General features: G+C 39.6%; 3 protein-coding genes across 4 annotated transcripts in view; all 3 read right to left on the reverse strand.

Moving 5' to 3' along the window:
- Nucleotides 1-12,476: 12,476 nt before the first annotated feature.
- BNIP1 (BCL2 interacting protein 1) lies at nucleotides 12,477-23,308 on the reverse strand. Of its 2 annotated transcripts, none has more exons than XM_060765114.2 (6): nucleotides 23,191-23,308; nucleotides 20,677-20,769; nucleotides 19,792-19,883; nucleotides 18,565-18,666; nucleotides 17,127-17,245; nucleotides 12,477-13,066 (listed from the first exon to the last, which is right to left on the reverse strand). In XM_060765114.2, the coding sequence occupies exons 1-6, from the start codon at nucleotides 23,272-23,274 to the stop codon at nucleotides 12,870-12,872; spliced, it is 687 nt and encodes a 228-aa protein (XP_060621097.2). In that variant the 5' UTR covers nucleotides 23,275-23,308; the 3' UTR covers nucleotides 12,477-12,869. The 2 variants fall into 2 exon arrangements, with proteins under 2 accessions (XP_060621097.2, XP_060621098.2); XM_060765115.2 differs by lacking the exon at nucleotides 12,477-13,066 and adding an exon at nucleotides 14,021-14,442.
- Nucleotides 23,309-25,197: 1,889 nt separating this feature from the next.
- CREBRF (CREB3 regulatory factor) lies at nucleotides 25,198-59,455 on the reverse strand. The gene is made up of 9 exons (XM_060765113.2): nucleotides 59,322-59,455; nucleotides 40,045-40,238; nucleotides 38,017-38,142; nucleotides 36,495-37,566; nucleotides 34,943-35,137; nucleotides 33,951-34,140; nucleotides 33,344-33,417; nucleotides 32,301-32,423; nucleotides 25,198-31,512 (listed from the first exon to the last, which is right to left on the reverse strand). The coding sequence occupies exons 2-9, from the start codon at nucleotides 40,156-40,158 to the stop codon at nucleotides 31,397-31,399; spliced, it is 2,010 nt and encodes a 669-aa protein (XP_060621096.1). The 5' UTR covers nucleotides 40,159-40,238; nucleotides 59,322-59,455; the 3' UTR covers nucleotides 25,198-31,396.
- A 2,714-nt stretch (nucleotides 59,456-62,169) lies between these two features.
- Nucleotides 62,170-68,289, reverse strand: part of ATP6V0E1 (ATPase H+ transporting V0 subunit e1) — a 15,095-nt gene continuing 8,975 nt past the window's right edge. Inside the window, exons 3-4 of the mRNA XM_060765112.2 lie at nucleotides 64,435-64,561; nucleotides 62,170-62,736 (exon numbers count right to left, since the gene is read on the reverse strand). Of these exons, the coding sequence (XP_060621095.1) occupies nucleotides 64,468-64,561 (94 nt within the window). The 3' untranslated portion in view covers nucleotides 62,170-62,736; nucleotides 64,435-64,467. The remainder of the gene's footprint in view (nucleotides 62,737-64,434; nucleotides 64,562-68,289) is intronic.

Here is a 68,289-nt window from a genome sequence, read left to right on the forward strand (position 1 = left end):
GGTCTAGCCTAGCAACCCTTTTGTATCATTACCCCCAATACCCTCACGCATATGGGATATATTGAGTATGGCTATCAGATCATGATATGAATAAACATAACAGTTTAAATAATGCACCAGTAAGGCCTTTTCGCGAACCACCATGAGAATTTCGGGGGGGGGGGGGCTGAAGCCCCCCGAGCCCCCCCCCCCCCCCCGGGCTACATGCCTGCCTGTTCCTGACCTGCTCTGCCCCCTTGGATAGACTACATCAGCTTTAGATTATTAAATATGGTTTTCTGTGGGTGAGTTTCTGTGGGCAACTACTGGATGGCATATGTTCTGTATCAGAAACTAGAGCTGATGTGGTCTATCCAATGCAAATTTCTGAATCAGCACTCCAAATCTAACTAAACCAAATCTAAAGTTGACCAAAAACTGATTTGTAACCCTTTTAGTACTAATGTTGGAGAGTGGTTCCTGGTCAAAGTAGTCCCTGGTCAAGTGGTCCCTGGTCAAAGTGGTTCCTGGTGAAAAAAGGTTGGGAACCACTGGTTGAGAATTTTTAGTTACATTATCAAAACTCTTCTTTGGCTTTTTAAGAAAAGTGTGCACATTCGTAATGAATTCAAAGAGCCACAATTCTGAGATTAAAACTTGAAAAATATAAGACTTGTACTCTATGATGAAAAATCATCTGAATTATTGAAAGGCTCAAGCTTCACAATAAGGCAGGGCTGCCTTTAACTTGGAGCGGAACATGCCTTGTGTATTTTAAATTAAATGCTTGTTCTAGTAAGGTCATCTGGAAGCTGCTTTTAATCAGTTGCAAGAATGCATTGTGTCATATACATATATACATATGTATATGTGTGTGTGTGTGTATTAGTACTGTATCTTTGCTTTAAATACAGCTTCCATGGAACTAGCTTAGTTTGACATCTTTATTATTTTGTTCCAAATATTTAATATGGTAAAATACATTTGTTTGTTTTTCTGTTTTGTTTTTTTGCTGTCAAATCAACTTTGACTTATGATGATCTTATGAACAGGTGACCTTCAGGAGTCCCAGCCTTCCAAAGCCCTGCTTACAACTTCAGCCTCAGGACAGCCGTGGCTACTTGATTGAATCAATCCACTTATAATATGGCCTTCTTTTCCTAATGCATTCTGCTTTATCAAATGGTACCATATTTTTCAATTAGTCATAGCTTTTCATGGTATGTACAAAATATAACAGCCTCAGTTTAGACATCATGTCTTCTAATAAATGTTCCGGCTTGGTCCATTTATTTGTCTTTTCAGTATCCCATGGTATACGTAAAACTCTTCTCCACCACCACATTTCAATTTAATTATTTTTCTTCCTATCAACTATCCTCACTGCCCAGCTTTCCATCACCATATCTATCTATCTATCTATCTATCTATCTATCTATCTATCTATCTATCTATCATCTCCCAGTTCTTTAGAGTAACTCCCATATGTAAAGCCAGTGTCTGCATGCTACCCCTTCCAGCATTCATCACTTGTGAAATATTGCATCCCCTACCTCTATCCCACCAAGTTACATGCACTATGTGAGTATTTTCTCCTTGGTTACTATGCAGGAGCAGAATCTTGTGTGCCTCAGGCTTCACACAGCCTACCACTGCACCAATGGATCTATGGACTGAGCCCACCAATTATCTTTAAAACTAAAACAACAGCTGTTATGTATCTCTTATCTTAACAAGCATTAAAATGAACCATGGTCAAGCCTGTATGACGCCTACCCAAATGGAAAAGGAGGAGGTGAACCAATTTGTCCTGTCATTTGGCAGATTAGCTCCAGAAACAGAAATAAAGCTTCTCGTGTTAATCTCCTTAATGGCACAAATCAGCCAAAGATAAGTATTTTAAAGTCCTAATGATTTCACTGATGAGCTCCTTTTTCTCCCATGGAAATCAACACAGCATTCTGTTTGTCAAGTACACATCGATCCCACCATTTTCTAAGGAAGAAATGAAAAACCCAACATTATTTTTGCAACCTTCCCCTTGGTCCCTGCTCTCCCAAATGGATTACAATGACATAACTTGCCTCTTGTACCATTGAGATAACACATATGTAAAGAAGTGGCATTCTTAGCAATAAATCCATAGTTGCTGGATGGTGAATGGTGACAGTATATTTATCTAAATTTAGGTGGGGTGGGGGTGGGCACTGAAGGCTTTGCTTGTATTTAGAAACATGGAAATTTATACCAATTCCGCAATTATAGGATGAGAGGTGAACTCAGCCCCACTTCCCCCTAACTCTCCAGTATGGCCTCCAGTAAGTTTTAAGCTGTCTGTAACATCTACTGATACATATGTTTTATATTTGTAGTAATTACTGAAAAGCTATTTTAGATTTATGAGATGCTTGTATGCTGTTTTTTTTTTTTTGTATTTTGTTTTTGTTAATACTGGCTTGGAGAAAGGCAATTCATACACAGCTGGTCAAAACTTTCAAAATATTTATATATCTCATGTGGCAATATGGACCAGGTAAATCTTGGGACAGTAGATATATATATTTAGTTGTTCAAATCTATGGAAATGCTATTGGGATTTATGCTGATTTATGTTTTTATCTTTTATTGGTAAATACTGTTTTCCTGCCTTTATTTGTTTTATTGGTTTGTAGATTTAGACTTGGTTTGAATCCAGTTTGATCATCGTGGACTTCCTTCCAAATCAGCATGCAGAGATCAAATTGTGAAACAGGACTAGTTTTTTATTTTATTTTGTATCAAACGTATTGCATAAATTAGTATAAAACTGATAAAAATAGAAGGAGCACAAGCGGCTAAATATCTTTTGACCAAAAATGGGCAACAGCGACTGTATTGTCTGTAGCCTCAAGCGATTCTTCCTCTGTACATGAGGCAGGACATTGCGGACAATCATACAGATGTAGAGTTGGCTGTTCTGCTCCACTATCGCACAAGGTGGAGGATTCCTCTAGGTTGTGCCATTTAGCCAGCTTGTCTTTTGACCTGCCCACTCAACTTCTGAATCTGTTCGGGGACTTCCAAGTTGCCCTGGAGAAAGACCGGGGGGGGGGGGGGCATCCAATTGAGGTTTCCTGTTTAGCTGCCCAGAGGGATACTCTTGCTGTTGCTGGGGGAACGTTAAGAGGAGTGGTGGTTCTCATGAAGCTTTTCCTTGATTTGAGTCTACTGGGAGGAGGCTGATAGCCATGCAGTGGATGGTTTTCACAGTGTTCAACCTTATTTCTCTCACAGTTAGCAGCCACTTCCTGTTGCACATGGGGGGGGGGGGATGCCAGCTAGCTTGTAGAGTTTATCAACAGGTGCAGGTATAAGACATCCTGTGTTGTTTTATTCTGCATGTTTTATTCAATGCTATGTTCACCTGTGCCAAACAGGGCAGGCATACTCGGCACTTGAGTAAGACATGGCCAGGGCTGATATTCCTATTAATTTTGGGTCTGCACCCCATGTACTGACAGTAAGCTTCCGCAGGATGTTATTGTGTGCAGCTACTGTGTGCTTGGTGTTTGTGCAGTGTTCCTTATATGTTCATGTTCGATCTAAGGTGACACCAAGATATTTAGGATGGAAACAACGTTCAAGCTCTTGACCTTCCCAGGTAACTTAAAATTTCCTGTTGGCTTCACGGTTCCATAAGTGGAAAGCACACACTTGTGTTTTGGCAGGAATAAGCTTCAGGTAGTTATCTTTGTAGTAGCTGGAGAGATCTTTCAAGGCATTAGTAAGTTGTATTTCAACTGTTTCAAAGTCTTTTTTCTGTTTGCTTTTAAACTGAAACAGATGAAACATAACAAATGCTAAAGCCTTAATATGGCACCATTTCAACCCCAAAAGCAAGAACCAGTTCAAAGGCAGAAGTTTAAAACATCATTCTGGGAAGTATCTTTCAAAGAAAGTGACAATCCAAACCTTTTTAAAGAAATACACCATAAAATAGGATGCAGCAGCAAAATGAACAGCGATATTGAGATACATTAATTCTATCCGTGAGCAGGCTATTGTAATTAGCTAATTATCTTCTTGGTGGCTGCCCCTCCACTTTGGAACTCCATGCGCAGTGATGCCAGAATGACTCCCCTCCCTGCTGTCCTTCTGGTGGAAAGCTAAAACATTTTTATTCAGACAGGCTTTTAAAGAAGGTTTTTAGAATCAATTCAAAGGATGCTGTGGTTTTTAATCTTGAATTTGTTTTAATGGTTTTTAACTGGGAATTTTTAAATACTGTTTATATTTAATCCTGTTTTAATATTCATATATTTGTATATTTGAAATGGTTATGCTGATGCTTTTATGTTAAGCCGCTTTGAGTCCCCTTTGGGGGAGGTAAAGCGGGATAATAATAATAATAATAATAATAATAGACTGAAAATCAGCTGCAAAACAAGCATCTTTCTCCTTTTTAAAAATGATTTTATTTTATATTTACAATATGATAAAAATATGAGAAGGGAAACTGAAAAGAAAAGAAGGGAAGGGAAAGAAGATAAGGAGAAGAAAAAGAGAAAAAAAGAATAAGAAAAATAAAAATATATTAAAAATTAGGTGATTTTAACTTCCAATTCATGGTGGTAAACGTATTGTCCTTTTGATTTAGAAATTCTTGTTTCCTTTCCCCCCTTTCCATTAAACAATGTAACGAGACAAATGATTTCTTCATCTTTTCTCTTTTCTATATAATTATCTTCATCATTTCTCTCTTCAAAGAGTCTTTAATGGACTGCCAGTCCATTTTGTTTTTAGTTTTTCCTTGATATTTAGTTAGTCTATCTGTGCTCATAATCTCAGTTATCTGTATTAGTCATTGTTCCATCGAAGGTGTCTCTTTTACTCTAAAATAGACTATTCTTGCTGCAGTTACTAAATAATTGAGGAATATCTCTTCATTCTCCTCCTCCTTTATATGAAACATTCCTAGTATCTTTCTCTGTTTGCATACACATTGAGCTGCTGTCCTGGCAGCATGCCGCTGACCATAGCTGTGGTGTCCTGGGGCAAGCCCTGGCCAAATGTAACCATGTTATGCTGCTGCTGCCAAAGCATGCATGACACTTTGGGCATGTCTCCAGGGGGTATGCCCCTCTTTCCCTCTACTTGACTTTGGATGTGGTGATGATAGGGAATGAAAATAGCAGAGCCAATTGGGTGGCCCACCTGGCTTCCTTGCTGTTTTCAAGACAAGCTCTGCATACTTAGCAGGCAAGCTTGCAGCTGCAGCTCAGCTATTCTCAGCCCCTCGATGGATTCCAGCCAACCGTGCCCAAGCCTCTCCCAGCTGGTTGGCACGCCTGGCCCACTTTGGCAGGCGACAGCCTCTCCATGCATCTGATGATGGATGGTGGCATTTTTAGAAACGCCACAGCGATGAACTCATCCGCCTGTTCCAAGGGAGTCCTTCATGTGGAAAGCATGTCTCTCTATCAGCTGCATTCTTTCCCTGCCTCCTTCAATGCATTTTCAGTGTTGTTATATTCTTTATTCTCAGCAGGCATAACTTTGCATTGTGTTAAAACCTTTCTCTTCTGAGGATGGTGCTGCTTTTGGATACAGTGGAGCCACTTCCCACCATCTTACTGCCATACATAAAATAGAGCCAACAGAGATCTTTTATGAAGAGGCTTAACCCGGTGGTGCAGTGGGTTAAACCACTGAGCAGTTAAATGTGTTGACCGAAAGGTCACAGGTTTGAATCTGGGGAGCGGCGTGAGCTTCTGCCAACCTAGCAGTTTGAAAACATGCAAGCTTGAGTAGATCAATAGGTACTGCTCCAGCGGAAAGGTAATGGTGCTCCATGCAGTCATGCTGGCCACATGACCTGGGAGATGTCTATGGACAAAGCTGGCTCTTCCGCTTAGACTGGATTTAATGTCAGGGGAAAACCTTTAGCTTTTAAGATACCTCTATAGAGATCTAGCATGATTTAGTGGTTTTAGTATAGAACTATGACTCTGGAGATCAGGGTTCAATTCCCTGCTTGGCTGTGAAAATCCACTGGCTGACCATGGGCAAGTTACATACTCTCACCTCCCCTCTCAACCATGATAAGGTTGCCATAAATCAGAAACTACTTGAAGGGACACAACAACGACTAAAGTAACTGCAGTAACCTTTAGCAATTCTCATTATCTGTGTTAAGTCTTTGCTAGGCTTTTTTCAGTTGTTTATAGGTGAGCCTGTCATTTGCAGAACCAATAGAAGGGTAGTTTTACACCATTCTACCCAGAGCTTGAGAAGTTAATTTTTTTGGACTAGTGTCCAAAGAAATGACCTGCCAAGAGCCTGACTGGCTGGCCCAAGTAAACGTATTTCAAAAAGTAATTTCCTCAGGTTTAGATAATAATGCAGCATGAATATTAAGTACAGAACATAAATTAACTGAATGGTTAATTGGATGGATAACAACTGATTTGCACAAAGCAGGAACATACTATTTTCATTGCTGAAATGAGTGTTCTTTGGTGCTTAAGAAATAGGATCAAGCAGCGGACGCACAGTAAATTTTTGCACTATGTTACCAAGAGTCTGCATTCAGTCATTTGTGCCATGAACTGTTAAGACACCAGCATAAATAATTCCAGTAAAAGGAATGAGCTCGTGCTGAATGGGGACTTCTGTGACTACTAGTGGATTCACACCACAATGTACTTGTGATAAAGGAATTGCTGTAACCCAGTGGTCCTCAACCTTCCTAATGCCGCGACCCCTTAATACAGTTCCTCATGTTGTGTTGACCCCCAACTGTAAAATTATTTTCATTGCTGCTTCATAACTGTAATTTTGCTACTGTTATGAATCATAATGTCAATATCTGATATGCAGCATGTACTTTCATTCACTGGACCAAATTTGGCACAAATACCCAATACGCCCAAATTTGAATACTGGTGAGGTTGGGGGGGGGGGGGGCAGGATTGATTTTGTCCTTTGGGAGTTGTAGTTGCTGCGATTTATAGTTAACCTGCAAGAGCATTTTGAACTCCACCTACAGTGGAATTGAACCAAACTTGGCACATAGAACTCCCATGAGCAAAAGAAAATACTGGAAAGGTTTGGTGGGCATTGATCTTGAGTTTTGGAGTTGTACTTCACCTACATCCAGAGAGCACTGTGGACTCAAACAATGATGGATCTGGACCAAACTTGACACAAATCCTCAATATGCCCAAATGTGAACACTGGTGGTGTTTGGGGAAAATAGACCTTGACATTTGGGAATTGTAGTTGCTGAGATTTATAGTTCACCTACAATCAATGAGCATTCTGAACATCACCAATGATAGAATTGGGCCAAATTTCCTACACAAAACCCCCATGACCATCAGAAAATACTGTGTTTTCTGATGGTCTTTTGTGACCCTTCTGACATCCCCTCATGACCCCCCAGGAGTCCCGACCCCCAGGTTGAGAAACACTGCTCTAACCACTGAAATGATCAGGACTATAGCAAAGGCACTTGCCTTAGAGAGACTGCTTTGCTCTAAATCACTTCCATCTACAGGTGATAGTTAATTGCCATACAGCATAGTAGCTTTTCCAGAAAAAAATATTCATAGTGACTCACAAGATTAAAAACTAGATACAAGTAAAAACACAAGCAATTAAAATATTAAAACACAGCTATACACACACACACACACACACACACGATTGAATTGAAAGGAATTTTAAACAGAAAATATAGCACACAAATGCCCCTACTAAAAACCATTTATCACCAGAGAGAACCATGCCAGAAATGAATAAATGAATAAAATGGTTGCCTATTAATAGAAAGATAAAAGAGAGGTAATATTTATTTATTTATTTATTTATTTCACAGTTTTCTATACCGAGCTTCTCAACCTCATTGAGGGACTCAGCCCGGTTTCCAGCCATAAAAAACATATACACTCATTAAAATATCATATATCACAATTACAAAAACAACTTTAAAAACACTATATATAAAACTACAGTGGTCAGTCGTCCTATTAAGATGGATCTAAATCAACTTCCATCCAGGGTCCTCATTCATCAAAGGCCTGACTCCACAGCCACGTCTTCACCCGTTTCCTAAATGTTAGGATGGATGGGGCGGTTCTGGCCTCCAGAGGGAGAGAGTTCCAAAGTTGCGGGGCCACCACCGAGAAGGCCCTGTCCCTCGTCCCCACCAGGCGCGCTTGCGAGGCCGGTGGGACCGAGAGCAGGGCCTCTCCAGACGATCTTAATAGTCTTGATGGTACATAGGGGAGAATACGTTCGGAGAGGTAAACAGCGCCGGAGTCGTTTAGGGCTTTATAGGTCAACACCAGCACTTTGAATTGTGCTCGGAAGCTAATTGGCAGCCAATGGAGCTGTCGTAACAGCGGAGTGGTGTGCTCCCTGTACCCAGCCCCCGTTAGTAATCTGGCTGCCGCGCGTTGGCCTTGCTGCAGCTTCCGGGCAGTCTTCAAAGGCAACCCCACGTAGAGAGCGTTGCAGTAGTCTAAGCGGGATGTAACCAAAGCGTGTACTACCGTGGCCAAGTCAGCCCTCCCAAGGTACGGACGCAGCTGGCGCACAAGTTTTAATTGTGTGAATGCTCCCCTGACCACTGCTGAGACCTGGGGTTCCAAGCTCAGCGATGAATCCAGGAGAACTCCCAGACTGCGTACCTGAGCTTTCAGGGGGAGTGTGACCCCGTCCAGCACAGGCTGTAACCCCGTACCCTGTTCGGTCTTACGACTGACCAGGAGTACCTCTGTCTTGTCTGGATTTAGTTTCAATCTGTTGTCCCTCATCCAGTCCGAGACAGCGGCCAAGCACTGGTTCATGACCTGAACAGCCTCCTTAGTGGTAGGTGGAAATGAGTGATAGAGTTGGACATCATCTGCGTACAGATGACATCGCACCCAAAACTCTGGATGATCTCTCCCAACGGCTTCATGTATATGTTAAACAACATAGGGGACAGTATTGAGCCCTGCGGGACTCCACAGTGCAATGACCGAGGAGTCGAGCAGGAGTCCCCTAGTGACACCTTCTGGGAGTGACCCTCGAGAAAGGACCGGAGCCACTGCAAGGCAGTACCCCCAAGACCCATTCCCACGAGGTGTCCCAGAAGGATACTGTGGTCGACGGTATCGAAGGCCGGAGAGGTTCAGCAGAACCAACAGGGACACACTCCCCCTGTCCAGTTCCCGGCGCAGATCATCAACTAAGGCGACCAAGCCTGTCTCAGTACCATGTCCCGGCCTAAAGCCAGACTGTGACAGATCTAGATAGTCCGTGTCCACCAGGAATTCCTGGAGTTGCAAGGCCACCACACATTCCAGGACTTTGCCCAAGTAGGGGAGATTGGAAACTGGCCGAAAGTTGACGAATTGCGTGGGGTCTAGTGATGGTTTTTTCAACAGCGGTTTGATGACAGCTTGTTTTAAGCTGGCTGGAATCTTGCCTTCCCGAAGTTTCTCCAATTTTACAGAGAGTAGTCAGTAGAAAAGTCTTCCTCAGCATCCTCATAGCATGTCTGTAAGGGCAGGCTCCTGATTAGATATGATCTCAAATAGTGTGAATCCAACAATTGGGCTCTTACAGATACCTGAAAACTAATTAGATAGTAAATTCTGAGTGGCATTACACATTACTCTTGAAGGAGTGGCAGACCCCAGTCCCCATGCCTAAAAAAAATGGGCCTAGCAAATGCTACTTTACCAAAAGACACATTAGATTACTATGCTAAACAGTCTAACTTGCCACACAAGTACTGGATAGATAACATTTTAAAAATTCATAGCTGCAATGTGTTTTGTCTAATAGGGAAATTTCATTTTATGGCATACTCAGTTGCTTCCAATTGATGAGCGATGAATAACACACTTGCTCAGCAGCTGGAAAAAATGTTGATACTACACTGCTACCTTGTGGAATATATACCAAATCACACCCTTGGGCTCAAGGTCAGGATTGGGCAACCTTCCTTATGCTCTCTTTGGGTGAATATGTGTGTGTGTGTTCAAGTTGCCTGTGATGACTACTGCAACCCCATGCATTTCATAGTGTTTTCTTAGGTAAGGTATCACCAGAGGTGACTTTGACAGTCCCTTCTTTTGAAATACAGGTTACACTACGTGCTATTCATTGTCAATCTCCCATCCAAGTACTAACCAGAATGGAATTGAAGTATGGCATCTAAATTAATTAATCTACAGTCATTTTTATCCTTTCCTGTACATAGGCCCTAATACAGTGACATCTCTGCTTCATCCATTTAACAGTGAAATTGAAGAAAAAATACACTTCACATTCTTTCAGTTTAGTGATATTATAATTCAGACAAATGACTCCTGTATCACAGCTGCTTGGAAACCACTCTGGGAACATTTGTGGTTGCAAGGGCATAAACACGACAAATAACACTAAATACATGGTCTTGACATTTTCTCTATCAAATTACCATGAATATCGGCTGAGACTTCAGCAAAGGATCACTGCCTTGTCGCGGCACTGGAGCTTGAGCACCTCAATGACACCAAGAACAAAACCATGAAGGGACACCCAAAACGGGATGGTCATGCCAGAGAGGTCAGACCAAATGTGATCCCTGGGGAAGGTAATGGCAGCCCACCCCAGTATTCTTGCCATGAAAACAAAATGGATCAAGAGTTGGAAGCGACTGAACAAATAAACAACATAGGCTGAGAACCATGTGATCCCAACGACAGATCTCATCATCACTCACTAGTAGCAATGGTGGTTGATACTGATAGGAATTGCCATCTACCAGTTTCTGGAGACCTACACATCCCACATCAGTTTTAGAATTTCATATGGAGATTGTTCATAAGACACTCCTGCTTTTGATGTAACATTTGACACAGCATATACCTTGCCTGTTACAAGGTTCTGATTGGTCAAAGCCTTCATTTACTGGGAGCCGCTCTGAATCCCCTCCCAGGTGATATAAGAGTGGGGTAGAAATACAATAAATAAATATACTAGCTCCGAGCCTTCCTTCCCTAGGAAAACCCCATGGAATGCCTGGGGTCACCATAACTGGACAGGTTATTTGAAGATGCACACACACACAATCTTTATAATGTAGTGCAACATGCACTGGCAAGAATGTTCAAGTTTCCTGCGAAGGCATTATTGTTAGGTGAAAGTATGACATCATGGGGAAAATCTCAACACTCTTTCTCTGCCTTTATGTTGCTGCCAAAGTTATAGCAACTCTAACTTTGATTTAACTTTTGTCTAAAGGGCGTTTGGATTTGCCTTTCCCTTCAAGGGTGAAAGTGTGTAACATGTACAAAAGTCGCTCAATGGGTTTCTAAGTCCAAGAGGGGGTTTGGACTCTGGTCTCCAAAGGGAATAGTCCCACCCAGAACACCTCCCTGGCTTCTAGAATTATTACATCTATAGCTTAAAATGGCTTTTTTTCAATTGTGATTTTTGCAGAACTTCTCATTACTTCTTATGGAACTGTATAGTTCCAAGGAACTTGTACCAAGAAATTAACGAGAGATCATCTGAACAGTCCTGCAAGTATCATATGCAAAAGACTTCTATTTAACTTTGTATGTTTACTTAATTCAAAATATTTAATCTTAATATTTCAGTGCCAGACAAAAACACCATCATTTAGGAAGATATCAAGGACCAATTTGTGGTAAGTCTCAAGAGGTTCATGATTCTAAGATAATACATGTAAGAAGCATTGCTGGGAGGAAAGTTGGAATGAAAATTCTTCAACTTTTGAAAAAAAATCATTTCATATTTCAGTATTTTTTCATACTTCCCTTTGTTGTTGCCAGCAATAATCCTGCAGTGCACTCACAATTTAACATCTTCCAAGGGTACAGAATTGTGCCTGTGAATGGGGCGTCATGAGACATTATAGATGCTTTCCCCAATTTTGTTCTTGAAGCAGCCCTTAGACACACACTTTCAGAAGCATTTGTTCAGCCAGTACCAGAATCTGGCTCTTTCACTATCCATAGGAGTCATTTGGCCTGCCCTATGTAGGCAACAGTGTGCAAACTACTCCTGTTCTCTTATTAGCCTGCATGGATATCTTTCCTTCTAGATAATGGCAATGTGCATTACTGTGTTCTGAGCCAACTGCAGAAGAGATGGGAGGCAGGCTCCATTTAGTGCCTTATTAGGAATTCTCCATATAGTACTGCTGTTGGACCACAGGAAAAAAACTATTCATGCCAACTGTCTTGAAATCCTACAATACATTTCTATATCATTGACATTAATTATGCAGCATAATACAAATGAGAAATGAGAAGGTTTTTTGAAACGGAAAGATGCATTAGGTCTACAGCCTGAAAATCAGAATGAAGGAACTTACCTGAACCAAAACACACCAAAAATTGCAATAGTGACAAAGATGATGCTGGAATTTCCTTTATTGCCCTTTCTGGAAATAATGGAAGTAAAAGTCATTTTTATAACTCAAAAAGGAAGCACAACAAGGAAAAACACTAAAATATGACACATTGCTTCTTCGGTTTATTGGACATATTTAATAAATAAAGTCCCTTGCCCTATCTGTATTCAAATACACTTTATTAAAGGAATGTATCGAAATATGTTTTCCATGGCATCTTCTACTCCTCTCATGACATCTGTTGAATTGATAAAAGAAGTGTCATATCACAGGTGGGAGACAGTTGAATACGTCTCACAATATCCAGTTCAAAACCTGCTACTTTTAGAGGAACAGGCGGTATTTTTCCCTGTTCTTTTAGCTGATTTAGCAGCTCACAACTTCACTGGCAGCTACACTGTTTTGGTCTGTGTCAGAACAATGTCAGGTTCTTATAATCAATCCTCCGTTTCTCTTTCCTCACAGTGGTGCCCCTTCTCTTTGTTGGGTAATTTTACAAAAAAGGAAACAGTCTCTTCTTTAGGATGTAAAGCACGGTGGCCAAAAATAAGGCAAGGGCGAGGAAGATGAGCAGTTTATCCGTCAGCTCCCTACGGTTGTACTTCGTGATGAGCTTTCGTCCTAACTGTATCGTCCCAGACATGGATTTGAATTCCTCATTGGCATCCACAATGGTCCGTGAAGAATTGACTGGAATTGAAAAATATATATTTCAGGGCATCTAGCAAACTTATAAATATGGTGAACATCCCACTTGAGTCCTGAAAAAAGTACAGCATACAATGTACTAAATTGGCTCTAAATTCCAGTAGCAGATTGCATAATTTTTCAATCTAAGGGTTAATTGAGGACAAGTTAGGAAGGGAAAATATTTGCCATCATCTGTGAACCCACATGGCATTGGTTTTCTTGTGAAGTCCCATTCACAGCGGTGTAGTTAGGGTCAATGATGGAGTAGGAAGCAATTATGGATGGAGTTGGAATTCGGTAGAAAAATGCCGACTTTGACCCTGGTCACAAAAAAACCCACCCTATAATATTAAATGCTTAGTAAATTGTTCCCTATTATGTTGATATTTGTCTGTTTTTGAAAGCATTAATGTTTGCTGTTGTATTTTAGAATCTGCCCTTAGTTCCCCTTGGAGGAGAAAGGGCGGAATATAGATAAAGTTATTATTATTATCATCATTATTAATTATTTATTTCACAGCAATTATTTTGTTCAGAAATTTTAATCAAATACATATATGTTCTCTCAATAGAAAGAGCCTGATGATTTACGTGATGAAATGACTTGCGTTACCATTTCACTACAAGTAAATTAATTAGTAACAACTGATGTATATTTGGACAGCAGAAAAATAATGGAATTAAAAGTTTGGCAGATCAACTCCATAGCTTTGATAAAAACTATTAACATTTTTTGATGAACAGCACTATCAGGGAAATTCATACATAAAAAAAACATCTAAGTATAAAACCCAAAGCATTTTTTTTAAAAAAAGTGTTTTAGCTAAAGTTATTCAAGGTACATTGAAAACATACAGAGCTTTAAGATCCATTTAAAATAACAAGGAAAAGAATCAAAGAGCTAATCTAACTTCAGGCTAAACATTCACTAGTACAGCTACTTCTCCCCCCCCCCCCCCCCCCGTGTCCTAGCAGCCCCCAAAAAACAGGTCTGGAAAGTTCCCCACCACTTAGGACCAATCTTTAAAGCACATGGAATAGACTGTCAGGAGAATGAAGACATATGCCGCTTATAGTCTAATGAATGAAGCAGTTCTGCCAAATCAAGGAGCCCCCACTGACTCTAACCCAACAGACTAGATGGAAATATACCAATTGAAAAAAACAGAGAAAAAACAATTTGCAACAGGAGTAAATACAGAGCTAGGGTCAGGAGTACAAGACCAGCTGCACAAGCTCAGTGAGACATTGTAATGTGATGGTTATCATCTTGTCACTGGTTTTTATTTTAGAACAGAGTCAAATACAGGCAGATTAAAAACAAAACAATAAATCCAGGTTTCTGTAAGACAATCTGGACCCATTTGCAAGCAAACCTGGGAAATAAAATTAGCATGTAAATCAGAGGTTTTTAAAAAAACATAACATACGAAAAGCACCTGGTAAAAGAAATCAAGACGTACTTAATTACCAACAATAACTATGCTATTTGTACACTAGTATCTGTACTGAGCACAAAATACCTTGTGAAAAGTAGCCCTAAAATTAACTACCTTGAAGGCTTCAGTTTCAGATCTCTAAAGTAAATTAGAAAACAAATACAAATCTGTAACTATCAAAATCTTCAAACGTGAACATAAAGGTGCTGCTATTTTTGTACAAATGGTCTGAATAACATATTTCAATGCACATGATCTTAGCCAAAAGGCTGAGAAGCGATATTTATGTATTTTTTTTTGTTTTTGTCTTTTACTGTTGATATGGTCAGTGGAGTAATCAATAAACTTTACTACTTCTTGTCATATTTCAATGCAGATATATTGCTTCTTGGAATGAAACATCATTATAACCAACTCATATTTTTCAGCAATTTTATCTTAGATTGAAAGTGATTTGTCAGTCGTGCAGTATTTGAAAGATTGAGGCTGCTTAAGTGATAGCACTTCGTTTCTAGACCTCAAAATTAGGTTATTTATTGCCTATTGCAGTAAGAAATGCTCCAACTTTTTTCTGGTGCAGCAACATTTAAATGCCAGATGAAGCACAGCTGGCTTGTTCATGCAAGTGATCTTTGTGAGCTCTGTCCCAGATAAATAGCACAGACTCTTTATCCAGATGTTGGGGGACAGAGTCACTGCCAAAGTTGTCACTTAGTGGGAGAGGAAACACATACTGATTAACTGCAGGAAAGGAGAGGAGAGGAGGAAAAAGCTGCATTTAAATCATCCCATCCATCTCTCCCAGAAAAGCAAAGGCAGAAGGCTCAGATGGTCCACATCAGATTTCAAAATGTCCTGCTACTAATAATCAGTTTGACCACAGTTCTGATGTACTTTTAAAAGTGAAAGGGCTACAAGAAACTCAGGTCAATTTCTGATATTTTTTTTCATCTAAAGCTCAAGAAGCTTTCAGAAGTACTTTGAGAGCTTATTTGGTTCTGACATGAGTTAATGTAAGCCAATGTATTTTTACCTTCACAACATTTCTATGACTGGGTAACTGAAAAAATAAATGCAATAAAATAACAGTAAAATAACATCCATGGAGGATGAGTCTTCTTTCTGGTTTGCTATTCATCATGCAGACAGAGAGACATATACAAAAAAATTACATACCTGGGTTTGTTCTGATGTTAACTCATAAACATATATTTAAAATTCATATTTTACATTGTTATTTACCAGTATAACCCAATTGGCAACTGGTCCATAAGCAGTCTGTCCCCAATCTTCAGGACTTTTTTCAATGAAAGAAGAAAACAACTATAGCCAGCGAGTACAAATACAATGATCTTGGATGTGTGTGTGTGTGTGTGTGTGGGGGGGGGGGGGGGGGCGCTTACTAATCCCTTTACATCAGATAATCTGAGAAGCAGTTTCTCACTTAAAAAGCTAAAATGCAGCAGTTGTACAAACCTACCAAGAGCCTAATCAATGACATGTTTATGTTTTCAAAGTGGGTTTTACAAGCAACCAACTGCTCTTTTGAAAACAGCTTCTCGTTCTTTTGTACAAATACTTTGCAGATTATGTTACAGAAAACACTGAAACTGGAAAGAAGCTCAGCAAGAAATCCTCAATGGGAAGATAAGGTAAAGCAACACCTTGCCCAGCCATACTGGCATTTCTTATACAAACTGAAGTGTATTCTCAGCGCATTTTCAGGCTTATTATGGTGAGATCCCACAGGCCCGGAAAGCCTATTCCATGGGACCAGAGTCCCAGAATCTTCTACACAGTAGCTGGGTGTCCCTGGTTACAAGCAAGGTAACGGATAAAGGGCTCCCAAAGTCTGAGATGGTTTATTTAGCTGAATTTATATTTCATTTTGAAATTCATACCTAGATGTAGTTCTGTTTCAGGAAAAACATAATGAATTGCAGCAAAAATCTGTTAACCAGATTTTATGTGTTCTAACACCTGAGTAAGGCAAATACATGAGTGTCTCACACATGACAAGTAAGGTAAGCACATATTTATCTTCCCTTACACTCGGAAGATGCTTGTCTGAAGACGAGAGCCTCATCTATGCAGGCAGGTTTCTTACATGGTGGGAAACCGATTTCCCAGTTTTTTTTAATTGTCCTACATGCAAATGCTCTGCTGTTCATAAAGTATTCTTCAAATGTTATGGGACACAGAAATGATGACAAAGTAGGGCTAGCATCCTTCATCTCCTCATGCGTCACTCAATTTATGCAAGAATTCAAACCCTGGTCTCTCAAAGTCCTTATCCAATAGTCAAATCACAATACCATACTGGCTCTGTAACAGACATTTCCTAGGATGTATTAGCATTCGGGCACCATGTATATACTCATTGACTACATACAGAGCGCTGTGTGCCTCACAGATATCTCGGCTGACAGAGATGAAAAACAATGTCTTCTTCCTTAAGGCAGCCTTGCCAAATTCTTTGGGGGAGGGGAGGTGTCTTCAATCCCCAGGTGGTGGGTAAGGTGATGGCCGTGAGAAAATATCATAAAGGTGTCAGAAACAGCATATTATGCACTAAGATCTACTTTTTATCTATGGATCTAATTTTGTTATTATTTACTTACCCAAGGTTTGCATAGTTTCTTCACTTTGCCGGACCTGCTGAGACATCATTCTGCTAATTCCCATCAGGCTCTCTGTGATGTTACTTGCTCCCTCTGCCAAGCTTTCCTTAGTAGTCTTCCTTTAAAAAGAGAAAGTAACATGAGGATACAAATGCAACCTATAGAGGTGGAAGATGGTATCAAGCAGAGCAGCATTCATACTAAAATAAAGCGGGGGGGGGGGGGGGAATCTAACTTCTTTATGTTCTCAATATTATACATGAAAAATTTAATATTATGAACTGGGCACAATGTCGCCACTTAAAAGTGAGAGCTACATTTCAAGAAACAAGATTAGGAATGAACCTTTAAAGATTATTCTAAAAATGCAGCATAAAGGTCTATATTACTGTGTTCCCTCGCTACTTCATGGTGCGCTTTATGCGGACTCGCTGTTTTGCGGGGTTTTGAAAATATTAATAAAAATATAAAATATTTACATCCAGTAGAAGCCAGGGACCCTGGAAGTGCAACAGCCTGAGGTGTGCCGGGGAAGGCCTGCCTCCCTGGCCTCCACAGACCCCGGAAGTGCAATGGCTTGAGGCACAGCGGGGAAGGCCTGCAGACCAGGGAGGCAGGCAGGCGCTCTCGGGATGGGCCGGGAGGCGGGTAAGGAAGCGCGGATAGAAAATAATATATAAAAAATATAAAATAATATATAAATATTAAAATTAATATAGTGTCCCTATTTCGCAGATTATCACTTATTGGGGGTGGTCCTGCAACGGAACCCCCGCAATAAGTGAGGGAATACTGTACTAGATACACTTCCCAAAGAGAGCCAGTGTGGTACAATGGTTTGAGCATTGCACTATGGATCTGGAGACCAGGGTTTGAATCCCTGTTTGGAGATGAAAATCTGCTGGATAATCTTAGGCAAGTCTCATTCTCTCATCCTCAAAGAAAGGCAAAAAAACACTCTTAAGAAATCTTGCCAGGAAAATCCTGTGACAGGTTCATCCTAGGGTCCCCCTAAATCAGTAAAGACCTGAAGGTATACAGCAACAACAAAAACACTTCCTAAAGTAGACCAACAACCCCTCTCAGTATACAATACGAGGGAAGAGACAGAATAGTGGGTGTCTGGAAGCAGTGAGAAGAGTTCAATTCCCAAACTTTGGTCCTCAGGATATTTTAAATTTCCAGAAGCCTTAGCCAACTTGACCAACACTGAAGACTCCTGGGAGCATAAGTCCAAAACACCCACAAGACCAAAGTTTGGGAACCAGTGCCCTAATACTTATCAAAGTGGGCTGTAAAGAATGATAGGAAGAATTTAACAGGTTAAGTTCAAAAGAAGCAGTGCAGGTTACCCTGGACTGGAAAGTGACTTTTTTTTTAAAGAAAGCTTAACAGAAACAACTTTGTGATTAAACATTATAGGAGAAAAACTCTCTACCTTTGTCGTAAAGGATCTCCCCCTCGCAGCAGTTCATCTTTCTCAGCATTGTCAATAGCAATTTTACAAGCTAGGTTTGCCTTCCTCCAAGCTGTCTGATTGCTGAAATTATTAATATACTGACATTTAGAACAATGGTGGCTGTGATGGCAAGGACAGAAATATCTATCAATGTATTATATACAAAACAATTAAGATAACAAAATACATAACATTATCATGCATCATTCCTCTCCATAATAAACAATGATTCTTAACAGAGAGAGTATATTGACTGTTCATTGACAGCCAAAGAATGCGAGTTCTTTAGTATATTACCTTCACAACAAAAAATGTTTCTTATGCAATTGTCCATTCAGCAACGAACAGGCTTGAGAAAATCAGTCATAGCCAGTTCCATCCACTAAAATGGGAACATGGTATCTACAACTTTCTAGATATTATTCACCTCCATTTCTCATTAGCTTGTGAAATTCAATTATTCTTTATGAAATTGCTGTTTGAGAGATTCACTGGAGAGTCTGAGGCTAAAAAAAAGGATGTCATTCATGAGATGTCAAGTGTTCATGAGATGTCAAGTCTTACACATTACAATCAGAGAAAATGAAAGCTACATATAATTCTTTGAAAACATAATGCAGCAAAAATCCTGCATCATCTTTTTACACACAAGCAAAGTTCACTTTAGAAATAGGACAATTTACACCATGCACTCTGAATGCTGCACTTGCAACTGTGCTTAGCCACTGTGAGGTTGTGTAGATCAGATAATTTTTGTATAATCTTCATCGCTAAAAGTATGTCTATGACCTGTACACAAATTAAAATTACTGTTCGGCATTTAAAAGAAGCTACAGCTGCCTGCAGGAAATAGATAGGATAGCCAACCCTAAAAATCATATACTAAGGGATAGCAGCATTCCTTAAAATTGGTTTGTTTGCTCTCAACAGCTTGAGATTAAAAAAAAAATACTAATAGATTAGAAAGTGATTATGATCAGAATTTTTACTCAAATGTAGGTGTTTTGGGGGAGGGGGCAAAGCTACAAATGGAAGACTGGACTACAGATCTAATTTTGACACTAGTTTGTGTGAATAACAGCATTATACCAAACTCTTTTGAGACTGACTTGTTTGCCTGCTATTATGAATGACTTGCAAGTGAAAAACAGTTACATAAACATATATCAGAAATACAATGCTATCTATGTTTATAGTCTCACTAACCTGAGCATTTGCTTCTTATGGTTCTCTACTTCTTGGAGCAACACTTGCTTTTCTGACTCTTTATCTTGTTCCTTAGCCATCTGTTCAAGCTCCTAGGCAGACCCACAAACAATTATTAATTCATCTGTGATTTTTAAATAGAGATAGCATTTTAAAGAGCAGGTAAAGTGTTTGTGCCTGCTTTCAATCCTGTGGCTGCCTCCTGCAGAATTCTGGGATTTGTAACTGACTGAGGTGTTATGGAAATTCCCTCCAAAAGGGCAAAAGCATGTAAAAAACAAACAAACAAAGGCACAGAAGAATAGCTTCTTGTCTATCTATTTCCTCCCTGACTTGAGCAGGGTGTGGTTGAACTCCAGCAGGAAGAGCCTTTTAACTGCTCAGCCAAAGACATCCTGGCCTTCCCTAAACTACAAATACCAGAATTTCTGCAGGAGGCAGCCACAGGATTGAAAGCAGGCACAAATGCTTTGCCTACTCATTAAAATGCTATGTGATGAGGTTAATAGTCTTTAGGAGTATGTATTCCATATAATTCATCTTTTCAAATGGTAGAATCCTAGAAGCTTAAATTATTAGTGTAGCTTGGGCTCCTTTCTTTGGTGAACCAGCTATCTTTAGCAAGCTAAAAGGATCTAGAGCCCAGACAACTATGCCACTATATAAAACAACTGCATACTATGGTGTTATTTCTAAATATGAGCAAGTTTAGGAGATCCCCATGAAAAGCACCTCCTCCATGCCCAGCATAAAAATGCAGAAAGCTGCTGCAGGAGTGCTAGACATTTCGTCCTCCTTTGCCAGCCTCCAGTAGGCTGGTAAAAACTACAATGAGCCTACAAGCCTTATTTACACATTTCCCCATGGTTTGTCACCATTCCTCACCTGGATTCTAAGTCGTAAATGGTGAAATTTTTCCTTCACTTTGGCATTGAGTTCCGTAAGTGTACTTATAGGCCCCATGCAATCTCGGATATCCTAAAATAAACAAGTCAAAGAAAAATCATATAGTCACTTGCTTCTATCATATTGTTATGTAATGTAATGATGCTTTACGAGCAATGTAATGTTATACACTGTGGCTAAGCACTCAGACATTGCTGAATGCCACATTATCTAGGTGTGGACTTAGATAACCCAGTTTGAAGCAGATATTCTAGAATATAGGGTTGTGTGGAAGGGTCCTCAGTCTTCTGGCTGAACCACCATCATGAATTAGGCATGATGGTGAACACTGTTGATAATAGAACCCCAGACATAATGTAGAATTAACTGAGAAGTGGCAAGGTATGCACAATCACTCAATCATGCCAGTTCCAATATACTTGCATTTAAAATGCTACAGGCATCTCAGGGAAAAGAGGCACTAAACCAGTGGGACATTTAAAAAGTAATGAGTTAACTAAATAACAAATATAAACTATTTATTTATATTTTTAAAGTTAGCAACCTCAAATCAATTGCAAAGTGTAATCAGATCCACAGACTTTGTGAAAACTAGTCCCAAATGTTAAGAAACCCCTTTCACAGAAACACAAAGTAAATTGCTGTATTTTACTAGAAGAATAACGAACTATGATTAGTAGTATGTGAACTAGATTTAATTGATTCAGCGCCATTAAGACTAAGACTAGTCCAATTCCTACACTACAAAGCCACAATGGCAACCTTGTGTGCTTGTTTGCTAGCCATGGAAATGAATGAATTATAGAGAGAGACCTCATGGGCCTTCTAGTCCAATCCCCTGCCAAGAAGCAGGAAAATCACATTCAACGCCCTCCTGACAGATGGCTATCCTGCCTCTGTTTAAAAGCCTCCAATGAAAGAGTTTCCACCACACTCTGGGGCATAGAGTTCCACTCTTGAACAGCTTTCACAGTTAGGAAGTTCTTCCTAATGTTCAGGTGTAATCCCCTTCCCTGTAGTTTTAAACCATTGCTCTGCGTCCTAGTCTCCAGGGCAGCAGAAAACAAGCTTGCTCCCTCCTCCCTATGACTTCCTCTCACATATTTCTACATCTCCTCTCAGCCTTCTCTTCAGCAATCTAAACATGCCGAGCTCTTTAAACCTCTCCTTACAGACTTGTTCTCCAGACCCTTGATCAATGAGAAGAATCGTGAGCAAGAACCATAACTGCACAAAAAGTGGAGAACTGGAATCCTATCACTGACTGCCCTGTCTTTAGTTATCTGTGCGGAGGCCTCTTACCATCAGAGCCACAGGATGGACCTTCTGCAGGGGAATAGGCCAAAGCCCTCCTGACAGAGGTTTGAGGATTGGCTTGACCTCTGGAGACCAGGGTTCGAATCCCCACTAGGCTGTGGAAGCCCACTGAGCAACTCTGGGCCATTCACACTCTCTAAGCCTCAGAGGAAGGCAAGGGCAACCCCCTTTGCCAACAAATCTCAAATAATAATAAAGAGTATAGTGTCTGAATTGTTTTTAATACTTTGTTAATAAGCTTGAATGAGACTTTAACTTAATAGTTTAATAACGGTAACACTTAATTCTATTTTAATATTTCCATTTTGAAGGCTTCTAAATCGCTTAGTTAATAACAAATAAAAACATTCGTTATAATGCTGGCTGGCGCTTTTTGGGGAGGAAAACCATTCTTGGAAATTATGATCAATATGGTTCTAAAAACTTTCCTCAAAAAAGTGGTTTCTGTGAGTAGAATTGTAGGGCTGTGCGCTGTTCTCCATCCTGAGAGAAAAAGGAGTACTAATGAGTACAGCAGCAACAACAACAACAACAGCAACATGGCATGACAGACGTCTGAAAGGGCTTGGAGAGGCCTTGGAAACCAATGTCCTCACTGCGGAAACCACTTGGAAACCAATGTCTTCACTGGGAGAAGGAGCCCGCAGTGGCGCAGTGGGTTAAAAACTTGTGCCCACATGACTGATGACCTACAGGTCGGAGGTTCAAATCTGGGGAAAGCGCAGATGAGCTCCCTCTCTCAGCTTCAGCTCCCTATGCGGGGACATGAGGGAAGCCTCCCACAAGGATGGCAAAACATCAAAACACCCGGGCATCCTCTGGGCAACGTCCTTGCAGACGGCCAATTCTCTCACGCCAGAAGTAACTTGCAGTTTCTCAAGTCGCTCCTGACACGAATCCCTCCCCCCCCCAAAACCTGTGGTAGAATATGTGGATCAAGAACAGGGCTCCACAGCCACTTAGGGCCCCACCGCCAAGACATTTCACTTGGAGGGCCATCATCCTCGAGCTATGAGGGACCGCTTAAGGAAAGGGAGAGGCAGAACATACAACAGGCGTCATTTCCTTCAAGGGAAAGGGCTGTCAGGAGAAGTGCCCTGATCAGAGCTCTTCCGAGGAATAACAGGCACAGGTACGAAACGCCCTCGGTCCGTGAGAGGTGGGGAAAGGCTTTACCTGCACCGCCGCTTTAATCTCCAGGTCGAATTTGACAATCTCCTGGTTGCAGACGCGGACCGGCACGTCAGCGGCAGCCGCCATCTTGGAACGAACTACGGCGAGCGAAAGGGGGCGCGGGGGCGTTTCGAAGCGCGCTTTCTCTGCTCCGCCCTGAAGGCGGCGCCAGGAGGAGGAGGAGGAGGAGGAGGAGGAGGAGGCGGGCTCTCCAAAGCTGCGTGATTGACAGGGGGAGAGGCCACTCCTAAGGCTCAATCTCTCTTGATGTTTTGCATGTCAACAGTGTCACATCCTGTTGGGATGTGGTTCTTTATCTGATGTTTAGTCTTTTTCCAGCTGAAACAAGGGTAGGAGAGGGTGGATGAATATATTATATTCTTGTTCTTATGGCTGCATTTCTGTTGGCTTAATTCAGAGTTTGAATTAAAACCTTTTGCTCTGTTACTTTGCTACAGAGGGATTCTCAGCTGGTGATCCAAGTAATATTTATTCAAGAATTTCAAAATGTATATAGACTTCCCCCTCCTTGCCTTACAGGTTTAAGTTGTAATCTGTTGGGGCATGTAAAAAAAAATCCGTTGGTGTTTGTGAAAATGCAAAACACCAAGCTGACTGGTTGGGGGAGCTAGCTGAGCCTGAGAGTTTTGGCAACAGTTACATTTTAAGGCTTGAGCTGTGCAAGAGCTTGCCCAGATAGAGAGACAGTTCTTGCTTCATGAACTGCTGGAAGATGTTTTTCCATTTGGACAGCGAAAAACCATTTTAATTTCTCTAAAAGGACATTGTGAGAGTCAATGCAACTGTTCACATGACTGTATATATGTTGCTCTGCATTACAAAGAGTAAACTCCTTGTTCTTCACTGATCATCTGAATGACATATTTTTCTTTCTCTGGCAAGTCAGCGTGTGGACTGGTAAAACGTGATTTTCATTACGCCACATAATCTACAGATAGATCCATATAGGTGTCAAAATACTAAAACTTTAGTCAGCACAGACTTAGGTTGGTAACATTGCATGGAACTAGAGTTGGAAGAGACCCCAAGGACCATGGAGTCCATGAATTATACTCAGAACACTCCTAACAGATGACTGTTCAGTCTCTGTCTAAAAAGCCCCAAAAAAGGAATTTCCCCTGTCAAACAGCTTTTACTTTTAGGAAAATTTCCCTAATGTTTAAGTGGAATCTCTTTTCCTGCAGTGTGATTGTTTTTCCATATCTTTTCCGAAATAGTAGAAAACAAGACTTCTTCCTCTTCAATATGACATCTTTTCAAATATTTGTACGTGGCTGTCATCTCAATCTTAAACGTATCTAACTGCTCAAGCCACTATTCATAGGGCTAGGCTTTCAGACCTTGGATCAGTTTGGCTCTCCTCAGGACATATCCCAGCTTGTCAATATCTCTCTTAAATTGTGGTGCCCAGAGCTGGACACAGGACTCCAGGCGAGGTCTGGGTAAAGTAGAATAGAGTGGGACTTTGACTTCCTTGGAATTTTACACTATACTCTTATTGATGTAACATAGAATTACATTGGCCTTTTTAGCTGCTGCATATTTAGCTTATGGTTTACTAACTTCTAAATTACTTTCAGGCGAACTTTTATCAAGGCAAGTGTCACCCATCCTATATCTGTGCATTTCATTGTTTCTGTCTAAATGTACGTATTCCCTTACATTTCTCCCTGTTGAAATCCATTTTGTTAGTTTTGGCCCAGCTCTCTAATCTGTCTAGGTCATTTTGGATTCTGATCCTGTCCGCTGGGATATTAGAGATCCCTCTCAATTTGGTGTCATTTGGTAAGCATGCCTTCTATTCCATTATCTCAGTCATTTATTTATTTTTGGTCTATATTTCTTAATGAAAGAATGGTGGATTTTAATAATCAGGGCTGACACTTCGGTTGCTTCTATATACTGTATATGTTTTGTAACAAACGCATTTACTTTACAACTTAAGATCTAAGTATTTCAGACATAAAACACACGAAAGTCACCATAATGTCAGAACTTCTCTTCACAATTTATTTTCAATTACAAAGGATGTTGCATACATTGATGAGTTTGTATCTGAATAGAAATGCTTGGGCTCAATGGTGACAGAGTAAACAAATAAATTTTTGAATTGTGCCTTTTTTTTTTTTAAAAAAAAGGGAAAATTACACAACATTAAACATTATAAAAGTTGCAAACAGATCATGCTTTTAAACAAGATTTTTTTTCTAAACAAGACAAGATCTTCAATACATTTTCTGAGCTCCAGTTGGAAATGGACTACAGAATGTTAACAGCATTACAAACATGATCCCAAGCATATAAGCTGTTAATATTGGTGTTTTTCTTTGCCTTTTAAAATGTTGCTGTGTTTTGTAAGTGCCATCAGCCTTACATCCCAACCCTAAAACCCTCATTTTGAAGCATATAACATTTAGTGGGCCCCACTTCCAGATAAGTATACTTAGGATTGTAGCCATAGTTCACTTTGAAAATACAAATATATCAAAATGCATATTCAATCTGTATAAAGCAGGGCAAGATGTTGAAAATTCAAATGTGTGGAATAGATTCCAAAAACAATGACTAGACATTACTTTGTTCTTCATTTCTCAGAGGGAACTAAGCTGCTTTCATATTTAGTTAAAACTACCTTGATTCCCTTACAACCCTCTTATCCATGGATTTAAAAGTCACTTACCCACACTTCAAAAACATGACTCCCATCCCCAGAAATGTTTGTGGGCCTCTCTAGATATTCCAGTGTGGTTCCATGGTACGCTACCAGCCTGAGTATAGTCAAAATATAGGGTTTGTAGTTATCCAGTGTCAGGCATCCATGGGGTCTTGGAACAAATCCTCTGTGGATACCGGGGTCATCCTTTACTTAATTTTTATTTTTATGTGAGTGGCTAATACTCATGCTTATATGAGTGGGATCCTGACTTGCATGCTTGCATACTAACTTGTTAAAGTAAGACTTAACTTCAGCTGCTCTTTAATTCTTTATTATGCAAAAGAATCTTGAAGCACCCTACAGAATAACTGAGAATGAATTTGTTAACCTGAGCTTCCACAGACTAAGCTACTTTTTCAGATGCAAGATTTTCTGTACAAGGGCTTATGCTACCAACATCATTCTCACAGTCTCTAAAGTGCTTCAAAATCCCTTTGCATACATATATTCCAAATGAACACAGCTTTGTCTATGCATTTTAATCTTTAAATAATATATAGGCAAACCTAATTTATTCAAGTTACTGCATGTATGTGGTGCTTAAGAATATGTTTAAAATTCAAACCTAAAAGTCTAAATCCAATGGCTACTCCTAATTAGAATAGGTCCATTGACTCTAGGAGATGTACATATATAGGCGCTGATAGCAATGGCTATTAACTGGAGCAGTTAACAAAATCCTCCGTGTTCAGAAGCATGTTAAGACACTGCAATAAACAGGGAATATCAATTACTGACTTACTACCAAAAGTATCTGATTAGCTCCTGAAGACAATGACTACTGAAGTCGAGTTTTTACTTACTGCTTTTCTAAAGGTACTGAGGCTACAACCCTGGATACATTTAGCATGGAAGTAAGACCCATCCAGATCAAATTGGATTGCTTTTTAAAAAGTGTGTTTAGGGATTGGAGGAAAAAATCAGAATGCCCTTGTGGAAGTTTGTGAAAACCTAAAGGTTGCATGAACACCCATTTACTATATGAAACCCAATTGGGGAAAATGGAGATAACAAGAACATAATTATTGATGAGATTCAATGAAGTTTAGAATTCTGTGAAGGAAGTATATGCTAAAGTGCCATTTCTGCAATGTAGACAAATCATTCCATTTGCACTGGAAATATCCCTAAGTATTGTTCTCTCAATGTGATAATGCCCTGAAATGCATTTTTAAAGGAATCAGCTTTCAGATTAATTCTTGATTGAAATGTGTTTTGCACAATCCCTTAGGGAAAACAAAATAGAAGCAAACAAACAAATAAACACACCCTGCACACATGTGCAAGAGTCAGCTACACCAAAATGTAGGCTTCCACTGGTAGCAGATTAAACTAGATGATTCCATAACTAGAACCTTACTTTCAAAAAAAGAAATAATGATTAGACATGAGTAAAATTCAGGCCTGAAGGCCTGAACTTCTGTTATTATGTACTTTGACTGTGCCTCAACCTAGAATTCCAGGAAGACTGCTAAAATAAGTCAAGGAACAGACTGGCTATGCTATTCTGCTGAAGGCAACTTGTAAGAAAACCCATCAAAAACAGATAGGAGGCTATTACCATTTTAAAACTAGCTATATTTAAAAGACTTACATAAGAGAAACAATATATCAGTTATTGACATTTGTGAATAAACAAGCAGATTTATTAATAAAGGCAAACATCAGAAAAATGGTACAGACTTAAGTGAAACCCACACTGACAGTACGGTATTTGAGAAATGTCTGTTGCTTTAAGATTATTCAAGAGACCTTTAATCAGTTATAGAAATAGTTTTTGCTCTTTCCCACGACACTTCAGTCTAAGTTAAAAACAAATTACTGACCAAACCAATGAACTTGTTATACCGGTGTCTGATTCCTACAAGAGTGTCACTGTTTGCACTGATGCTGGACAAGCGTGGAAAGAGCCAGCCCTGAACTAGCCAGACGACTAGTACTAATGAGCCCCAGAAAGTTAAATATCAAGATGTGCTTGATAAATTCAAGAAAAGGCAGAAAAGCTTTTGTAAAATGTAGTGGAATTACTATAAAAAATCCTGTTTTCCAAGACCACTGAAAAATTGGTCACCCTATGCCAGTACAAACTATCAATACAACTTTAAATCAGATCTATTTGAAGTTCCTTCATGATGCTTTATTGTACTTTGCTTCCAAAAGGGTTCAAGGGCTTAAGGAGTCCTGGGGAATGAAAAATAAACTTGGTTCTAATATACAAGTAAGGCACAATATAAAGCCACATCATAATCTGTCAATGGAGAAAATGGGCAAAGGACAAGAACTATACATGGTACAGAGTAAGTAGATCATTATATCTGTTCAAAAATAGAAGTGTGGCACTCAGTTTCAGACCGACATTTTTTTTAGCAAGAGCATGCTTTAATATGGAAACAAACTCTAAAGAATCCAGTGTATGAAAGAGTTTAGTACTTCTTTTAAAAATAAAGCGTGTAATTGCTTTTGGATGACATTAGGATATTCACAATGCCTACACTCAAAAAGTGACCAAAGACTTCAATAAGATCCACATACCATGTATGAACACTGAGAACCTTTAGAGAGTTCCTCTAAAGATAATCATCCAAAAATGCATGCCACAGTTTTTCCAAACAAAACATGAACATTTGGTTGTTTTTTTTTTTTAAAAAAAATTGTGATAATTATACACTAAACGTATATTCAATGACACTAGAGGAAGCAGATTGTTACTGGCATTAAAAGTACAACCATTTCTAGACTGTTTTAAATGCCACAGAGTCCCCTGGTTAAAATGTAAAGCTGCACAGCTTGCCTATGTCATCTTTACAATAAGGTTAAACCAGCAAAGGTCTTGTTTTTTACTCTACATTTTACTGCCAGGTTTTATTTAGATCAAGTATCGCTGCAGCATTCTGACCAGCCCAGAGTTAGCAGCAAATGGCAGGAATCATATAAAATGCAATATATTTTTTTCTTTTTTAAACAAAGTGCTTTTCTAAGATATACACACATATATAAATAGATACAAAATAAAGTGTCACCATTAAAAAGCTCAACTATTTAAAAGCTTTTCGACTATAACTTAATACATAGAAAACACTGAAATGCAAGGGTACGGAATCCACTAAAGATTCAAGGTCTGTTTATCAATGCTAGATCAAAATCATATTCTGGTTTTCTGACATGCACAGACACAAAAAGCTGCAAAAGCAGTTTTAGCTCAGAGGAGCCTGAACTACCATAAAAGGGATAGAATATCTTGTCAGTTTAGCTTGACACACATTGTTCAGATTGCCAAATAGCAGTATCAATTTTAGGGAGCATCCTTTCCATGCTGTTCTGACCCAGTGTCAGGATCACAGCCATGAACGGTATTTAAATACCCTTTGAAATACCCTAGTGAAATGAAACACTATGTCAAACTTGGGAGGTATATGTAAAATAGTCAGAAGGCATAATTCTACAACTTGGAAGCCAGATAGAGCTCTTGATACGCCAGCATTATTTCAGGCTCACAGACACACCACTACATTCCTCAAAGATCTTTATGCCACACTGACAAGCAAGCTTCAGCTGACATTTTGCAAACATCTGTGATATTCTTTTTTAAAAGATAAGAGAAAGAAGCAGTATGAAAGAGAGGGAGGAAAGGTTTGGGGTAAAATAGAACTCTGTAGTGGTATATTGGCCTTCCCCAAAACATTGTTTGTGCACCACCAGCAATGGCACAGATTCCAAATTTCCATTTAGGTGCAAGGAATCACACTACATGTATTTATAAAGAATTAAGGGAAAACCTTCACAAGCTACATCTAAATTATTTGGTATGCTTAGTAAACAGTGTCATAGAGTCATCTATGTGTCAAGCAAAGGGGAAGAAAGGCATTCATGAAACCAGATAATGATCCTGTCTTGACATAAACAACTTTCTCATTGAGAGATAAAGCTTTTCATTGGTACTTTAACACTGACTAAAAGCAGACTCTCATGAGTCAAACTTCACACACGTTTGTATTCACCCAATCATAGAAACTACGAGTTAACAATAAGTCACATAGAAGTTTGAAGAAGCTAGTTGAAATATCTGTACAAAAATATAAAATCTATAAATTCTTTTTTAAGCCTGTGTTGATCCTTGGAAACATCACATGCACAATAATACAACAACTGGAAAAGTGGCAACTAAGGAATTTAGGTATTTGCAGCTTTTCGTTCTTTACATATATACACATTATAATAAAAATATTTTATTTTGGTTGTTTGGTGGAAGTATAGTACAAGCTAAATTTTTAATTCCCAAAGTTAAACTCTGTTCTACCAGTAGCTTACTAAAATCCAAATATATTAAAATTTCTACTGTAAGTGCAGAAAAAAGGATTTACAGACTTCTAGATGCCCAACTTATCTACTATGAAGCCAACTAGAGGAACAGCAAAATAATATTTATGTATGAACGCTCCTTCTGTAGATAATTGGACCCAAAGAGAAAGAAAGAAATTCACAGTTCAGTAAGATCCCTAACCCTGACCTTTAAGTTTTTTTTCTTTTTATACATTCAGTACAGTATCATGTAAGCTGTGCAAAACTTTACTTAAACTGGCAGTTTGCCATATCAGTTGCATTTGTCTTTGGTACAAAAATAAACAATCGCATTAATGTGCAAGTATTTGTTTTCTTCCGGCCAAGTACCGAAAATGAGTTTTCTAGAGCCATCTTTTTATACAATACATAGACTCTGTGGCATATCTACATTTTCAACATATTCCTATATACATTCAAACATTTGTAACAGCTGGAACAAATACATTAAAATCCATGAGACCATCTGTACATCTTCAATTCCCAACAAGGTTTTCTCATTATACAAAATCTTCACCATTTATGGTTATACTTGTCCCCCCTCCCTCCCCCATTACAAGGCACAAAGAGTATACATTTTTTTCTTACTTGCACAGACATTTAAATACCGTGAAAATTATGGTTTTTTTTTAATATGGCACACTAGCTTTATGCCAGGTGTGCTATGTACAAATTATGGTTGCAAAGAAAACTTACTGTTTTAATTTAGAACAAAAAAGCAATAATTCTTGGAAAAACAACATGAGTTTACACTTTTGATTTATTTGGAGCATAAACCTGCCTTAATGTTTGGCATTTTGTGAGATTTTTGTTTGCAAAAATATGTTTTGCTTGTATATAAGTTATATAGTCTGGTCCTAGATAAACTTAAGTTTGAAATGAGTATGTAGCCATCACACATTTATGCCAGAAGCAGGCTTAAAACTACAAGGTTTATGCTCCAAAACACATTAAGCATTTTACATCATGCTTTCACCTATTTTACTACATTGTTATTAAAAGAAGAAAAATGATGGAACTTAAAATTGTGTTTTACAGAATGCTAAATCCGCATGCAGACCTGAATAAATTTTACAATGTAGTACATAACACAGGCAGAGCGCTGTCCAAACTGAATGGATAAAGTGATGTCTACTAAACTTTTGATGTTGGTATTCGTAGTCCTACAAGACCTCCTGTAGGATCTCCTTCTGCGGTTTTTTCTAAGACCTGGTTCACAAATTCTGACGTTTGTCCAGACACTGGTGGCCCTGGAAGAATGAACAAAGAATTATCCTCAAAACCATACTTAGAACATCTCTGTTCCATTTGGCATACTGAGTCTTGGGTGCTTACAGATAAAGGACTCCCAAAAGCCACCAATCGAAAGACTGTATGCAACTATTTCATCTTTTCTCATAAAAGAGAAAGAAAAACGATGGAAGGAGCTAGTGTTACAAACAGAGGACATTTGGAAAAGCCACTCTGTGATGCTAAGATGTGTTTTAAAAGATCAGAGATGTAAAAAAACAAAAAATAATTTGGAGTACTGTGCACAATATTAGGGTAGCCAAAAGACGGATAAACAGGGTGTTGACCAACTGGAAAAGAATCAGAGAAGAGATAAAATAATGTAAGAAAGCATGAAGTGTGTTTTGAAGAAAGGGGGATCACATAGGGGAGAAATGTGAAATTTCGAAATTACTAAAGTAATAAATAACTATTTTAGGGGCTGAAGTTAAAATAAGAATAACAGATTTCAGTAACACCACAGAAAAATGTAGACACAGTAACAGTAAAAACAAACTATAGGAGCAAGCTTTCTCCTGAGGATGTTTGACATTTCCTTTACAGTTATCAAGTTCAGATTGGACAGGTGCCAGTCAGAAATACAGGTTTGCATTAGGTCTTTCCATCTCTAATCCCAGTATACTGTATATGAATAACAAAAAAGCTTTGTTTAAAGTCACACAATTTGAACTAGCATTATTTGCAATGCTAAAATTAAAGGAGTCTTTTCATTTGTTGCTCATGAATAGTACTGCATTTGATTACTTACCAAGAGTATCTTTAATAAGGACATCAAGCTTCTGACCCATATTGGATACTCTGTCATCTTTAGGATTCTGAACTCTATTTACAATTTCTTGCTTGATAGAGTTGATCACAAACAGTAAGTTATCTACAGAAGAGATAAAGCAACAGTGTAAACCTACCACAATGCAACACCTTTGGGAAAGAGGACTTAATAGCTTTTCAATTCAAAATGTTCAGAGCAAGTCACAGCAGCAAATAACAACATAGCAGAAATGCAAAAGAACAGCTAAAAATAGACAGAACAGGAAACATATGCCATGAGCAACAAATCCAAAACAGTTTTTGCTTGGCACCTAGAAGACTTTTATACTGGAACCAGGTGAGCACCTTGTGGAGGAAGTTCCACAAGAGAGGCACCCATAACTTAGACCACTGCTTCTTAAACAGTGGGACCTGAACTCAAATGGGCTCCTCTTAGCACAATGCTTGGGTCTCTAAAATTTTGGCAACAGCATAAGGTTTCAGAATGCCACCGAGACGTTTATACAAATCTGTAAGCAACAACATTATAGTGGGCTCTTCAGAAATGGCTTCAGCTGTATTCCACAAAAAGAAAAACCAGCCTGTTTCGCAGCCTTGGAAATGCTGATTTACTATCAGTAAATGTTTGGTTTCTATACCTACTTTATATATATGCATATACCTGAGTTTATGCAAAAACTACCAGGAGGAAAGGGGCTGCAAGTGGGAAAAGTTTAAAACCTTGACTTAGAAGACCCTCTCCCACATTGCCCATATTGCCTTTTGGTAGGAGTGATAGAAAAAGTCTTTGTTCACAATTAAATCTTTAATGCTCTCGTTATCTTCTATAGACAGATTAACCTACCAATTAAGCATTTAGACACGTGCCCAAAAGTCAACAGTAGAACTTGATGGCTTACTGTGACAAAACAGCATGCTTAAGAAAACAATCAGGCTTCAGAGTATTATTGAACTGACAAGAAACCTCATATGGTTCAGGAAATAGGATTACAAATGAAAGGTTTTCCCTGTTCAAAAACTCACCATATTCAGTATTGAGACCCCATAGTTTTACTTTGTTAGCTTCATATTGAGCTTTCTTCTTCAACCGACAAGCCCTGTGAGATTGTTAAACAGAAAAAGGCAAGTGAAGATATCCACCCAGTTACAGAGAATTTATAATACACACAACCTAGAAGTCATGACTGCTATTATCTAGTAGCCAAGACACTGTGAAATAACTAATATTTTGCTTGTAATGTTCCCTTTTCCTGACAAAATTAGCACACATCCACAAGTATTTATGGCAAACTTTCCATCACTGAGTTTTATGCCATCTATAAAAATACACTGTTACGTTACCAAAATATTTCTGGCAGGTTGCACAAACCACATCAGGATAAACTGAAAAAAACTGATTGAATATGAAATTTGAAAAGTTGTTGAGAGAGAAAAAACTGGCAACCATATGCACAATTCTCTTTAGGTCCATCTTCTCGGGTGCAAAGATCAGACTTGCATGATGGATAAATTAGATGCTTTGATTTCTTCCTGATACATCTGCCTAAAAAAGCATGCCAAGGCTTTCCCTTGGAGAGGGCATAATCTTAACAGGAAGCGATTTCATTATTTATATTTCATGCCTCGTTACCTGGAAGCCAGCTTGTTTTTTTCTTTCCTTGACCGTGGTCTAGCTGTTAATGGAAGTTCGCTGACTGGGGTCAAATCACTGATGACTTTATTTAACTTCCTCAATTCATTCCCAATCTGAAGTAGTTTTTTAGGATTAGGTGTCAGATCTTCCACATCAGTCCTCCGAGACTTCTTTACAGCATACTTGCCTTTTAAAATACAAACACATGAGGTTATCTAATAGGTTGCAAGGATATACTCAAACTATATAAATACTTTTTAATCTACATGTGCTACTTTCACAGTACTATACAGAATCCGATTTGGCTGAGAGAGTTGTACAGATCATTGGATGCAAAACAGAAAATAAAACAGAAAGTTTTGGCCACAAGAGGGAAAGCCAGACAAAATTATCGCTACACCGCATACACTATGTGATGTTGTCCTTATTTTAAAATGTGTTATATGCTCTCTGAAAAGATAGCTATTTACATTTGAAATGACCACCAAAATGACAGAAATATATAAAAGCAAACATAAAATTATTAGTCTGTATCTACAGCAAAATCAGAAATGCAGACCTTTAGCAACTGTCAGCATACGGTAGAGAAACAAGAAATATTGCGACCCTTTGCCACAAGTAGTGTGAACTCTTGTGGCTTTTTCTGACAACCAATAACACCACCCTCTCAATAAATTGCCAAGATGTAAAACAAACAGGTACAGTGTAAGAAACTGCTTTAAAACATTACGGACAGCTGCAGAGAATAGATTTCTTGCTGGCTCCATTTCTCTTTAATTCAGTCCACATTATTTTTCTCTTGACTATATGTTATACTCCAACTTGAGACAGAGGAAGACTGAGGAAGATGTTCCACAAGCAGTTCAAACAAATCAAAGTGTTCATACAAGCTTTAGAAAGGGCACACACATGCATTTGCAAGCAATGGATTGCAACCTACTCAACCTATTGAGTATATCCTTGCAACCTACCAGCAAATTGTTCCTTACCATGATGTAGCCCATTCTTCTGATACATGTTACTTGGCAATGTATCTCGATTCCATTCTGACGGCCTCAGCATTTTCTCTTGTTGTGATGGCGTCAGCTGCTCACTGTATTCCCAGAAGTATCTCCGCTTGCCTCTTTTTCGACAAGATATTGCAGTCATTTCTTTCAAGTCCTCCACAGAATCATTTTCATACCCTAAAATATATATATAGAATTTTAGCTCTAACTTTTTTTTCAAAGCAAGAATACCAGGCCTGGAGGAAAGAGGCCACACTTAGCAACAGGGATACAAAAGAGAGAGAAGAATAAAAGGAGAATGGGGCTTTGAACAGTGGAAGAAACTGCCAACCTGCCAACCCTTCTTCAAGCTCACTGCTGCTGGAGAAATGTCAGAGCTTTTATTTGGCAACCTGCTTCCAGATGCGAAGTTGGGGAAGGCCTTTTCAAGAGTCCACATCTTAAGTGGAGTCTGGAGCCAACTTCACTTCCCTGCCATCTCTGCTTCTCTTTCAATGAGTGCTCACTTTAGTAAGATTGCTACCTCTTTTGTTTTAGAAAAGGCAAATGTTCGTATATAGGGAATGACATACAGTGCACATACAGGCATGAACAAAAGTGTGAAGTGGAATCACTCTGTAGATCCTTTGATGATTTTTCCTTTGATTTCCATACTAGAAACCGCCGTGGTATTCTGTCTGAAAAAGTAAACTCCCAACTTACTATTTCTGAAGCACCCTCAAACTCTCATTTTCTAGGTTCTTGTGGGTTTTTTCGGGCTATAGAGCCATGTTCTAGAGAGGCATTTCTCCTGACGTTTCGCCTGCATCTATGGCAAGCATCCTCAAGGACCAAGGAAGTGACATCTCCAGCCCAGCCTCTGTTTGGATATCAGCCAGCATGCCAATGTCTTAAATCAAGAAATAGCTTTTTAATTGGCAGGAGGTTGCATCTTGTTAAAGGGTAATACCTGCAGGAACACCTCAGCAAGTGAGAGTCCAAAAGTGGCAGGTTAAAACCCGAAACCTCAAACAATGGCTGATACCCGATGAGCAACTCCCTCCTGGGGACACAGAAGGCTGGGCAACTTGGAAGGCACTGAACAGACTGCGCTCTGGCACCATGAGGTGCAGAGCTAACCTTAAGAAATGGGGCCATAAAGTGGAGTCCACAACATGTGAGTTTGGAGAAGAGCAAACCACAGACCACCTACTACAATGCAGCCTGAGCCCTTCCACACACAATGGAGGATCTTCTTACAGCCACACCAGAGGCACTCCAAGTGGCCAGTTTCTGGTCAAAGGACATTTAGTATAATTCCAAGTTTTTAACTTTGTTTGTGTTTTTAAAATAAATTACAACTGTACCCTCAATTTGCTTCTGACACAATAAATACATAAAAATAAATAGAAAATAACCTTTGTACAGAATGCATTTGTGACCAGCACCAATCGTACAAAGTATAATTACATGAGATATACATAATTTTGTAGATCACTGTCTCTGTCAACATACCAATTCAAAAGGCACACACGTCCCTAAGAAGCCAAATTACCTGGTTCAGAAAAAGTATCGCTGATGTCATCATCTTTGTCATCTTCATAGTCATCCTCCTCTTCATCATTTTCAGACAATTCATGCTCACTTCCGAAGCCCTCATCGTGGTCTTCATCATCTACATCCTCTTCTTCTTCTTCCTCTTCCTCTTCCTCTGCCTCAGCTTTGCCAGCTTGCTCACCCAAAGCATCGGTGACAAAGAGGGAGTAATTGTGTTCTTCTTTCTTCTGTGAAGGATCGGAAACAGATGTGCTGGCAGAGATGCTGCTGTCCTCTACAATATGTTCTGGAGTTTCTTGAGGTGGAGTGAGAAGCAAAGCTTGAGTCTCTTTAAAAGGCAACACAGGAGTAGTGGGAGTCTGAAGGGAGTCATTCACTTTCCGCTCTTGCTTCTTTGCTACAGCTCCACAGTAGCAAGTGTTTTCTTTTGCAGCATCAGAATTGGCCTGGTTCATGGCAGACCTGATCTGGTGGGCTGGGTTTATCTTTACTTTTGCCTTTTTCACATAATCTTTACATTCTACATGAATGTTCACCTTCTCATTGCTGTACACATTGGTCTTCACCATGATTTGTGTGCTTGGATTAGGTTTGCTTGCTTTTTGGGAAAATTCTGATAAAGGTGTCTCAGCCTGTGCAGTTTTTGATGAGCAAACTGGAGCTGCTGCTCTGGTTGCGATTTTCTTCATTGGCAAAGAAGTCAACTGAGTTTGTTTTACGCTGAACAGCAATTCCGGGTAGCACAGTGGATCTGAGACCGGCTGTGAATCCTCACTGTTGAGCTGTGCCAGGGTTGGAGTTTTACTTATCACTTCTTCATCCTGATATGGGCTTGAAAAATCATCAAGGCCCAAATAGTCCACCTCTTTTGTTCCCCAAATGTCACAGCTGGTTAACTTGGTATACTTTGTCAAATCCTCAGAGTAAGTGTCCCATTGTTCCCAGTTTGCAGGGAAAGATGGTTCAGTGTCTAGGATATCTGTGAAAGACTCTAAGTTCTCAAGATCTTTGCAGTCCTCCACAGAAAAGAGGTTGTCCCTGGAGCTTGGCTGGTAATCCATTCCTCTGTCCTGTAGGCACATTAAAGAAGGCAGTTACACAGCAGCACATTTAATTTATCCCCCTACCCTCCAGCCCTAGCGGCATTTCTCAAAGGTTAATGTATCAGTGAAATTGATCATGCATACCTTCAAAACTATAAATATCTAGCAGGAATAATCCAAATGTAGTAATAAAAATACTTATAAGGCAGTAAGCCCCACCACCACTCCAACTAAACAGTATGAAGTCTGCTCAGCAGGTCCTTACTAGAAGGTATTTCAAAGATCCTTTTTTAGTGTTTCTGTCAGTTTTTCATTGTCGAGAGGCTTCTGTCATTGTGCTGATTAATTCAGCCTTCCTCAACCAGTGATTAAATTCAACAGAAATGAAAAAAAAACAAACAAAAAAAACACTTTGCTGGATCTTGAGAAAGTGAAAGCTATGCTGTACACAGTAAAAAGAAAGTAAAAGTAGCTTACCAATTCATACATGAAGTCTGGGTCAGAACTGTTGGCCAAGAGATCTGTGCTCATCAGAGTCTGCTCTGAAAACATGTGGCTTCGAAAGGCATCTCCAAAAGGAGGATCCATTCCACTCACACTAGGCTAAAGCAAATGATAAAAATAATTTGAAATGTATCACACTTTCTTTATTCCTTTAAGAACAAGAAGCTTAAAAAAACCTATTGCATAGAAGAAGACATGCATACAATTCGGCTGTGGTTTTTATGCCAGAAAGTTGTTGCACTGGAACAAAGTGCTAAGATTTACACCTGGCCTTGACTACTTTGCTTCAGCCAATGGCCTCAATCCTCTTCACAAATTGGATTTCAGTCCTTAGGCTGAAAAATATCCCCCCCCCCCCAATCCCTCAAAAGCAATACCTGCCAATTGTAAATACTGTTGTTTTGTGTAAGCTGTAAGGTCAAGTCACCCTGGAACCACTTCTGGTCGCAACCTGGGGATCACAACCAGTTACAGTGAAGACATCTGCCCTTGCGCTTTGCTACTCTGCTGCTGAGTATGCATGCCCAGTATGGAACATATCTCACCATGTTAAAACAGTGGATGTGGCTATTAATGAGACATGGTGCATTATCACAGGCTGTCTGAGCCCTACACTGTTGGAGAAATTATGCTGTCTAGTTGGTATTGCACCACCTGACATCTGTCGGGAAGTAGCAGCCAATAATGAAAGGATCAAGGCAGTGACATCTCCGACCCATCCCCTGTTTGGGTATCAGCTAGCACGCCAACGCCTTAAATAATGAAATAGTTTTCTAAGATCTACAGAGGTACTTCAGCAAGCGAGAGTCCAAAAGTGGCAGACTAAAACCTAGCACCTCAATCCATGGCTGATTCCAAATGAGAGACTCCCTCCTGGGCACATAGAAGACTGGACAACTTGGAAGGCGCTGAACAGACCGCTCTGGCGCCATGGGATGCAGAACCAACCTTAAGAAATGGGACTATAAAGTGGAGTCCACAATATGTGAGTGTGAAGAAGAGCAAACCACAGACTACCTATTACAATGCAGCCTGAGCTCTGCCACATGCTCAATGGAGGACTTTCTTATAGCAATATCAGAGGCACTCCAAGTGGCCAGCTACTGTTCAAAGGACATTTAATAGAATGCCATTTTTTTTAAACTTTGTTTTCTCAAATACATTGGTTCGCTCCTGATACGATAAATAAAGTACCCTGCAGCCTCTCCAGTAACATAAACTCTGCACTCTGTTCAGTCACCACACCAGTACAACATGAACTACCTATTCCTGTGAAGATCACTCAGTTGTTCACCTAAATATCTGTTGCAACTGCTGCTCTCAATAATTACATTCTACCTCATAAAAAAGGGACAGTTTATAAATCACTTCTGTTTGGCTAAAAGATATGCAGGTGGGCCTGAATGCTTTATCCATGCATTCTGAAATATGATTTAATTCAATTCTTTTCTCCATGCTGGGTTAAACTAGATGATGAATTTAGTATGTATTTAGAAACGAACCCTGGAAATGGTGGCCAAACAACTGTTTGCCCTTGCATGTGCTCTCTGTATCTCGCATTTATTTGCACTTCCTTGGGTTATTTGTTATCAGAATGTAAACATGGGTGCTGTGATGTAAGGAAATCCCATTGTAACAACATGCTAATTGTTGGGAGTATGCATTATCTTTAATTCCCATTTTGACCCTCTGCCTCTATGCTATCACTTTTTTGATCTCTCTTTATTAAGTAATATTCTGGAGATATTTGTATGGAGGACCACATTTAATGCTTCTAATATTTCTACCCCAGTTGCACTTTTTCTGGCATCCTGAATGTCTCTGATAGCTGCTACTGTCTGGTACAAACACTTAAAAGTGAATGGTTCTTCATTACTGAACAAGAAGTTTCACTAAAAAGCAGCATATTTTTATGAATTCAATCGTTTCCATCTGAACTCACTCAAACCGACCTCTACTAAAATGTACCAAGTTCTTGCTATAGGAATAATTGGTACTTACTTGAGGCATTTCCAGGTCCAGATCCACCAAGTCCAAGTCCAAATGCTTTGTTCTGTTTCCTTGCAAATTCTGTTCCAGCTTTTCTTCAGGGTAAACAGGGAGCATATAACTCATGCAATGGCGCGTCACAGTTTTTTTTTCCTAGAAAAAGCTTCACTTCAACTACATGGAACTCTTCTTGCTTTGGAGACTTTCTGCAAAAAAACAAACCAAAACGTACATGTTTTTGAAATAACTATTCCTTGCTTGAGAATTCCTGAAGAAAGTGACTATTGTCACTTAATCCTAATATAATTAAGGTTATTATTATTATAACTTTATTTGTACCCCGCTAGCATCTCCCGAAGGATTCGATGCGGCTTACAACAGGCCGAAGCCCACACAATACAACAATACAATACATAGCAAATAAAACAGTTAAGCAGAAAACAAATACAGTAACAATACAACAAGACATTATTAAAAACTGAGCCGGCCGGAGTAGGGGTACAGGATTAAAAGTGCTGATGTGTCGGAGGGATATGGGATTATAGTATAAGTGCGGTGTGCAGTGTGCGGTGGTCTTGGAACTGACTAAAGTGCTTCTGGGATTTGGAACTGGGGTTTCTAGTCTGAGAAGGCACATTTGAACAGCCAGGTTTTCAGGTTCTTTCTGAAGACTGCCAGTGTAGGGGCTTGTCTGAGGTCTTTCGGGAGGGCGTTCCAGAGGCGGGGGGCCACCACGGAGAAGGCCCTGTCCCGTGTCCCCACCAAACGCGCTTGTGACGTGGGCGGAATCACGAGCAGGGCCTCCCCAGATGACCGGAGTGAGCGTGTGGGTTCGTAGACAATGATGCGGTCACGCAGGTAGGGTAGTCCCAAACCGTTCAGGGCTTTGTAGGTAAGCACCTGCACCTTAAATTGGGCTCGGAAGATAAACGGCAGCCAGTGGAGCTCTTTAAACAGGAGGGTTGACCTCTCTCTGTAATGGGCCCCAGTTAACATTCTGGCCGCTGCCCGCTGGACCAATTGGAGTTTCCGAGCCGTTTTTAAGGGCAGCCCCACGTAGAGCGCATTGCAGTAATCCAGTCTAGAGGTGACTAAGGCATGGACCACCCCGGCCAGATCAGCCTTAGCGAGGTACGGTCGCAGCTGGCGCACAAGTCTTAGTTGTGCAAAAGCCCTCCCGGCCACCGCCGACGCCTGAGCCTCAAGCGTGAGCGATGAGTCCAGGAGAACTCCCAAGCTGTTGAAACAACTCAATTAGATAAGTCTTAAATAAAGTATTGTTCTGTAGACGTATCATTTATATGGCCTCAAGTAGCTTATCATATACAATCAAAGTGGGAAGACAGGAGAAAATGAGAGAAATAATGGAAATTTTGGGGGCAAAGTGAGAAAGGATACATATTTCAGTGATTAAAGTTACCGGCAAGGTTAGATATGCTCCATAGCTTGGAAGACTATCCCATAATATCATGCCTACTATTTTGGCTGACCTGGAAGTGACATCTTTTTTTGGGGTGGGGATTCTATTTTTGGGGAAAAGATCTGAAAGAGTTTTCAAAACATGTTTTAAAATATCTGAAATGTAAGAGACAGTTTTTAATTTAATTTAATTTTAAAAGCTAGGAGATGGTTGGTGGAGGTCTAAAGGGCCACATTGGACCTATCTTGGGCCACATAATTTTTATTCTTGCTTTACAGAGAAGACGACTTTTGAGGATATGTGAAATATGTGGCATGGTATCATGTCATTTTTATGGAAGTTATGGGGAATTATTAATCTTACTTCACTTGATGTTGGTAAGTTTTATCCTTTACCCTCTATCAGCTAGATGGCAGTATCTAGAAATTAAACTTTTATTATAATCCAGATTTGGCCCTGTAGCTTTGAAGTATAGCTGAGGTTCCCTTAATATTGCAACATCTGAATGAATGACTTAGTAGACAAAATTTCTAATGCATTTATATTTGGATGTTTGATTAGCTTTAGACACTTGCAATAAATGTGATTATTTTTTCTTCTTTTGTGTTTTTATTTTGCTGCTTTTGTTATATACTGGAACATCATTTTATGTCACTAAATCTCTTCTAAACGTAAATTAATTTTTTTCCAAAAAAGGTGAGTACAGTCATTATATTTTTTTTTATGTCAGGCGTATCGTTCTGGTGTGAGAGAATCAGCTGTCTGAAAGGACATTGCCCCAGAGGACGCCCAGATGTTTTGGTGTTTTACCATCCTTGTGGAAGGCTTCTCTTAAGTCTCTGCCTGGGGAGCTGGAGCTGACAGAGGGGGCTCATCCGTGCTCTCCCAGGATTCGAATCTCCAACCTGTTGGTCTTCAGTCCTGCCAGCACAAGGGTTTAACCTACTGCGCCACCAGGGGTTCTCATTATTATTATAATGATTATTAGTTAATATTGTTGCATTCATAACCTTGGAAAAATAATTTAGCCACAAAGATGTTGGAAACTTTAGGACTATGGAAGGAAACAACAGTTTTATGCTACAGCAGGAACAGTTTTTCACTAGTAAAAGCTGAATAAGCACTGCAAAATGACAGCAAAAATTACAATAATCCCAATTACATAGTGCTTCAATAAATTTAATTCCAATAAATAAATCAGCTACATACAGTTAAATAATAAATCTTTGCCTTGGAATTTTCAGCTAGTGCAGCTTTATTCTCCCAAGCCTGATCTTTAGGGTTTTTGGAGATTGCTTAATTAAATCTTTGTGCGAGGAACTTTCAATACACCACAAACAGCAAGATGATGCAAAAGAACATCTATAGAACAATCTATTTAGTATTATAGCATTCCACATTTGAGTTGCAGAAGTGTATTTGCTCATTAACTACTCCAGAATGAAAACGTCCCAATTAAACAGACCGATAGAAATATGTATCCTTAGCTTCTCTGCTTTTCACACAAGGAGGTAGAGAGAATGTACAAAACTGTACAAAACATTTATGAGAATAAAGACTCCATATACTGATATGAATGAAAGCTTGCATGCCTACAATTATGGAATAAATCCAATGCTTAGTCCCCACTAGAACAGACCCACTCAATCAATGGGGCAACATGTTGACATTAGACATTGCACTGATTCAAGGGATCCATAGCAGTAGCATTTAGACTTAATCCTCTGTTTCCATGTAATAACACATATTCTACATCACCCTCCAAGCCTGTTTTGTTAAAACAAAAAAGGGTAAAAGGGAATATTAAAGCTGTGGATTCTGCAAATCAGTCAGCCCTCCACATCTGTTGAGGTTACAGCCCATTTCTCAGCATCAACAGGGTTTATTATTTTCAACCTTTTCTAAGGATGGGGAAAACAGAACATGTGTTTCAAGCATGTGTATCACCCCAAGTCTATCTGCTATGAATAAAGCCAAAAAGAAAACAATTAAGTGTGTATCTGAAAGAGAAATGGGGACTAAGAATATCAAGAAATGAACTTTCCTTTTGCAAATTTACAAAGCCCAAAATACATAGGACTAAGAACATACTTCAATATTTTCAAGATCTTCTTCTGTATCAGAAGACGCCATCAAGGCCAAATCACATGAAATACTGATTACTGAATACAATTAAGACACACACATTCTTTTAGACACTTACAAGTTCTGGTGTACTTGAAGAAGCAATTTACAAAATGAATACACATTAATTGTATTCACTGTAAACTGCATGTTTATTTTTTTCCCCAAAGATGTCAAAAGCTGCATTAAATTGCAAAACCATTTTTAAATGGAATTTAATGCCAAAATGCAGACAAATGGTGCACAATTTGCCTATTCCACATAGTGGTTATATGCATATGAAAGTTTGTAAGTTACCAGGCAGCACGCTCTTACATTGCCCAGAAGAAGCATATATAATTTAATCCCTATGGTAAAAGAGGCATTAAATGTGAAATATGCAAGTGTGCTTTTTATTTTTTTTTAAACCTACCTTTCCTAGACACAGTAAACAGACCCCATTTTTTTTTGCAGAGAACGTGATTTCTCCCTAACATTATGTGTACCTTTTGGAGATGTGCTTACTTCTTATCATCCTGAGTGTGGCTGGACAGATTTGTTTGATGTCAAGTCTGACAAACCTTGACAAATCTTTGATAGATTTATACAAATTTATTCATGAATAGTTCTGCTAACTTACGTTTTTTCATACAATCTGGGCATATGTTAAGACACACAAATCTCTTTCACCTATAACAGGTTGATAACTGGGAGTGCACTATTTCTGGAAGAAGTAATTGTATGCCAGGGGGAGACACTTCCAGAGGGAATTTTGGATACCATTTTTTTTCATGTAGGTAGGCGAGAACTGGAATGACTCATCTGCACAGTTACGAAAGATTCAGATGGTTAACTGACCACAGTACAAATCCACATTTCTTGCAAATGTATCTACGTTTAACAATATAGATTTCATCTTAAACAACATCTCACCTCCCTTTGCTTTGAATGCTCCTATCCATCTGCTCAATCCTCTTCAACAGACTCAACAGGTGAACAGAGCAGCAGCACCTTAATCCAGGACCTACTCAATTTCCCTATTCTTGAAAAACTAGCAACAACCACAAATTATACTCTGCTGATTTATTCTTAGAATAATTCTTTTTTCTTCCTTTTGAAGACACAGAGGATCATGAGGATTTGTTGCTCAAAACTATAGAAGTTTTAACAGACCAAGCAAGTTCCAGACTCCCTGGTCACTGTCTGTGAAAGATCTCTTTTTCCGCCTGCTGCCTGGTGTGCAGAACACTTTGGAGTCAAGGCAGACTTCAAATGCACAAAAGAATCATCTGCTCTATTAATAGTTTTGACAAACAACTTTGGCATTCAAGTCCATGGTGCCAGATTATGAAAACTGCTTCACATTATGAATGTGTGTCCTTATTCAAGAATGTATGCCAAATAACTCAATGGTTACACAGTTAAACCTAGCTTTCACACATTACATAAGCATGCTGGCCCATAACATTGCCAGTTATCTTTAATAAGGCTATTTAACTGCTTTAAAAAAGCAGAGTATAAATAAACATAACAACAAAAACCAGAAATCCCATTTTCTAATCCTACAGTTACCAGAACCAACAATGGATATGTAATTGTTATTTTCCCCATGTCATTTCTAATGTTAAAACTCTTAATACAATGCAAAGTTTAAATAAAATTAAACTTTGATTTAAAACCCCAAGTTAAAACCATTTAAGCCACAATAAATAAAAATACTACACATCCTCCCCACTAAAACTATCTATCACCACAATTCACCTCCTTAAGTCTTTGTCTGCTGTTGGAAAACCCAAAGGGAGAAAGCCAACTGCATCTCCTAGGGAATGAACTTCCAAAAGTTGGAAGTTGTGCCTGGGATGGTTGTAGGAGATCCTAAGAGCATTAGCTGAGTCAGATAGGGAGATGTGGTTTTTCAAACTGCCTAGGCCCAAGTTATGTAGGACTTATACCAGCGCATTGAATTTTGCACAGAAATGTATTAAAAGAATGTGGAGTTATCTAAGCAGGGGTGTTATGTATTCCCTGCAACCAGGCTTCAGCCTTTTGGACCAAATGAAATTTCCAAACAGTTTCCAAAAAGAACTCCACATAGAGTGCATTATAGTAATCCAAGTGAGATTTAATCAAAGCATGTATCACTGTAGCAAGAGTTGACTTTTCAAGGAATTGATGCAGCTCACATGTTTTATCCGTGCAAACAGATCCTTGGTCACCTCTGAAATCTGGGCCTCCAGATTCAGATCTGACTCCCGGACATGTCCAAGTTGTGAACTTGTATGGAGTTATGCTCAACCTGCACGAAACAATACAAGCTGCATTTCTATTCCTTGATGTGCCATTCGATTGACAGTGAGCATTTCTCTTTTGTCTGCATAAAGTTTCAATTTGCTTGCCCTCATCCAGCAGCAAGTATTTAATCCAGAGGACACTTCTTTGTAACTGGATGGACAGACAACCTCATAAAAGGAGGGGGGGGGGGGGGGAGGAGATCAGCAAATGTTCCACTTAACCACCCCACCACCCCTTTAAGCATTGAGCCACTGGCTCCCATTACACAATGTTCTACTACTCCCAGCGGGGCTCCGTGCTTAAATGGGTGGCGAAGTGGAGGTTCCCCATATTGCCTTGGATCAATAGGGGGAAGCCAGACAGTCAACGCTTCCCCTCATGGGATCGCCCTGCTGGTTCTCCACATCTCCCGACAACAGTCGCCAATTCCCCACAATGTCTAGTGATTACGGCAACCAGTGTGAAGAGGTACGGAGTTGAGTGTCTTCAGCATACTAGTGATATATAACATCAAAACTCCACTCAACCTTTCCCAGTGATTTCAGGTGAGCTGCCCTTACTGTACAATAAAGCTCTACCCTTCTGAAACTTCAAATTATTAGATCTGGTCCTACCCTCTACACAAGAATGGCCATCAGACACAAGAATGGCTATCAGACTGGAAAAAATCAACTTATATCCCCATATCAAAAAAGGGAAATGTTAAAGACTGCTCAAACTTTCATACAGTGGCCCTTATTTCTCATGCCAGCAAGGTAGTGCTCAAGATCCTGCAAGGAAAATGCCAGCAATACATGGAGCGAGAGCTGCCAGATGTACAAGCTAGGTTTAGAAAAGGTAGAGGAACGAGAGACCAAATTGCCAATAACTGCTGGATAAGGGAGAAAGGCAGGGAGATTCAGAAAAACATCTATTTCTGTTTCATTGACTATTCTAGAGCCTTTGACTGTGCTGATCATAATAAATTGTGGCAAGTTCTTGGTAGTATGGGCATACCAAATCACCTTGTCTCTCCCCTGAGGAATATGTATAAGGACCAAGTAGTGACAGTAAGAACTAACCATGGAACAGTCTGGTTCAAGACTGGGAAAGGCGTACGGCAGGGTTCTATACTCTCACCCAACCTATTCAACTTGTATGCAGAACGCATCATGCAATGTGCGTGGCTTGATGAATGCAAGGCTGGAGTTAAAGTTGCTGGAAGAAACATTAACAACCTAAGATATGCAGATGATGCCACTTTGATGGTCAAAAGCGAGGAGGAGCTGAGGAGACTTCTAATCATGGTGAAAGAAGAAAGCGCAAAAGCTAGGTTGCAGCTAAACATAAAAAAAAAACCAAGATTATGGCAACAAGAATTCTTGACAACTGGAAAATAAAGGGAGAAAACATGGAGGCAGTGACAGACTTTGTATTTCTAGGTGCCAAGATTACTGCTGACGCAGACTGCAGCCAGGAAATCAGGAGACACTTATTTCTTGGTAGGAGAGCAATGACCAATCTCGATAAAATAGTGAAGAGTAGAGACATCACACTGGCAATGAAGATCCGCATAGTTAAAGCAATGGTATTCCCCAAAGTCACCTACGGATGTGAGAGCTGGACCTTAGGGAAGGCTGAATGAAGGAAGATACATGCTTTTAAACTGTGATATTGGAGGAAAGTTCTGAGAGTGCCTTGGACCGCCAGATGATCCAACCAGTCCATACTTCAGGAAATAAAGCCCAACTGCGCATTGGAGGGAAGGATAGTAGAGGCAAAGATGAAGTACTTTGGCCACATCATGAGAAGAAAGGAAAGCTTAGAGAAGACAATTATGCTGGGGAAAATGGAAGGAAAAAGGAAGAGGGGCCGACCAAGAGCAAGATGAAGGGATGGTATCCTTGAAGTGAATGGATTGACCCCGAAGGAGCTGGGGGTGGTGACAGCCGACAGGAAGCTCTGGCGTGGGCTGGTCCATGAGGTCACAAAGAGTCAGAAACAACTGAATGAATGAACAACAACCCTCTGGGGCAGCAGAGAACAAGCCTACTCCCTTCTCTCTATGACAACGCTTAAAATATGTAGAGTGTCATCATGACAGTCTTCTCTTCACTCAACTGAATAAATCCAGCTCCTACAATCTTTCCTCATGTTTTGTTTTCCATATCTCTTACCATCATTCTTGCCTTTTCTTAAATCTGCTCCAACTTCTCTATAACTGAACACAATACTTTAGATGAGGCTTGACAAGTGTAGAATATTTTGGAAATATTGTTTCCCTTGTCTTGGAAACTATGATTCTATTAATGCAGGCAAAATATTTTTGCCTTCTTTGCTGTAGCATCACACTTCTGACTCATGTTTAACTTATGATCAACAATAATCCTAAGATCCTGTTCAAATGGCCTGCTGATATGTGAAGTACTCCCGGTTTTTGTGGCTGAAATGTAGAATTTTGAATTTGTGCCTATTTTTTTTCTATTAGCTTCAGCTCAATTTTTTTACTTCATCACGATCCTTTTGAATTCTGTTCCTATTGTCCAATATACTAGCTATCCCTCCCAGTTTTGTCTCATCCACAAATGTTGTAAGTATCTCTCCAATAGGCTACTGAAAAAATACTAAAAAATTCAGTGCCAAGAGAGAACTTGTAACACTCAATTTGAGACTACACTTGTTTGAAGTACAGTCCTTGATGATGACTCCTTAAACAGTTTTGCAATCAGTTATGGATCTGACAACATCACCATCCATGCCGCATTTAATCAGTTTCATGATAAAGATACAGTATCAGAAGGAATTTTAATGTTTTGCTGATATCTAGTTAAATGACATCTATAGCATCTCCACTATCAAACTGGGATTTCTTAAACTTTTCCACTCATGTCCCCTTTTGGCCCAAGAAATATTTACATGATTCTGGGTATATAGGTATATAAAATAGGTATACAACGTAAATATTTACTGATAACAAATAATTGTTTGCAAGGCTTGCTAAACAGGTTGATTTTCCATTTATGGAGTACAGCTCAAACATCTTCTGCAGAGTCCACTATAATAAGCACTGCATAACAAATCCAGCTAATACCTAACATTCAGAAAACATTTACTTCTGCCAAATTTTTGGGGACCCCCAACATTGAGCTAAAATCTCATTTTGGGTCAGGACCCATAGTTTAAGAAGCAGTGTACTAAACAAGTGACTCAATTGAAAACACATGTTTAGTTTGGCAAGGTTTTGTTCTTGACAAACTCATGCTGGCTCCTACTAGATGCCATAAAACAGATACTATAATTCATTATATTATGATTGTTTATAATGTTATAATTGTTATCTACATGCTATCAAACAGATATTACAATTCATTCTAATATCGTTCCTCCTATAATATCATTCTGATAGTTTATAGTTCCTCGAATCTTCTTTTTTGCCCCTTTTGAAGACTGGGACAGAATTTACCTTCCTTAGGTTTAGTGGCATCTCACCTGTTCTCCAACATTTCTAAAAATTACTTATAATTACTTGAATCTAATGTGGCATCAAATCTAAATCACATCTCAATTTTCAAAACCCTGAAACCAAAAAACATATTTGCTGGTAAATGTAATATGCAGCAGCAAAAAGCACACTTTGTAATTTGGTCAAACAAAAAAGGTGGGAATTACAGTTGCTGCATGCTTAGACTTCCTTCTTTAAAAACAAAAGTGTTAAAACACCAAAACTTCCAGCAATGGAAACAAAAACCTTGGGGTGCATCTATGCTGTTGAATGAATGCAGCTTAACACCATTTAAACTGCTCTGATTGCATGCAATGTGACCATGGGGGCTGCAGTTTAACAAGGTGTTTTTTTTCTCCGCCAAAAAATACTGTTGCTTTATTCATGTACAACTCATAGGATTGCATAGCATGGAGCCATGGCAATTACATTTGAGGTGACAGCCCTCAAATCAGAGGTGCAGGCACTCACGAAGCAGTTTCCCCCTTTGCTGTTGGATGAAAGTTCCACCCTCCCATCTTCTCTAGATCAGTAATAATCAAAGAGGAGGTCCATAGACAAGTGCTGATCCATCATGCCTTAGCTTCCGATTTCTGGAGAGTTTCCAATGAAGAAGCAGTTGCAGCTTTATGGCTTTATCATTTCTTCTCAAGTCTCCTTCTACTTCAAGATATTAAACATTTCCTCAAAATTGCCTCAACTTCAAACCTCTCTCTCCCATTTTTCTCAGTTTCCTAATTTTTTGTTCTTAGAGACAAAAAAAGTTCTTTTCTAAGCAAGATAGATGGGAGTACACTTACAGTTTACATAAAACAATGCACTCCTCAATTCATATGAATATTCATATGTCAATCTCTCCCTTGTATAACCATATCCAGTGTCTGGTACTCTGGATGTAAGAATATTCTGGTGTGGGTACAAATCAGGAATAAAGAAGTTGCAATTCTAACAGATGAGCATGGATTTCTAGAGTAACATGTCAGAACTACTCTTACAATCTTAGTGTGAAGTTAAAAATGTCTGGTGCCTTAAGGAGAGTGTGATGATATAAATACTTTCAAGCTCCTTCAAAGATATTGATATTTATAAGCCTTCAAGGTGAGCCAAAAATTATTAAGACTATTTTCGGCATAGAACAATAATTTCACCAGCAGTTGAAGCGTGGCAGTAAACACAGAGAGCATGTGCTGTATAGCAAATAGCAGAAACATTGTAAAAGTAAAACTACTGAAACAGGTTTAACACATTCAACTTTTAATGTGTGCTTGCTCTGACAGGAAACTTGGGCATTTCTGTTTTTTTCAAAGTTCTTGAAAACTTAACAAAAATGAAAGTGAAACCACTAAACAACTGCTAGTGCAACATAACTTAGAAATAAGATTGGAGAGAATCTGGATAAATCTAAGCAAGATAGACTCTGACCCTGGATGATGTGATTAACATTAGAAAGTATTATAATCATGTTACTATGTATTGATTTTAATTCAAGTTATTTTAAGTTAAAATTGTTTTTAAGGCACTGAGGAGGTGCCTTATGTAAGCCACCTTGAGTCCTGCTTGGGGTAGAGAAAGGTGGGATACGAAAAAGGTAACTAAATAAATAAAATAAGTAAGATATACTCTTGAGAGATGTAAGCATCTGTAATCAAATTGGTTACAGTTTGTTCTTTAGATTTGCTATTTTTCAAAACTTGCATTTTAACTACTTTCATCTGCTGTTGTTTAGTCATGATGTAAAAAAAAATTATTTGTATGGGAAAATTGGGTGCCCTGTTCCCTGTGTTACTCACAACAAAAAATAAAATGAGAGGGATTGACTGTGCGTGACAAGTTATGAGAAGCCAAACATTTCCTTGCTTGCTTGTCTGCCTAGTGCTCACTCATTTCTCCATCTAAACCTAAGCTGATGAGCACACACTCCTGGGATCTGAAGATGTTGCTGTTTAATGCTTTGGAAAAGCCATCACTTGATTATAGATTACCACTTTGGTAAGGTGGTTGAACAAATGGGGAGAAATGGGGATTCTCTTAACATAAAAAAGAGCCATTATGATAAGAGAATGTAAAATCCCACAAATCTTTACTTGCCCTTTGGACAACTTGTTAACAACTATACCTTCCATGAAAAGGGGATCAACTGTTTTTGGTCTGAGTTCCATTAACTGGGAAGAACCAGTCAGCAGTGTGAAAGTAGTGAGAACCTTAGGAAGACATTCCTGTATCTTAGTGAGATTCATTATACTGAAGAAGGTGAAAGCTGGGAATAGTTGCACATACACGCACATGACTTCAAGAAAGCTGGCTATGTTGGGAGGAAGAACAAAGAAGTGCTAAGTCTATTGTAGAACTTAAATTTCATTATTGCTGTCCTGTCATTTTATCTTGTTTTTGTTCTTACTTGTGAAGTTCCCTGTGAACATTTGAAGAATAACCAGCGTTTTGAAATAGATTATGCTTTTTTATTATATAGTTGTGCTATCACTGATGCAACACAGCATTACACATGCATAATTCAGCACTTACTTCTACTTCATAATTTTAAATACAATTCTAGTAATATCAGCTGCAGTAAACATAACTCTTGAAATAGGATAGTTGGGAATGGTTTCTGAAACTGTCATGAAATCTGAATTAATCTGCCTTTCTACGAAATCTGCAACATTTTTCTAATGTCTAAAGAGAGAATAATCATCTCACTATAGTGAAAAGAGCAGAAAAAAAGTTTTTCCATATTTTTAGAAGTAAGTCTTGTAGGAATGTTATAGCATAGGGAATCAGTTTTGTATCCTATCTCCAAAGAACACTTTTAGTCCAATCAGCCCTCCCCCCCCCCCCCAATGTCATAGGACCCCCTTATGTCTCTTTCCCAACATAGCTATGATAAGTGCACTCAGATTTGGATATTTTGAGGGGTGTGTGTGTGGAATGCCCTACCTAGAGCATTGGTGGATATATATAGTTGTGCCACTATTATTATTATTTCATTATTATTTCATATATTTCTACCCTGCCCTTCTCCCCATAAGGGGACTCAGGGAGGCCTACTACTGAAATGATTAGTGTAAAGCAGACCCTAGTTTTTCCAGTTTATAGCCATCACCAAAGTTTTGGTAATCCAGGTGGTTTTAAATGGAGATTTAAAAACAATGAGGGAGGAAGAGTCTGAAGATGTTCAAGAAGGCAATTTTGGAGTTATGGATCAGCAAGTGAGAAAGGAAAAAGAGAAATCCTTTTTTGAGGATTAAGGAAATCAATTTTCTAGAATGCAGATTCTTCATAGGCTGGTAATAAAGGCCGAAAGACAAGGGAGTTAGGTGATGTAGTACTCGTACTGAACGTAGTGTAGAATAAATGGAGTAACATGATCAAATGACAAGTCAAAAAAAATATCCCAGCAGAATGTTAAATAGAAACCAGAGGGCTAGGATGAGATAATGGAAGACTGGTCAAAAGAAGACTACAAGAATCAAGATGAGAAATTACTGAGGCATGATGTAAAGACTTCACAGAGAAAGCAAATAGAAAAGGAATGATTTTGAGAATACAGTTTTTAAAAAAGTGACAAGACTTTGCTCCAACTTCAATGAGATGAACCAAAAAAAGTAAAAATAAAACCAAGCCAGTGTGATCCCTTCTAAGATAAAATAAGAACATTATTAACAACGATGGAGAATATATGTGGTAATGTAAGCTGTGAGGGGGGAATTAGTAGTTCTGTTTTTGCCATATTAACCTTCATGTGATGACAAAGCATCCATGCTGAAATAGGTGTAAGAAATGATATGATACAAATATCCAATATCAGAAGAAATTCCTTGAACAGAGAAAGAAACCTTAGTACCATCATTATAAATATTACACTTAAAACCAATTGAATAAATAAGAAGTACAAGAGGGGAGATCCAGGAAAATCTTTGGTAGATATTCCTAAACAAATTAGATGTATTCTTCAGTGAATATAGTGAACTCTTTAAGTCTTTCACTATTCCAAAACGACAGTCCCAGACAACAGCACAGTGTAGTTTTCAACTATACTGCCTCAAATATGCAGTTGTCCCTTTCCCAAATCATGAATAGTGTAGTTTGCTATGACTAGTCAAAAATAAAAGCCAAAAGAGATAGATTTTTGTTGTTACAGTAATTTGGGACCAAAATTTCTATGGAAAAGTCCCTTCTTCTTATAATGCCCGTAGTACAAGAGAATCCATAGATTGATTGCAAATCCATCTGTTTAGGAGACTGCACTCCTCTGACTCTATTATGTAAGTGTCTAAACAAATTGTTCCAATTTTGGTGCTTTGGGTTCTGAACTGAGAGAAAGGTACGATAAAAATTAAATAAATAATTCTGAAACCATCATTGCAGGCCGGTACAGCTTTTTACTCATAACACATGTATAGTCCTAACAAACAAAAATGTGGAACTAGAGAGGAGATACCAGATCAATGCATGACTGGTGAGCTATGCAAGCACTAGTAGACTGCAGGTTTTGTAGCCCCATACTTGGAAAATAATCCTAAATTTGTTTGACACCCAAATTGTTTATGACCAATGGTTACATGACTATCCTAATTAAAAGGCTTCAGATGTCAAGTTAAAAAGTGTTATAGATCATATTGCTTCTGTGAGAGGGACTACAATAAAGATGATAAATAACCCTAGTTGCACAGCAAGAAAGTAAGAAGGAAAAAGAACTAATGGCATTCTATGTGACTTGACAAAAAGTCAGTTGCAAACATAAAAAAATAAAATTAGGTGGAAAGAAAAAGATAACAGGGTCCTGGTTAGGGGATATGATAGGTTCTGTAGGTTTTTTCTTATACTGAATTTGTATGCAAGTCAGAACAGGTACACTTTTAAAGAGTAACTTCAGCCAAAATGTTTTTTTTTTTTTTTTTAGTTTTGAATAGCATAGGGAAATCTAATGTTACATCCCTGTAACATTAGATTTGCTGCCCTTGACCCTGTTCAGAAGATTTCACCTCACTTTCTGTCCCTGTGACAATTGGATTTTGAAAAATTTAGGTTGCAATGGAAACAATGATTGGCAATAAATCTTCAGTGGAGACATCTTTTCCCCACGGTAGCTCTTCCAGAAGTAATTTCCCTTCCTAGGAGTAAATTTCCTCTCGCTTCCTGTTGTCTTATTTCCATTTGTAACTAGGAGTCGGATATAAGTCAGATGTTTAACTCAGGGACTGCCTATAATGGCTTCCAACTTTCATATCTATGGGCATATATATTTTATTTCCTCTATTACATACCATCTTATAGCTGTATTTTTACAACTTACTTACTCCTACTAATTTTCAAATATCACTGTTGATAACTGTTCCTACAAAAAGAAAATTACTAGTTCCCAGTCTTTCATAAAAATACTCACTGCTTTCTCTCTAATTAAAATAGTTAACCTATGTTAGCAAAATTATAGAATTTCCTTAACCAACCATCTTGTGTTGGAATTATCACGTCCTTCCATTTCTGTGAGTATAACAACTTGGCATTAAACATCATGTCCTGATAAAAATAGTACTGGTTTTAGCTGAATTTTTATTTTCTGAAAAATAAAAATTCAGCTAAAACCAGACTATGAATCTGACTCTATTTTTTCAGGCTTTCATCACATATTACAAAACATCACCATTTGCTGCTTATGCTTCCAACAAACATAGCAGCCCCTTTGTACATCTTGGATAGTTGTCTGGAGTCATATACTGATGATACATCATGTGATAAAAATTGAAGGTCAAATTTCAATGTACCATATTTCACTGAATAATAGTCACCATCGTATATAAGCTGCATCCTTATTTTTGGGGTGCCAAAATTGGTAAAGATGTCCTCCTCAAATAATAGTCACATACTCCTTCCTGCGTGCCTGTCCCTTGGAGCTATAGAGATTCCCAGTGGGGTGGGGGTGAACGCGCAAGAGCTATGAGGTTCCCTCAGCTGGCGGAACCGAAGGAGGCCTCACAGTATCATTGGCAAGTACACAAGACAGCTTTGCAGCTGCAGGACTTCCCTCTACTGGTAGCCAAGGGAAATCCGGTGGCTGCATTTTTTTTCACCGCGTAATAGTTGCATCCCACAAATGGGGAAAAGTGTGACTATTATGAGGTGAATTACAATAAATTTCAACGCCTTTGACTACATTTTCTCCCACTGCTCCATTGGTATGTTGCAGCAAACATAATGAATCTACCTTATCATACAATCTTTAACTTGCTCCTCTGAGCACAATAGGTTTTGTTTTTGTTTTTGTTTTTTTTGTCGTGTCAGGAGCAACCGCTCCTGTTCTGAGAGAATTGGCCGTCTGCAAGGATGTTGCCCAGGGGATACCTGGATGATTTTTGATGTTTTATCATCCTTGTGGGAGGCTTCTCTCATGTTCCCGCATGAGGAGCTGGAGCTAATAGAGGGAGCTCATCCGCCTCTCCCCGGATTCGAACCTGCGACCTATCGGTCTTCAGTCCTGCCGCCACAGTGCTTTAACCCACTGCACCACCGGGGGCTCCTAGCACAACAGGTTTCAACCATTTATTTTTTGATTTAGAAAATCAAAAATAAATGACTATGACTACAGTAGCTTTTAACAAAGTGATTAGCTCAAGTTGCAAGGAATATAAAGCTCTGCCATAAAAATTCTCAAATAGCAGAATACTCTTCAGATCTCTCCACATATTAGAAAAAGTAGTTTTCATTTGGAAGACTGTAGCACATCCTGGATAGGGAGACCCTGAGAAGAACAAGAAAGCAAGGGAAACTTCGAACAAGATTACGCTTAGAAACCACAACCACCACCACTACTGTCTGCCTAGTGAGTAGATTTTATTTATTTTTCTTCGCAGTATTTATAGCCCACTCTTCTCAACCCCAAAGGGGACTCAGAGAGGCTCCACAAAGGCAACAATATGCTGCCATATACACAACAGACATATAAAATAAACATATCCATTAAAACATGAATTTAAAATCATAGAAAGATTAAAACACATTATTAAAACCACATAATATTTCCTGCTCTTTATTTGCTTGAATGTAGAAGAGTGAGCAGTACTCATAACTATATAATACTTGGGCAAGCAGCTTTTCAATCAGAACCTCCTTGATCACTAAACTAAAATAATGCACATTAATTATTCCTTCTGATTCTGTTCCTTTTATTTAGTCTCTTGAGTCAGTGGTATGGTGCCACAATTATTTATGAAAACAAAACAGTATTTTGTTTTGCTTTTAAAATCAACATGTTGCATTCTCATAGCTTACAGCTGGAGCAAATAAAATTACTTTATACAGACAATACCCTTTCAAAGGTAGGATGAACTGCAAGATAAAATTCATACAGATAAGCAATCATATTGGGGGCGAAGAGAGACTGACAATAGAACCTGACCGCAATTTATTTAAATAAAAAATAAGTGTGTGGTGATGACATTCTATTAAAAATACCATCAATTGATAACACAGGAGCACAACCTGAAGGTTTTTTAGACTTGGCTATTATTAAAATTAACATAGAGCAAGAAAAAATGCCACTCCTTATTAAAAACCTGGAATTTCCTACCACATATCTAAAATATATTAATGAGTGAAATAACACCACCTACTATGGAAAGGACTGCCTTAATGTGGCTGTAAATCAGTCCTTCTCATAAATCCCTTCAAACAGTGATACTAAGAATAAAGTAACGCTCCATCACTTCAGCAAGCTGCCTGCACTTCCAATTTTTTACTCTCAAGTGGATGTGAATACTGTCCCCACAAACCCAAAGAGTGAGATATGAAAGGCAGTTAAATTCGGGCTGAACAGAGAAGAGAGTGCGTAAAAATACAACTAGCAAGAAATGAAAAAAAGATATATTAAAAAAGTTTTAATAGTGTCTTGATGTATTGTCATTGTGGTTATTTTGCTTAATTGTTTGATTTGCTTTGTTTATTGTTGTGTTATGTTTTCTATTGTATTGTGTTTTGTGGCTTCGGCCCGTGTAAGCCGCATCGAGTCCTTCGGGAGATGCTAGCGGGGTACAAATAAAGTTAATAATAATAATAATAATATAAGAAAAGAAAATGGATAGTTTATTTAACTGATGTGAATCCTACAAGCTTTCACTTGAAAAGGAAATAATTGTGAGTGAATGGCAAGAGATAGGAGAGAGATCTTGTATTTGGACTGATAGCCACTTTTGAGTCTCCTGGGAGAAAAACAGGGTACTGATATTAGTAATAGCAACAGCAGTATTAGTAGAAATAATAATCCTGGGAGGGAATAATGATGGTGTTCAGGTCAAGCTGCATGCCCCCCGTTTCTTTTCTGCCCTTCCAAACTTGGACATAGAAACCGAGTTGCTATGATGGAAGCCATGGAGAAAAGCAGCGCTGGGTTGTAATCTTCTCCACTCCTAAACAGAAAGGCCTTAAGTTTTCCCGGAGACGAAAAGTAGTAGGAACTTGCGGGCTCCCACTATGCCACCAAGCCCCTAACCTACACTATTTACCATTTCCAAGAAACACCCCACCCCACAGAACGCCGTTCACCCCTCGACTAAACTGACCCACTAACACACCTCCCATCCAACATGGCCGACCCATCAACAGCGCTGAAAGCCAACCGACCGAGTTGATCCGAAACCCCACCCCCTCCCTAACCGGATTGGCCCTTCCCACACAAGCCTCACCGCGATTGGGCCTCCCGGCTGCCACTCTGCCCGCCCAGCAGCCCCTCTCAAGCTAGAGTGAGGCGCCATGTAAACAAATCACTTTCTGGCGGCGCCGAAGTGGTCGGGAGAGCGGCGGCCCACGCCCACTGCCCGAGCCCAAGGCGAAAACGGCGGAGGGCACGGCGGCGGTGGTTCCAACACACGAATTTACCTCTTCTTTGTCCAAACAATGGAGGGGCGGGGAGGGGGGCGAAGGAGGAGAGAGAGCGGTAGCCAGGAAGGAAAGGAGGAACCCAGGAATGTGAGGCGAGGGAGGGCCAGGAGGCAGAAACTCGCCTTAGGCCTCGCTCGCTCTTGCCCCTGCAATCCACACCACAGGAACCACAAGGCTGAAGCGACCCCCTTTCCCCCTGCCCTGCCAGGCTCTGAACTACACAGCCTCTTCCCTGCTGCCCTCCCAAGCTCGCCTCCCTCCCTCTTGGAATGGTCAAGGCCTCGAGGATCCACATCCAAAGCCTTCATTTCCCTCAGGATCATGGAAGGGTTGGGGGAGATCCCAAGCCCCATCCAGCCTAACCCCATTCTGCCAGGCAGGGGGCGAGCAAAGTAGTAGTAGCAGGCGCAGCAGCAGAATGATATCTGGGCATTAACGAGGCTTGGGGGAACGAGGCTCTTGGGAAGATCTTCCCAGCCACTCAGCAGCCATTTCTCACCCGGAGGAGCGCCAGGCAAGACTCCCCTCCGTAAAAAATAGGCGGAAAGTAAAGATCTGGCCGCACAAGACCCCATCAGCCCTGGTTTCCAGGCCTCGGGAAGCACACCTCGCCTCGCCTGCAACAAGCGGAGCGGGGACCTACTTCCTTTTCCCCAGACCCTCCTCTGAGGCGCCAGGCCAAGCGGCGGGAGAAGGGGCCACACCTGCCCTCGGCCTCCCAAGGAAAGCGAGCTCTTTCTGGGCAGCGCGGGCTCCTCTGCAGCCAAGAGGAAGGCAAGCTCCCGGGGCAGAGAGGCACGCGAGCACACGCCCCTTTCCCCCGCGTCCATGCAGAAGGACAGGGAGCCTGAGGGATGCAGCCCCGTTCCTTTCCTCCCTCCCAGACTTCCCCGAGTAAACCAGGCGGCCGCCTCCACGCCCCCTTCGTCCCCGAAGGAGAGCAAGCGCCTCAGCCTCTCCCGAGTCAGCCCGTGGCCTCGGACCCTTCCCTGGAAGCTCAGAGCTGCTGCCAGGAAGAACCCGGTGCGGCCCCCACCTTCTCCTCCGGGCGGGCGCTGCCGGGACTTTGGCTCTGTCCCCCGAAGAGTCCTCCCGGGGCCCGGCCGCCCCCTCCGTGCTTACCTGAGGCCCCTGTCCAGCTGGGGGTGGGCGGGCGGGCTCACTTGGGAGGCCCTCTCCCGCTGAGGCTGCAGCCCCGGCCCGGCCCCTCCATGCCGCTCTGGGGTTTGTTTTGTTTATGTCCCTTCCTGACGGGTTCCCGGAAATCGCGTGACTCGCCCCCATCACGTGGGCTTCAAAGGCGGGGGGAGGGCCGGAGGGAGGGGGCGGGCCGCGAGGCCAGGCTGGCCAATCCCAGGGCTGCAGGGAGGGCCAATCGGCGGCCGCGGGAGCTGGCTTCCCCTTCTCACGTGACCGCCAGCAGGGAGGGAGGGGGAGAGGAGGGGAGGAAGAATGCAATATACTGTTCTTGGCTGGCTGGGAAGGAGGCGGAGGCAGAGGGAATTCAAGGCGAAGGGAGGAAGGGAATTGGAGTTGGAAGAGACCCCAAGGATCATCCAGCTCAACCACCTATTCAGGATGCGCAGCTACAGCTTCAAAACAAAGTTGGAAGAAAACACAAGGACCACCCAGTCCAACCCCCTTCCTGTCATGCAGGATCAAAGCACACCCGACAGATGGCCATCAGTCTCTGCTTAGAAACCTCCAGGGAAGCAGACTCAACCACAGGCCACTGCCAAATAGATCTTACTTTGAAATTGGGGCGAGATGGAAAGTGAAGGCAGCCCCCATCTCCAAAGCCATGGGCCCTCCATCCTGAGAAGGAAGGCTGAACCTTCACACCTTGCCAAAGTTCGCTTTTCTGAATGATCTCTTCATATGAAGGGATTCCAACACTGCAGTGGTTCTCAACGTGTGCTCCACGGAGCCCTTGGAGCTCAACTCCATGGAACATCATGCACTTCCCTCCTCCCTTTTCCTCCTCCCCTTCTCCTTCCAAGCTTTCACCCTTTTTCCTGCTCCCCACTCCTGCACATCCCACCCCCAAAAGCCTTTTTTCTTCACCATCCAGATCCTTCCTCCCTTGCCTTCCTTGCTTCCAAAACCCTATTTCCCTCCCACTGCTCAGGAGGTGCTTTGATTGTGCTTTTCCTGCATGGCAGAGGGGTGTTGGACTGGATGGCTCCTGGGTCTTCCATTGAAATACCTTTATGTTTGGTAAAAATTGTTCTTCAAAAATTTTCTCATGTCTGATATATAATCCATTATATATAATATTCTATATAATATCTAAACATTTTTGGGGCTCCACGAGAAACTTTTGCTTCACGGCTGAAATGTTTGAGAACCCCTGCAACACAGGATCCTGGGATTTGGTGAGCAACCTACATCTAGGACTCTGTGGCACAGAGTCCTGGTAGTTAAAGCAGTGCCAAATTGTATTCACAGATCCCCAAAACTGTGCACATAGGGACCTGAGATAGTGACACTTTTCCTTTCTGAGGGTTCACTGAACACACACCTTGTTTTGTGAACAAATAAAAATATTGTGCATAAAATTACTTCCTGGAAAAGTGTATATTAACATCAATGAATTTTGTGTTCAGACACATTTCACATTATGTACATCTATGAAAATATTGATATCCCAAAATCCAGGAAAAAATATCTGGCCCCAAGCATTTCACATAATAGGTACTCAAACTGTGCTTAGGCAGACAGGCTTGATTAGTTCATTAGAGATCACCACAGGAGTCAAGACTGTATAGAATTTTATTGGTAGATCATTCAAGCGCAGAAATGTTCACAGGCAAAGAGATGCTCCTGAGCACTCCACCAGCTGCTTTTTGTTTCAGCAGAGATGCATGGTTTCATGATACTACCACGGAGGCACAAGCCCCATGCCATTCTTCTGCTGGAAGGTCCAGATCAGTCATGGGCAACACTGGCATGTCCAGGGGCAATTGTTTTGTTCAACACCACACCACAAAGGCTGCCATAAAGTAGGGAAATTTACACTTCCGGCTTAGGAAAAAACCCTTGTATTTTGTATATGTTAGGGAGTTATTACTTTCTTTAGGGGACCAACTGCTCCTCTTGGAATGGTCCAGGTGAGACAGTCTACTTTTTGTCCAGAAAAACAGTGATCTAGGGGATTCTGATCCACAAAAACAGCTGTCAGGGCAAAAAGAATTTCTATGGTTCTACTCTGCCTGCCCTGAATTTAGCAGTTGTTTTTTCTTCTTCCAGGGAATTTGCTATTTAGACTATTGAAAGCATTGTCACCTTGTTGGCTAGAATGCTTATACATACATATGTATATATACATGTATGTATGACCATAGCATATTATTTTCTGTTTCCCATTTTCCCACGTAGACAAAGGCTCCTCCTTCTAAAAAGATGGGAACTTGTTAACAGGGCACATTCATCTACATGATTTCTGTAGAATGGCAGTCACTGAAGCACTCTAAAGACTGATATGAATCACTTGATTTGCCTGGACATATGAGCCTTCATACATCTGAACAGAACTTCCCTGTCAGCCCAATTTATACTTTTCTGCAGAGCCCATTTTCACAGACAGATGCTAGTAAGAAAGTAGTTTAACATGCACATATAAATTAATCTTAGGATTCTGTTCATGTGCAGATGTAGGAGACGCAACAATCCCCGTGTAACATTTTCACATGAAGGGAAATCTACTCTTCAAGTTTGTATTAAAAATTAAATATTTTGAACAAACCATTCAAACACTAAAGTAATTCCAATGATTCCTGCAGATTCAAACTTATTCCGAACAACAGTATCTTTTCGCCCATTCATTTTGTAATCTACAGAATTAAGATAGTTTTATTAATTCTATTTAACTTTTACACAGATAAAATGTATGAAAGCAGAGATACTCCCATTTAAGCAAATAAACACAGCCAACCTTCCTCCATAAAATTAATAGGCAAGAAAAACAAAGTTGAGATATTAGAATCATAGTACTGTATTAGATATTTCTCACAGTATACAGACTTCATGAAGGAAGTAAATTCAGGCTACATCCCTTCAAGGAGTCATCAAACTCCATCCCATGCAGAAACATTCAAGCAACTCCACAAGTCACAGACAAATTATCACATTATATGAAATCCAAAAACACACATTAAACAGAGCAGACTTTTATTCCAGATATTAGAAAGACTAACCTTCATTTAAATTATTAGATAACCCTCAAACTATACTTGAAAAAATAGATTGTTATGAAAATTGGAAAGGGAAAAATGTTTAGAGATAGGCAGTGCTTGGTTCCATCCAACCACTGTGACAAGGAAGCACAAAGTTATTCAAGAACAAAGTTATATTGAAAAGGCACAGTATCTCTACCAGGCACTTTAAAGTGTAAAAACAAACACAGAAAATGTTTCAGACATCCATTCTCATAGTAAACAAAATAGTAAGGCATTACAGGAAACTTGTTTGAATTCAAAGTATGTTAAGAACATCTTTGGATCAATGGAAAGTTCCATAGAGAAAACTTCTTCATATCCTGTAAAGTAAAAAGTAGTTTAGTTTCTCTCAGAGGCATTTATTTCACAAGTCAACTACTGAATTATTTGATCCTTGGGGTTAATATGCAAGGCATCACAGTTGTTCTAGATCAGGGGTCCTCAAACTTTGTAAACAGGGGGCCAGGTCACAGTCCCTCAAACTGTTGGAGGGCCGGATTATAATTTGAAAAAAAATATGAATGAATTCCTATGTACAATGCATATATCTTATTTGTTGCGCAAAAAACACTTAAAAACAATACAATAATTAAAATGAAGAACAATTTTAACAAATATAAACTTATTAGTATTTCAATGGGGAGGGTGGGCCTGCTTTTGGCTGATGAGATAGGATTGTTGTTGTTGGTGCTTTCAAGTCATTTCAGACTTAGGTTGAGCCTGAGCGAGAGCCGGGTAAGTAACCCTGGAGGGCCGTATCTGGCCCCCAGGCCTTAGTTTGAGGACCCCTATTCTAGATAAAGGATTAAATTAACCATTACAAGAGACCATTTGGATTTTGAAATGTCGTGTGCTTTCAAGCAATCATAAAACCTGATCAAACTCTGCTAAATAAATCAATACAAAGTAGAGACCACAGGCATTTGCTGCATTTATATATTCATTTTAAAACTGAGAAATGGGAATTGAGTATTTTGTTATCAGAGTTATAATTTTTGTCTAATAACATTAAGATTCCGTTTCAGTAAATTGTTTCCAGTCCCCTGGTATATACAGTACACACTGGCACTTCTGAGTCAAGACCTTTTACTTGATAGGGAGCAGTTTACTACTACTGCAGATACACATCCAAGACTAGCACTTTGCAAAACACAGAATTACAGCCAATTTGTTAAAGAAAGGGAAATAAACCTCCTATGTTCACCACAATCTGATGCTACCTACTGTTCATTTCAAGCCTAATCTACAAGTATTGGGGCTTTGTCTCAAGGAAACTTAGTAGTGGCCTACAATTAAATCACATTTATTGCCATTTGTTCTTAGTTGTTCTGATTTTTCTTGCAGCAAAAATTACAGCTGTGAAAGAGAACCTAAACTGACTGAAATTTGTCATTGCAGAAACCAAATTTATGGATCAGATGCTTGGAGGAATCATTTGGATAGAAACAAACAAACAAAAAATTCAGCTCACATTGAAGACAAACAACCATTTCTATTAAATAAATCCTGTCAAACATTAGTAAGCATTTAAAAGCAAAAACCACAACTGAATTAGTTCAGATATACTGTTTTGCAGGCAGTCTAAGCATTAACTTCACCCGTTGTGATTACAATTAGCTCTTCTCCTTCAACTCCATCCCTCCATCTTCCAGCCTATTTGCCACAGTCTCCCTTAGTGGCCACAGAATCCCAAGCTTTTTCAGCATTTAGGGTAAATAGCCAATGTTCTACAACCAAATTCTTAAAGATGGGGTCAGGTTCGAGACCTATGTTTACATAAAGTTATGATCATGGCAAAAACAATATTGTTTATTGTTTTCAGAAAAGCAAACTGACTTTAATAAAGAAGATCTTTGAGTTATAACCTTAAGATTTTGTGTGTAGGAGTGGGGTGATTTCCATAGGATGCTATGGGAAGATAAAATCAAGGGGAGGGAAAAACCATGCCCATCATTTTGAGCTCCTTGGAAAAATGTGAAAAATAAAGGTAATTAATAATAGAAGCCAACTATATTTACCTAGTCCGCAAGGCACAATAGAAGAAGGCATCATTATGGCCAGTGCTCTTTTAGATATAAGATTATATCACTTTTTAACTGCGGCCCAAAGAGTGGGTTCAACTGAGCCAGGATTGCAATGAGCCAGCTGCAAGAAAAGAGAAGAGTATTAAAGATTTGATAATGGATGTGTGGCTAATACACAACAGGAATTTGAGGGAGGGGGAGGCAAAATAATTACAACTAAAACATTTGATATCAAACCAAAACACTACTAAAAGAAGTGACAAAAAAACTGAGCACCCATTTAGTAGTCACATCTCAACTTGAAACTGTCCTGTTTCATTTGAAGTGATGCCCACACTTATTCCTTGCCATCTCTTTTCCATTTAATATATTCTCCCAAGTATTGACATCATATCAGGCAAGAAGGGAACCCAGTTGGAAGAACTATTAAAAAAAATGACGCTGATAAAAATACAACATGCTGCTCAATTGAAATTGAGCATGCTCAGCAACCACAAAATTCTGATTGAACTGTCAGGAAAAAATAATGGAAAATGGATGGCAGAGGAGAACAGCACATGAAATAATATCATGGTGGAGGGTATGACTGACTAGAACAGTAAACAGAAGCATTATGTGCTGCAACATTTTATTGCAATCCCTCTTGCTCCTTCCAATATGAAATGCACTTCTAAAATGCAATGCAAAAGTCATTAATATTTTGGTTACCCTGTTTGTTTCAACCCATAATCCACCTTGGTCTTTTTATTCCTTTTGTTGATTTAATGTTTCCTGTTTTTAGGGGTACATATGCTAATCTGATATTGACAAATGGGAGAAAATTGCTACAGAAATGTTTGGTCAGATTTCAGTCTGTTACACAGAAAAAACTTAGATTTTCAGCCAATGTAGCTTTTAATGACAGCCTTGTGTAGAAGAACTGTTAATTATCATCTAAAGGTTTAGTAATGGCTATGTGACAGAATACACACACATACCTGTAAAAAAGTCCTTAAGGAAGTCAAAGCTACCACTAGGACAAAATACATTTACAGTATGGGATATACTTAGGAAAGTGCAACACATTTATCTGGTAGTTAGAAACGCTGTTTGTCAACAACTGTAAACAAAGAGTCTTCTGATCCCTTTAATTTATATGGAATCATAGCAGAGTTAAATGTTCTGTATACAAAACATTTTGTTAATACACAGGCACATTTAACAGCTATTTCTAGAATGCTTTGGAAGGAGGAGGAGAAAGAGCAAAGCGGCTTTGTAATGGGAGCTGCTACAAATGCACAGTGCTTAGGCAGTCATGGAAAATTCCATACAAACCTGGATGCCTGGACCAGATAATAAAACGCAGGTCAGCTGGAAAAAGAAAAGCCATAGCAATCACAGACAAGAGATACAGGATTAATCCTCTTTAGACTTTGTCTGTCATAATTAACTATGACAAATAATATTCCACACTGTTCATAATTAATTAAAGAAAGTAATAGCTATAACAAAACAAGTAGAAGCCTCTACATAATGGCAGCTTTATATGTCATTCACAGAAAACCAGGATTTTCAACAGAGATTGCTACAGATATTGGATTGGTATTTCTTTAAAACTGAAGGACAGTTTTCCTTGGAATGACTCTTCAAATATCACAATAAACTGCCAAAATGTTGATCAAAAAAGATGTGTTACCCAGGCCAGCACCTTAATAAAGTGTTTGTGTTGTCGTCATCTATGGCAAAAGGGCATCCTCACATGTTCACGTCTACCTGCTCTACTAGTAACATTCCCTGGTGCTAGCAATTTTTAAACACCTAGGGCTTCGTGGAAACTATGAGGTGAGGATACCTTTCTCAAAAGTTTTCTATGTTACCCTAAAATGACCAGCTACAGGGATCTTTGGAATGACAGCCTGCTCTGGTCACAAGGTGCAATAGTAAAGCTGAACTGATTTGTCCAGTTACAGTTATTTTGTTTAACCAAACATGGAATGTGTTCTCTGCAGAATACTATGACAGGCACAAAAATGTGGAAAGGGTTCCCTGAAAGAAGACATGGGGGTGGATTCACTAGTCTAGACTTGCTGGGATGACGGGGCCTTGCGGGGCTGAGTATTTTGTCTCTTTAAATTAGATTGCTATTTAATTTTGGACAGTCCAAATGCCCATGCCTATTTGAAAACCAGATGCTTATTTCTAGAACAGCTTATCTTATGATGGGAGTAGGAATCATGTAAATATTGCAGGACTGCAACTTCCAGGATTCCTCATCATTTGGTTGTGCCATCCCTGTTCTAAGACATCAGATTATAGGGCTACTCTATTGAAATTATGTAATGAAACAGGAATTTACTCTAAGACAGGTCAACCTTGGTGATTCTACAAATCCTGGTCTCTGTAAGGCATAGCTAATATCCCAGATGGAACCTAAGATACCCCAGTTTGCAAGTCTTTTCATACCAAACTCCAAAATTAACCACTTCCACCTAGAAACCACAAAGCCTGCTTCTTCAAGCAAGCTTAGAGTAGCTTCAAACAGTGTCAACATGAACTCCTGAAAACTGCAGGTAATCTCGCTCCGGTGTGTATGCATGTGCCTTTAAGTTATCTGTCAAGCCTACGAGTTTCCTTAGGCAAGGATTTCATATGTGGCTTTGAAAAGTCCCTCTGAAATATAGCATATAGCACCTGGTATTCCCTGCCACTCTCCCATCGAAGTACTAACCAGATTAACTTCCAAGATCAGGTGGGATCTGGTGCCTTTAGGGCCGGCAGGCCCTCGAACTGTTTGGGCCTCCAACTAACAGAATTACTGACCATTGAAAAAGCTGGCTAGGGCTTCTGGAAGTTGGAGGTCAAACAGCTGGAGGGTTAGAGTTTGAGGATGCCTGTTTTAGAGTATTTTAAGCTCACCAGAACACACAGCAGTAATTTTCTCACCACTGGTCAAATATGTCAGATCATCAGTAGTGATATAAACTCCCTAGACTAACAGAGGCAAGCATTCTAGACAAACTTTTTAAAAACCCTCATTTCCTTAAATAGAAATGAAGAGGTTTATTTTTGTTTTCTCTGTTCTCACAAAACTTTTGTGTTTTTCTTCTATTCTTCAGAACACAGTGCTGATACCAGTTAAAGCATATCTGAAAACACTATTCACCTGCCCACAACATTGCTGCCAAGAAAAATGCTATACCAGTTTCAAAAGTCATATCGCTGCAACATTTAATACAGAACCAAAAAGGCAGACAGGAAGACACGCATCAGGTTTGAACGTGGTTACTTCTATGTACGCCTGAACCCTCAGAGACCAAGCACAGAATAAAGAGGCAATCTAAAATTTATGTATTTTAAAAACAGGTTGACAATTTCATGCACTCTCACATACAGAGATTATTTAATGTAATAATTAAGTAGCAGAGTAGCAGTAACACAATTATTTTCAAAATGCAATGCATTAGTACTCTCATAAAACTCTAAAAGGTTTTTGGCCAATATACTTTTCACCTGAAGTAGGATGCAAAGATTGTTTAGAACAGAGAAATGTGTATTGCCGATGAAATAGTTTTCATTGAATGATTTCATGGTGCTTGGGGAATGTGCATATAATTATCATAACGACAAAAATTGCTGTTAGTCTCTTATGCAGCAGGATAGGAAATGAAAAAAAACAACAACACCAAGCTGAAGTGGTGCAGCAGGTAATGTACTGCTTTTGCTTGAAAAACAGCTATAAAAAGATTATATTTTACTGAAGCAGACCTTGTCCCTCCTTATCTCTTATTCCTTGTATGCTTTGTTTTAAAATCAGATTGCTTACATGTACCCTCAAGAAATTTCTGACTTATGATAAATCAAAGGCTAATA

This window comes from Anolis sagrei, chromosome 2 (assembly GCF_037176765.1).
Source record: "Anolis sagrei isolate rAnoSag1 chromosome 2, rAnoSag1.mat, whole genome shotgun sequence".
Taxonomy (NCBI): Eukaryota; Metazoa; Chordata; class Lepidosauria; order Squamata; family Dactyloidae; genus Anolis; species Anolis sagrei.

Excerpts from the sequence above, each read along its gene's own strand:
- BNIP1 (XM_060765114.2), bottom strand. The coding sequence starts at position 23,274 with ATGGCGGCTGCCGCTGACGTGCCGGTCCGCGTCTGCAACCAGGAGATT. Across the intron at positions 20,770-23,190 it reads AGATTAAAGCGGCGGTGCAG|GATATCCGAGATTGCATGGG; the intron begins GTAAAGCCTTTC and ends TGTTTATTTTAG. Across the intron at positions 18,667-19,791 it reads CATAAGAAGCAAATGCTCAG|CAATCAGACAGCTTGGAGGA; the intron begins GTTAGTGAGACT and ends TAATAATTTCAG.
- CREBRF (XM_060765113.2), bottom strand. The coding sequence starts at position 40,158 with ATGAGTTATATGCTCCCTGTTTACCCTGAAGAAAAGCTGGAACAGAAT. Across the intron at positions 35,138-36,494 it reads CGATACTTTTTCTGAACCAG|GGTATGAAAATGATTCTGTG; the intron begins GTAATTTGGCTT and ends TATATATTTTAG. Across the intron at positions 32,424-33,343 it reads GGGTCTCAATACTGAATATG|ATAACTTACTGTTTGTGATC; the intron begins GTGAGTTTTTGA and ends TCTCTTCTGTAG.